Raw genomic sequence first — 72,089 nt, forward strand, 5'->3', positions numbered from 1 at the left:
GCGGAATTCTCCGGACACCGAAATCGGGTTCGGTGATCTGCCGGAGAATCAACATTCACGCCGAAATCAGGAGCAGCGCTGCTTTCGCGATGCTCTGCCCTCTCCAAAGCAGCATTTAGGAGTACGCCGCACACCATACTGACGATCTCAGGACGTTGCCTGAGGCCCTCCCCCCGATGCTCCTCCTCTGACCAGCCGAGTTCCCTTCGGCGTCGGTCGCGTGTTGTATCGTTTGTTGGGAACTCGGCGTGGTGGCTGTGGACTGAGTCCAGTGCCGCCACAGTTGGGGGTGAGCCGATCCGCGGGCAGGGGGGACTTTGGCAGTGGCTGGGGGCACTGTTGGGGGGTGGTCTGGGGCTCGCGAGCCGGCCACAGAGGGGGCACTGTTTGGCAGGCTGTGTCCGCATGGGGCCAGCGCCATGTTGCATGCCATCCTGAGGTGGGATTTCCCCTTCAGAAGGGTTGGTCTGGCAGCTGTAGCCACTGATCCTTTTATTAAACCTCTTCAGAAACCTCCTCAAGATGGAGATACCCATCCTGCAGCAGCAGTGCCCACCTCTGGTGGTGTGGGGGCCATCCTTGAACCTCCCTCTACCTATTGGACACCGGACCCAGAGGCAGCCTCTTATTTGGCCAGCTCTGGGAAGATCTGGAGGGCAGGTGGCTGATAGCCTCTGTAGGACCAGGACCCAAAAATGGTCCCCTCCTTCAATTATTTTTAAAAGTACGCAATTATGCCCAATTACACTTTTCAGAATAAATGACATCAGGGTCCTATTCAACTTTAAACATGAACTCTGTTCCTCTCTCCATGGTTGCTGTCAGTCCGGTTGAATATTTCCAGCATTTTGTGTTTTTATTTTTGAATTCTCATTTCAATGCTACTTGTTAAAATATATTACTCCTATTGTGCTGATGATTGTTTTGGAGTCAAGACCAAACATGACACTCTGCATGAATAATGATTAGAAAGTAGCTGTTAATTAGACTGGAGAGTTCTTCATTGTTGTATATTTCTTTTGAATATCAGTACATGCACAGACACAGCTGCAACTTGAATAGCACAAGTGATGAGATGAATGACAAATGTTCTAGTCCTGGTTGACCTGGATCATGTATCTTCATTTCAGAATCAGTATTATTTCTTTGATTACTCATGTGCTATAATGTGAGTTGAAATTTTTCAGTTTGGCTGCATGAGTATTATTTTTGTTTTACGGGATGTGGGCTTCGCTGGTTAGGCCAGAATTTATTGCCCATCCTGAGTTGCCCTTCAGAAGGCAGTGGTGAGTTGCCTTTTTGAACTCCTGCAGTCCTTGAGGTGAGATGCACCATGTGCTGTTAGAGAGGGAGTTCCGGGATGTTGCTCCAGCAACAATGAAATAACGCCAATATATTTCCAAGTCAGGGTGATAACTGACTTGGAGGGAATCGCCCAGGTGGTCGGGTTCCCAGGTATCTGCTGCTCTTGTCCTTCTAGATGATATTCATGGGTTTGGAAGGTGCTGTCTAAGGAACCTTGGTGAGTTACTGCAGTGCATCTTGTAGATGCTATACACGGCTGCCACTCTTTGTCGGTGGTGGAGGGTTTGAATATTTATCGAATGGGGTGCAGTCAAGCGGGCTGCTTTGTTCTGGATGGTGTCAATCGTCTTGAGTGCTGTTAGAAGTGCACTCATCCAGGTAAGTGGAGAGTATTCCATTACAACTCTGGATTGTGCCTTGTAGATGGTGGACAGACTTTGGGGAGGGAGGAGCCGGGTCAGGAGATGAGTTACTCACCATAGGATTCCTAGCCTTTGGCCTGCCCTTTTAGTCACAGTATTAATATGGCTAGTCCAGTTCAGTTTCTGATCAATGGTGACCCCCAGGTTAGATCCTCTCTTGTAGGATATGGCCATTGCCTGGCACTTGTGTGGCGCGAATGTAACTTGCCACTTGTCAGCCCAAGCCTAAATATTGTCCAGGACTTGCTGCATTTGGACATGGACTGCTTCATTATCTGAGGAGTCGCAAATGGTGCTGAACATTGTACAGTCATCTGCAAACGTCCCTACTTCTGATCTTACGATGGAGGGGAGGCCATTGATGAAGCAATTGAAGATGTTTGGGCCGAGGATATTTCACTGCAGAATTCCTGCTGTGATGTCCTGGAGCTGAGATGATTGACCTCCAACCACCACAACCATCTTCCTTTGTGCCAGATATGACTCCAACCAGAAGAGAGTTTTCACCCTGATTCCCATTGACTCCAGTTTAGCTAGGGCTCCTTGATGCCATACTCGGTCAAATACTGCCTTGATGTCAAGAGCAGTCACTCTCACCTCACCCCTGGCATTCAGCTCTTTTGTCTATGTTTGAATGAAGGCTGTAATGAGGTTAGGAGGTGGGTGACCTTGGCGGAACCCAAACTGAGCATCCATGAGCAGATTATTGCTGAGTAAGTGTCGCTTGATAGCACTCTTGATGACTCCTTGCATCACTTTGCTGATGATAGAAAGTAGATTGATAAGGTGGTAATTGGCTGGGTTGGATTTGTCCTGTTTCTTGTGTGGAGGACACACCTGGGCAATTTTCCACATTGCCAGGTAGATGCCAGTGCTGTATCTGTACTGGAACAGCTTGGCTAGGGGTGCAGCAAGTTCTGGAGCAGAAGTCTTGAGTACTATTGCCGGAATATTGTCAGGGCCCAAAGTCTTTGCAGTATCCAGTGCCGTCAGCAATTTCTTGATGTCACGTGGAGTAAATCGTATTGTCTGAAGTTTGACATCTGTGATGCTGGGACCTCCGCAGTAGGCCGAGATGGATCACCCACTCGGAACTTTGGGCTGAAGATTATTGCAAATGCCTCAGCCTTGTCTTGTGCTGGGTTTCTCCATCATTGAGGATGAGGGTATTTGTGGAGCCTCCTCCTCCAATTAGTTGTTTAATTGTCCACTACTATTCACGGCTTGATGTGGCAGGACTACAGAGCTTAGATCTAATGTGTTTATTGTGGAATCGCTTAGCTCTGTCAATTACTTGCTGTTTGGCACTCACATAATCCTGCATTAAAGCTTCACCAGGTCGACACCTGGGGCTGGATTCTCCACTGTCAGGATGCTCCATTTTGTCATCAGTCCGGGGTTTCCGACGGCGTGTGGCTGCCCCACAATGGGAAACCCCATTGACCAGCCGGCGAAACGGAGCATCCTGCCGACGTGCTGATCCAGAAATCTGGCGGGACGGAGAATCCAGCCCTCAATTTTCTGTATGCCTGATGTTGATCGTGGCATGCTCTCCTGCATTCTTCATTGAACCAGGATTGATCCCCTGGCATGGTGGTAATGGTAGAGTGGAGGGTGTACAGGGCCATGTGATTGTAGATTGTGGTTGAGTACAATTCTACTGCTGCTCATGGTCCACAGCGCCTCATGGATGCCCAGGCTTGAATTGCTAAATCTGTTCGAAGTCTATCCCATTTAGCATGGTGGCAGTGCCACACAACACGATGGAGAGTATCCTCAATGTGAAGACGGGACTTTGTCTCACAAGGACTATGTGGTGTTCACTTCTACCAATACTGTCATGAACAGATGCATCTGCAGCAAGCAGATTGGTGAGGATGAGGTCAAGTATGTTTTTACCTCTTGTTGGTTCCCACAGCACCTCACCATCAGTCCCAGTCTAGCAGCTATGTCCTTCAGGACCTGGCCAGCTCGGTCTGTGGTGGTACTACTGAGACACTCTTGGTAATGGTCCCCCACCCAGAGCATATTCTGCGCCCTTGCAACCTCAGTGCTTCCTCAAAGTGGTGTTCAACACGGAAGAGTGCTGAATCATTTGCTGATGGTGGCCTGTACATGGTAATCAGCAGAAGATTTCCATGAAGTCTCATGGCTTCCAGAGTCAATGTTGAGGACTCCAAGGGCAACTCCCTCCTGACTGTATACTACTGTGCCGCCACCTCTGCTGGGTATGTCCTGTCTCACCAGGAATGGTGATAGTGGTGTCTGGGACATTGTCTATAAGGTATGATTCTGTGAGTATGACTATGTCAGGTTGCTTAACTAGTCTGTGACTCAGCTCCCCCAACTGTGGCACAAGCCCCCAAATGCTAGTCAGGAGGCCTTTGCAGGGTTGGCAGGGCTGAGTTTGCCGTTGTCATTTCCGGATACTGGTTCAATGCCTGGGTGGTCCGTCCGGTTTCATTCCTCTTTTGTATTTTTGTAGCAGTTGTATACGACTGAGTGGCTTGATAGACCATTTCAGAGGGCATTTAAGAGTCAACCACATTTCTGTGGGTCTGGAGACACATGTTGGCCAGACGAGGTAAGGATGGCAGATTTCTTTCCCTAAATTTAGAAGGTTAAGGGTGATCTGATCGAAGTATTCAAAATATTAACCAGGGAAAGACAGGGTAGATGAATATAAACTATTTCCATTAAAGGAACATAGGATGGGATTTTCCAGCTCTTCATGCCAGCGGGATCTTCCATTCTGGCCGAAGGCAACCCCCAACGACGTGGCGGGCGAGCCATGCAAAATACCATAGACATCTGCAGGACCAGACTGTCCTGCCAGTGGCTAATGGCTAACCACCTCTGCTGTTGACATACATGCTGCAGATGGGCCAAAAAAATCCCGCCCTGTACTCTCTATAGTAACTCTGGACTGGATCCTCCAAAAAACACTCCTCTCTCCCATGAATCTCAATTTAACAAAGTTATCTTCGGTCAGAACATACATAGAGGCATGTTACAGCAGAATGAATTCTTGTGGAATTTCCCAATATCAACTCTTAGGGTGCTAATGTTGAATCCTAGAATAGTATTATTTTATGTGTGGGCATTCGCAAGAATATAGGTTTGAAACTACAACATGTGCATACTTATTTAATACATGTGTATTATTCAAACAACTTATACATTCAGGCTTATACATCAGGATTATAAATGGTACGAAAGCTAATCATAACATGCTAATAATGATACATGCAATTTTTAGATCCACCGTGATAAACAGTTCTTGGATAAATAGTGGTAGGATAAGCACGCAAATAATGATTAAAGGGAATTATACTCACAGCCGTGTATGATTACTGAGGATTTTGAAGTGCCTTTGTCTCAAATATATGGGGCGGGATTCTCCGAAATGGAGGCAGAGTGTTCGCGCCGTCGTGAACGCCGTCGAGGTTCACGGCGGCGCGAAACGGCCCCTATCCCGACCGATTCAGTGCCCGATAATGGGCTAGGAGCAGCGCCGCGTCATTTACACGCGCCAGGCCTTGGCTCCGCGTAAAGGCGGCGCCGCATACATTACGCGGCCGGCGCCGCATAACTGCCGTCACCTGCGCATGCGTGGTTGCCGTCCTCTCCGAGTCCGCCCCACAAGAAGATGTCTGACGGGTCTTGCGGAGCTGCGGAAGAAAGGAGGTCCTCCTTCAGAGAGGCCGGCCCGACAATCGGTGGGCACCGATCGCGGGCCAGACCCCATTTGAGGCCCCCCCCGGTGCAGGATCCTCCCCCCCCCAGCAATCCCGCGCTGCTCCCGCCGGCAGCGACCAGGTGTGGACGGCGCCGGGGGGAACCCGCCGTTTTGGGCAGGCCGCTCGGCCCATCCGGCACTGAGAATCGCGGGGGTACCGGTGAATCGCCATTTTGGCTGTCTCGGGTGATTCACTGGACCGTGCTGCGCAAAACGCGATTGTGCCGATCTGCCCGCTTCCGTGAATCGCGGGAGGGCGTCGGACTGACGTCGCGGGAAAATCTGGCGACCCAGGCGATTCTCCAAACCGGCGCGGGAGCGAAGAATCGCGCCCCATGGAATCTGAGTTTAGGCCAGATTCAGCCTATGGCTGCAAATCTCGCTGACTTGCTGCCTAAGTGAATAGTCAAACATTTAAAGAGAACTTCAGAACAGGTCAAAAACAACTTCCATTATGTATTGTTCTTTGTTTTTTGAGAAAAAACACATTCTTTCACAAAAACGTTATCATTTAAGCTTATCAGTCTTATCAGTTAATATCTGATGTACATGCAGGGCATGTACATCAGATATTAACTTGTCTGAAAAGGCAGCTGGATTATCTAATTGGATGCCTCCTAATGGCTCCCAAGGACTCAAGGCTGAGTTGTTTACATTTGACAGCCTGGCAATGACCCAAATACTCACAGCCATATTTATAACTTTTTATGTTAAGTTGTATGTCAAATTATTTGCTTGTTCATATCATTTTCAGTGCAGAAGGAGGCCATTCGGCCCATCGAGTCTGCACCGGCTCTTGGAAAGGGCACCCTACCCAAGCCCACACCTCCACCCTATCCCCATAATCCAGTAATCCCACCCGACACTAAGGGCAATTTTGGACACTAAGGGCAATTTATCATGGCCAGTCGACCTAACCTGCACATCTTTGGACTGTGGGAGGAAACCGGAGCACCCGGAGGAAACCCACGCACACATGAGGAGAACGTGCAGACTCCGCACAGACAGTGACCCAAGCCGGGAATCGAACCTGGGACCCTGGAGCTGTGAAGCAATTGTGCTAACCATAATGCTACCATGCTAACCCTACTGTGTTGGTGCTAATAAACATTTTATTTTTTTCATTAATTGTGGTAGTTTCTTTACACAGGTGTAAATTGATTTTTAACAGTGTGATAAGTCTTAATTACTACAAAATAACTTCTAACTTTCTTGGCCTACTAGGAACAGGTAGGTGATAGGAAACCTGGAAGTCAGGTTTCGCTTGGATGTTGTAGAGTGCGATATCACCACACGTTTTTCCACCAAAAGCCAACCTGCTTAACAGGCTTGGAATCCAGTCAGGTGGGGAGTAGCCCAGAAGAGACTGGTAGGTCCATGCCTTGACCAAGAGGGAGGTCAATCTCTGGGTGCTAGGGGAGGGGTGTGTGGAGGTCTCTGTGGATTGGAAGTGTTGTAAGGCAGAGACTGGAGAAAAAATCAGAGGCAATTGGGGTGAAGCTGGTTGAAGGCCTTGTAGAAAAAGATAAGAGGAATTGTGGGGGGGGGGGGGGGGGGGAGTGGCATTTAGAGACCAGAGGCCTGAGGGCAGTGTAGGCTGGAGCCTTATTTGGAAAATCAGGCCAAGGGATGAGGGTCAGAAATGTCATGGAGGTATCGAATCACAAATGGTTGACCAAGAAACTATGTTACATCCAGCAAGTAAGATTCAGTATAATATCTAACGTGTCAACCTACCTTCTTGGAGCGGATTGGTCACTGGGCACCCTCCCACCAACATTAAATCCAAATGGAACCAGAATAAACATTTGAACCAACCCACCCCACCCCTACTTGACCTAAACTGGTCCACTTCTTAGTGGTTAAAATTCCACCCGATCGGCCTCAGTGAGGCTTTTTCAAGCTGATTTGTTGAGGAACCACATTGTTCCTTTTCCTATTCACATATAATCAATGGAATCATAGAATGCACACAGTGCAGAAAGAGTCCATTCGGCCCACCGAATCTGCACCGGCCCTCTGAAAGGACACCCTACCTATGCCCAATCCCTCAACCTATCCTCTGTAACCCCATCTACAGGCAATTTAGCATGGCCAATCCACCTAATCTGCACATGTCTGGATTGTGGGAGGAAACTGGAGCACCCGGAGGAAACCTACGCAGACACGAGGAGAAAGTGCAGACTCCGCACAGTCATTGGGGTCGGGATCGAACCCAGGTCCCTGGTGCTGTGAGGCAGCAGTGCTAACCACTGTGCTGCCGTGCCATTCCAAATTCCTTGTAGAGGCAAATTCTCTGTTTTGCGCTGCCGGGGCGGAGTTCCCAGTGAGGTGCCGATTCGTGTCAGGAGAAAACAGGGATCGGTGCTGATGCTCCGGCCCAATGCTGACATGTGGATAGAGGAATTAAATGCTGTCAATTTCCAGTTTATCACTTCAAATTCACTCAAGCATGAAGGAGGTGATTGGAAAGCACTTAATTCTGTTTCAAGTACCAGGACCTGTCAATCAAAGATTGATATTTACAAACATAAGGGATAGAGCACTTCGGAGTTACTCAACTGCGAAGGAAGATGAATAGAGCAATGCTGACAGCTTTATGTGTGTGTGGAAGCTGTCAATCACAGCCTAGTAAGGAAAATGAATGAATGGCTTGCAGCTCAAGGATCTGAGGGGGTTTAAACACAGCTGACTGATTTTCTCTTTCCAGGAATTGACACCTGGTGGTTCCTGTGTCTGAGCCAGCAGGTGTATTGCCCAGGTGAGTGTTACAACAGTACATTTTTCACTGCCCCTGTCTGGACTGCTCCTGACCTTCCATACAGGGGTCTCTTTATTGGGGGATTCCTTATTTAAAAATCTTTATTAATAATAATATAATAATAATCACTTATTGTCACAAGTAGGCTTCAATGAAGTTACTGTGAATAGCCCCTAGGCACCACATTCCGGCACCTGTTCGGGGAGGCTGGTACAGGAATTGAACCCAGGCTGCTGCCTAGTTCTGCATTACAAGCTAGCTATTTAGCCCAGTGTGCTAAACCACTAGTGTCACAAGTAGGTTGACATTAACACTGCAATGAAGTTACTGTGAAAATCCCCTAGTCGCCACATTCCAGCTTCTGTTCGGGTACACAGAGGGAGAATTCAGAATGTCCAAATTGCCTAACAGCATGTCTTTCGGGACTTGTGGGAGGAAACCGGAGCACCCGGAGGAAACCCATGCAGACACGGGGAGAATGTGCGGACTCCACACAGAAGTGACCCTAGTCGGGAATTGAACCCGGGACCTTGGTGCAGTGAAACAAGTGCGACCCACTTTGCAACTGTGCCCCACGGGTCTTACATGGTTATCTTTTCTTGGGGGATTCATTAGAGGGCCTCTTTCCTGGGGGGCTTCCTGACAGGGGTCTCTTTCCTGGGGGGCTTTCTGACAGGGGTCTTTTTCTGGGGGCTCTTTATTTAGGGGATCTCCTTATGTAGGGAGTCTCTGGAGGGTTTATCCTTATTTAACGGGGTCTCTTAATAGATGGGGTCATTTGGGGGTTCTCCTTATTTGGAGACTCTGGGGATCTCTTTACTTTGGGGATCTCTGTGGGGTCTCTTTATTTAGGGGGTCTCTGTGAGGTCTCTTTATTTAGGGGGTCTCTGGGGGAATCGCCTTATTTAGGGGATCTTTGAGGGGCATCTCACTATTTAGGGGGGTGGATCGGATCATCCCCTTACTTGTGGAAGGCGGGGGGAGAGACCCAAAAGATCCATGGGTTGGAGACTGAATTGTTATGCGGTTTGGGGGGGGGGGGGAGTGGAGGGATGGTTGGCTCAATTGTGATAGGGGGGGCTGGTGGGGGTTGGGGTCTGAATTGTGATGTGGGGGGGGGGTGGCCAGCCGCGGAACCTCGCTATCAGGCTGCCCCCAAAATGGCGGCCCGATAGCGGGATTCCCTCACAATCCTCACCATGCATAAATTTGCATGGCAAAAGATTGGGAATTGCTTCCTGATTTCAGATACCCAAGGACAATAGTTTCCCATTCAATAGCGCACCCAAAGCCTGTGGGCAGCTGGAAACACCATGAATCATAGAATACCATTCTTCCTCTGCCAACCACAAAATAAAGGTCATGGCAGTGGAATCCATGCCATGCTAATCATGGGTCTGCTGCTTTTGTTCTTCAAGGTGGTAGAGGCCATGGGTTTGGAAGGTCACCACATGATATGACACCAACGCTGGAGCCAGGCTGTGATGTCTTTCAATTTGCACACTTGTAAATGAACTGCCTTCCATTGCTGCCTGGTTATTGCACCTTGTTCAGAAGCATTTTTAAGCCTTTTATAAAGTTTTCTCATTCTTCCTCGATCCTCACTCAGTCCTTTGGCTATTTTCTTGATCAGGATTTTCAATGGACCTCCATGTACTAATGATGGAGTCCTTCTTGAACTACACAGTTTAGTTCTTCTCTGCCTCCCAGTTTCCACATCTGTTATGGGGCTTTTCTGGCACTCTCCAACTGTTTAATCGAAGTCTGGCGCTTTGGCATGTTTATTTTTCAGTTCAGATTGCAAATTTCTCTGTTTTCATATTTGGAAATTTTGGGGTCCTTTGCCTGCTGCCACCATGCTGTGGTTGCCTCAGGAAGAGGTTTGGAGCCGTAGAATTTGAACAGTAATTATTTATTGTAGAGCATAAACAGTGCAGTAGTGCAGGAACATAAGCTGGTAGATCCCTTCTGCCCCAGTCATGAGCTATCTCCATTCAGGCTACTCCCAGACTACTACTTGTCATGTGACTCCTTTTACATCATCATGTGAGCGGTGCTGTTTCTGCAGTCCCGCATTCACCCTTTCAGTCCTGAACATCCGAATACTACACAGTCAGCCAGAGAGTTTTGTTTTTCCTGCTTGTAAACTGTAGCAGAAAAGCACAAATTATATTGTTGAGATAACTTCATGGCGGTATAAATATTGTGTATTCCAATGATAAAGTTGAATTTTTGACAGTGGGAAGTGTGTCCTGTCTCAATGGGGGAAGACAAGGTTGATTATAACATTGAGTTGTTAGTTGAGAGCAAAGATGACTCCTTTGTGAAGTAAAACACAATGGGGGTAATTTTGCGCCCGTGTCCTCTGTGAGCACATTTGGCAATGTGGGCGCAAAATATCACAAGAAACTGAAAACAAGTTTCTCAGCAGAAAGGGCGGGGTCCACATTTAAATAAATTTAAATACCATTAAAGGGCTTCCCTGCCATATGTTCCCCCCACATAAAGAGCGTCGGGCGAGATGTACAACTACTTTTGCAAATTGTGAAGCCGTCATGGGGATCCCAACGGGTGTGCAATGCTAAATATAGTCCCAGGAGGAGAGGGGCATGCCCAGGCCTCTTGCACTGCCCATTATCACTCTGGCACTACCTCTGGTAGACCCAAACTGGCAGTGCCAACCTGGCAGTGCCATCCTGTAGGCGGTGCCAGGGGTGGTTCCTCTGGGAAGCTCAATTGGGGGGATCCCCTTTCTATGGATGGGAATTGCCACGTGTCTGTGGAGGTTTTCCTTATCTGTTGGGGTGGCCCATAACCTTTGTGGGGAATGGGTGGGGGGGGTGGGGGGGTAGCAGCTCTATCGGGCCCTGCCATACCAGCATGACTGCAAAAATCATGCCCCCAGATTTTCTGTGCATAGAGTGCCAGACAATCTGAAGATATGACCTGGCTGTGCAGGTGGAGAGCAACTCACTGGTTTAAACGCAAATTACTGCCCATGCTGGAATCTGAAACCAAAGAAAAAATGCTGGAAAATGTCTGCAGGTCTGGCAGCATCTGTAGGGAGAGAAAAGAGCTAATGTTTCGAGTCCAGGTGGCCCTTTGTCAAAGCTTAGGGGCTGGTTTAGCACAGTGGGCTAAATCGCTGGCTTGTAGTGCAGAACAATGCCAGCAGCGCAGGTTCAATCCTCGTACCGGCCTCCCCGAACAGGTGCCGGAATGTGGCGACTAGGGGCTTTTCGCAGTAACTTAATTGAAGCCTACTTGTGACAAAAAGCTATTATTATAGAATAATAATAATTATTGTTATTATCATATCATCATGAAGCAATTGTAGGGTTGAGATGAAGTTTCTTGGACATCCAAATCTGTGGAGCACAATCCACAGAATCGCATAATTTACTTTGTCACATGCTTTGGTCAGGTCAATGTGTGCAATTAAGAAGGGCAGCACGGTAGCATTGTGGATAGCACAAATGCTTCACAGCTCCAGGGTCCCAGGTTCGATTCCGGCTTGGGTCACAGTCTGTGCGGAGTCTGCACATCCTCCCCGTGTGTGCGTGGGTTTCCTCCGGGTGCTCCGGTTTCCTCCCACAGTCCAAAGATGTGCAGGTTAGGTGGATTGGCCATGCTAAATTGCCCTTAGTGTCCAAAAATTGCCCTTAGTGTTGGGTGGGGTTACTGGGTTATGGGGTTAGGGTGGAGGGTGCTCTTTCCAAGAGCCGGTGCAGACTCGATGGGCCGAATGGCCTCCTTCTGCACTGTAAATTCTATGATTCTATGATTCTATGACAAAGGATCAGCGGGACTCGAAACGTTTAGCTCTTTTCCCTCCCTACAGATGTTGCCAGACCTGCTGACATTTTCCAGCATTTTCTCTTTGGCTACACATTGGTATTCCTACCTCAGCCAGCATTCTGTGCAGAGTGTGAGCCAAACAAAAGTTACTGGTATGTTCTGTCAAGCAAGGAAACTACATTAAGTACCACATTTGTACCACCCATATGGTGGTATGCTTTTTATGATGATCACACCTCAGTCTCATTACATACAGTAAGTCCTCGCTTTACGTCATCCCATTTAAAGTTGTTTTGATTACATAATAGTCAGTCAATGGGATGGGTATTGTGTTTAGTGTTGGGAATGTCATTATTGACATTGTTCCATACCTGGTATGATGGTGGGTCACGATGCCTGATAAGCACCATTTCAGAGCGGTTCCTCCTCAACTCTGACATTCCCAGTCATTGGCCAATCCTCCCGGCATCTGACCATCCCAGACCCCAATCCTCCCATTTGCTGCTGAGTCTGCTGGTCCCAAATCTTCCCGGATTGAGCCTCCCAGTCTCTGACATTTCCGGTCCCAAACCTCTGACCATCCCAGTTCCCTACCCTCCCAGCTGCTGGCCAGCCCTTGTGGTCCATGACCCGCCTAGTCCCGGACCATTCTGGCCCTTGACTCAACATTTTGTTGACTTTCCCTCTCGTGGTTTACATCCAGGACCCTACAACTATAGGATGCTCTCACTTCTATCTCGCTATGCTCACCTCCTGAGCCCTCGGTCATGGTGAGGGTTTAGGAGAAGGGAGCGGCGAGTGGGAGAGGTGGGGATTTGGACGGTCGGCCAGCGACCAGGAGAGTTGGGGAGCACGATCGGCGGTGACTGGGATGTCCGGGGAATGTGAGAAGTGACGAACAGGGGGATTAGCAAAAGGGAGAGTTGGTGCATGAGTGTTAAGTAGAAAGGGCCAGAATACATGTTTCATATTTCAAAAATGTATTTGAATTTAAAGTTACTTCATTTGCAAACATTGGATTTAACAATTACACTTTTCAATTTACAAGGTATAGCGTTTTAGTGTTTTTTTCCTGAGGCGATAGGTCATACAGAACCAAACCACAGTTTTTATATTGGTTGTAAAGGGAAACTTTGATTCACTTAAGTGGTTTCACTTAAAGTTGTATTGCCCAGGAACGTAACTACAATGTTCAGTGAGGAGTTAATGTATTGCCTGCACCACCTCCTTTCCAATGGCCCAATCACATTCCTTTGGGTAATTTTGTGATGGGCCAGGGCTTAGAGAACCGCAAAGTGTATCATGGAGTTCACCTGACCCACAACTTTTAATAGATTGTGGTTATGGGGAGCACACGGGCCTAACTTACAGGTGTAGTGCAACAGAGTGTTAAAGAACTTTTAAATTAAAACAATGTTTATTTATGAAACCAGTTAACACTTTATAAACCCACAGTAAACATCTTAACAACTATCAACACCAATGCATCCCCCAAAGAATACAGTACTTTCTAAGTAACTCTTAATCTTTCCTTGCAACATCCATAAGACAAAAAAAAACCTTTGTACAGAAAGACACCAGGTTTAACTTCTTTACAGAAACAGGTATTGTTTTAAAATCACCAAAGGATCTGGAACAGTCTTTAGATTGCGGAGAGAGAGATTAATACACTTTCTTGCTGTGACTGCAGCTACCCAGCTCTCAAAACGAAACTAAAACACACCGTGTAGCAGACAGCCCAAAGCGAAAATAAAAGCAGACAGACAGCCCAGCTCCACCCACACTCTGACATCACTGATAAACACCCATTTCTTAAGGTACATCCACTACAGCTATTTTATGAATACCCATTTCTTAAAGGTACTCTCACATGACAATTTTCTCTCACCCTGTCACTGCCTCACAAACAGAGCCTCTCTCTCCTCTACCTCAGTTGGACAGCTGCCATTGAGAAACTGAGGCTCCATGTCCTGCAACAGACCCGCCTGAGACTGTCCACAGTATAAATATCTTGGAGCAGAGTTTCCACTTTGGCCACAAGCAGCAATCCGGCTGCAAATGGTGTTCAAACTTACATTGGTTTTCCACAGCGAACACATTCAAACCGATTTGAGAATTAGCATGTGTAAAATCTTGCATGAGCCAGAACATCGAGCACTGTTTTGGAATGGAATCTCTGGAAAATTCAATGCAGCCAAGCAGAAACTCTTAGTTAGCAGCTTAGTAGTACCTTTTGTTGATGGTTGATGCTTTAAGCTGCTCCTGCTATTTGAAGCTTGCAACAACACTCAACGCAACAACTCCTACTGCAAAGAGGTGAACTCCTAAGGGAATGCATCAAAAACTCTGGGAGTTCACTCAAAATCAATTGTAATGTGACGGTGGAAGTGTTGTTATGTATCCACAGCCAAATTATTCAAATGTTGATGTTGCTCTGGAAACATGAATGTGGTTGTTTTATACCCAGCCTTGCTTTTTTTGGATGTCTTGAATGCAATTAGTTTACTGCCAATGTTGCTTTTTTTAAGTGCAGTCAACTTGACACAACTTTGTTTCAGTTAGCAACTGTGATCGCATTCATACCCATATTGGTCCATTAGCATGTATCGGTGCTATAATTTCCGAAGGGATGTTGGTCTGTTCAGCATGTTAAATGCTGTAATTATGGAACTGATGCTACTATTTGCATGTACAAAATCTATTCCTTCCAAAGTAAGGCTGCTGATTTTGATTGTTCAAAATGTAAGCGTCTGGCAGGGTGTATGATGTGGTGATATGCATCACTGTAAATACATAAGGGATTAATGTAAATACACGACAACTAAGTAAACACTAGAGGGAGCACCGGAGATGTCATGACATGCAGACATACAGCTAATGAACACATAGAATAGGACACGACCAATGGGCAGTCAAGACAACCCGGAAGGGTGACACTACCATAAGGGGGCAACTCATATATAAGGTCTCTTTCCACAGGCGACACGCAGAGAGAAGGACAGGGCAGATCAGAAGCATTACACCCACCGCACGGCTTAGAGCATACTGGTTAGTTAGACTGAGTTTCTATAACAAGATTACCAGGAGAGTTGACCTCATAGAGAACTGTGCTAATGATTCAATAAATCACATTGAACTTACTTCAACGTCTGGAATATCTTTTGCTCAATACTGTATCGAGTTGCAGCCTGTGTTATCCCAGAGTACATAACACATCATATGAGAGCTAGTATTTTGTTGCTGGCACTTTTCCGATTGGATATATGAACACCATTCTTTATAGCCAATGTTGCTTGGTTAAGTGTGTTGTGTTTAGGTTCTTTTCTACCCTTTTTTACTATAGATGTTCTCACCTCTCACGGACAAGTCCCAACATTGCCATTGTCTATCTTACCATGAGGTCAGACAAAGTTTTTGGTAAAATACCAGGAAAGCTAGTCTGGTAATGACTTTTAATGACACAATTTATCTTGTCTTTCCTTAACATCTCACCCCAGACTTCCAAAATGGTTTGTTGGTTATGTTACTGGACTAGTGAGAATTACACGAATAATTCAGAGATTGTGAGTTCTGAATCCCACCTGAGCAATTTGAGAGTCTGAATCCAGTTGACAAAAAACACCTGGAAAGAAAGAGTTGCTGCTAAAGAAAATTACAACTGTTTTAAGTTGGATTAAAACAGTATGTGTTCGAAAATCTTTGCGAATACATTGGTCAACTGAATTCCCTGAAAAGAGAAAATAATAGCTGGGACAATATAGAAAGAACTGTTTTGGTTAATTAAGATCCCTTCCAGTTTTGGTTCTTGAAGAACTTTGGCTCAGACTTGATGAGCTGGAGCCTGAGCTTTGAACACTACCACACATCAAGGTGGGGGAGAGTTACCTGAAAGTTGTATTTCAAGAGGGAGTCTAACCCCTTAGATTAAATGTCATGTATCCGGCCAGTAGTCAGGCACAGGAGGGTGTGACTATGAGTGAGATAGGTAGAGGGAGTCAGGAGGTAGGGTTGCAGGAGCCTTAGCCCTTGTCCTTGTCCAACAGGTTTGAGATTCTTGTTCCCTGTGTGGATGAGAGCGTGGACTGTGGGGAGGATGAGTAAACTGACCACTGCACCATGGTTCAGGGAGATATTCAAGTTGGGGGAGAGACAAGAAATGTTGTCATAATCAGGGGTAGTATATAGTCAGGGGCATAGACACTGTTCTCTGTGACCATGATCGAGAGTCCCGAAGGTTGTGTTGCCTGCCTGGAACTCGGGTTTGGGATATCTCATCTGGGCTGCAGAAAAACCTGGAGTGGGAAGGTAAAAATCCAGTTGTCATGGACCATGTAGGTACCAACAACATGGGTAAAACAAGGACAGAGGTGCTGTTGAAGGAATATGAGCAACTAGAGGCTAAATTAAAAAGCAAAACCAAAAAGGTAATAATCTCCGGATTACTAGCTGAGCCACGAGCTAATTGGCACAGGGTCAATAAAATTAAAGAGGTAAATGGATGGCTCACAGGTTGGTGTGGGAGAAATAGGTTTGAATTCGTGGCACATTGGTACCAGTACTGGGGAAGGACGCAGCTGTTCCGATGGGACGGTCTTCACCTGAATCATGCTGGGACCAGAGTCCTGGCAAATCGCATTACTAGGGCTGTCGATAGAGCTTTAAACTGAATAGTGGGGGGGCAGAGGGGGGAGGTTCAGTTTCTGGAAAATTGGAAAATCAAAATTAAAGGAGAAAGTAGGAGTGCAGGTCAATAATGAGGACCTTAAACAAGTTAAAGTGGACGGGGTTCAGGGTTAGTAAAGTTTTGAGAACAAGTAATAGAACAGAGTGTAGAAAGTGGCAGGAATCTAACTTCAGGCACATAAAGGGACAACAATGAGAAGGGGGGGTCCATCAACGCAGGACTGAGGGTGTTGTACCTAAATGCATGCAGTATACCAAGCAAGGTAAATGAGCTTGGAGCGCACATTGAAATTGGCTGCAAGGGGATCAGGGCTGCGATTTAAATATCCAAGGATATGTGTCCTATCAAAAGAACAGGGGTCATGGTTGCCTTGTACATAAGAAATAAAACTAAGTCAATAGCAAGAAGCGATTATAGGGTTGGAAGATGTAGAATCTGTGCGGGTTGAGTTCAGGAATCAGAAAGGGAAAAAGACCCTGGTGGAAGTTATCTACTGGAAGAGTTGATTAAAAGGGGAATTTAGCAGGGAAGACGCTGGAATAGCAATGGCAGGCGTTGTATAGAATTCCTACAGTGCAGGAGGTCATTCAGCCTCATTCGGGTCTGCACCGACCCTCTGAAAGAGCACCCTAACTAGACCCACTCCCCCGCCCCAAATCTGGCACCCATGACCCCACCCAACCTACACATGTTTGGATACTAAGGGGCAATTTAGCATGGACAAACCATCTAACCCATGGGAGGAAACTGGAGCACCCGGAGGAAACCCATGCAGATACGGAGAGAAAATGCAAACTCCACACAGTCACCCAAGGCTGGAATTGAACCCAAGTTTCTGGCATTGTGAGGTAGTGGTGTTAACCATTGTGCCACCATGCCACCCTGAGTTTTTTGGGGTTATTCGGGAGGCATAACAGAAATTCATCCCAAGGTGGAGAAAACATGCCAAGTGGAGGACGTGGCGACCATGGCTGGCAAGGGATGTCAGGGACAGCATAAAAGCATTAAAAAAGCATACAATGTGGTGAGGATTATTGGGAAGCCAGAGGATTGGGAAGCCTTTAAAAGCAAGCAGAGGACAACTAAAGAAGCAATAAGGAGGGAGAAGATGAAATATGAGTGTAAGCTAGCTAGGAATATAAAAGAAGATTGCAAGAGTTTTTTAATATATAAAAGGTAAGAGAGAAATGCGAATGGACATTCGACCACTGGAAAGTGAGGCTGGAGAAGTAGTAATGGGGAACAAAGAAATATCACAGGAAATGAATAGGTTCTTTGCACCAGCCTTCACGATGGAAGACACCAGTGGCATACCAAACTTCAACAGTCAGGGAGCAGAGGTGAGTGTTGTGGCCATCACTATGGAGAAGGTCCTGGGGAAGCTGAAAGGTCAGATGGTGGATAAATCACCCGGACTGGATGGGCTACACACCAGTGAACTGAAGGAGATAACTGAGGAGATTGTGGAGGCATTGATGGTGATCTTTCAGGAATTACTGGAGTCAGGGAGGGTCTCAAAGGACTGGAAAATGGCTAATGTAACATCCCTGTTTAAGAAGGGAGGGAGCAGAGGTGTGAAATTATAGACCGGTCAGCGTGACTTTGGTTGTTGGTAAGATTTTGGAGTCCATTAAGGATGAGACTGCAGGGTATTGGAAGTGCATGGTAAAATAGGGCTGAGTCAGCACAGATTCGTCAAGGGGAGGCCATCTGTTAGAATTCATTGAGGAGGTAACAAGGAATTTAGACAAAGGAGAGCCAGTGGATGTGATCTTCTTAATTTCCAGAAGGCCTTTGACAAGATGCCATACAGGAGGCTGCTAAATAATATAAGAGCCCATGGTGTTAGCGGGGAGGTACTGGCCTGGATAGTGGATTGGCTGACTGGCAGAAGGCAGAGAGTCGGGATAAAAGGGTCTTTTACTGGATGACAGCCAGTGACTCGTGGTGTTACGCAGGGTCAGTGTTGGAAGCACAACTATTCATGATATATTTTTAATGATCTGGAAGAAGGAAGTGAGGGCATTGTTGTAAAGTTTGCAGACGATACAAAGATGTGTGTCACAATGTGAAACCTTGGTAAGAAAAATAAAGGCATAGACTTTTTTCTAAATGGGGAAATTTGAAGCACAAAGGGTCTTAGGAGTCCTAATTCAGGATTATCTTCAGGTTAACATGCAGATACAGTTGGCAGTTAGGAAAGTAACTGCAATGTTAGCATTCTTTTTCAAAATATAAATTTAGAGTACCTAATTCTTTTTTTCCCAATTTAAGGGGCAATTGAGTGTGACCAATTCACCTACCCTGCATATCTGTTTGGGGTTGGGGGTGAGACCCACGCAGACATGGTGAGCATGTGCAAACTCCACACGGACAGTGACCCGGGGCCGGGATTGAACCTGGGTCCTCGGCGCCGTGAGGCAGCAGCAATGTTCTCATTCATTCGAGAAAGCTAGAATACAACAGCAGGGATGTACTGTTGAGGCTGCATAAGGCTCTGGTCAGACCCCATTTGGAATATTGTGAAAAGTTTTGGGCCCCATATCTGAGGAAGGATGTGCTGGCCTTGGAGTGGGTCCAGAGGAGGTTCACAAGAATGATCTCCGGAATGAACGGCTTGTCAAATGAGGAGTGGTTGAGGACTGTGGGTCTGTACTGGATGGAGTTTAGAAGGATAGGGGGGGCTGATCTTATTGAAATTTACAGGATACTGCGAGGACTGGATAGAGTGGACGTGGAGAGGATGTTTCCACTTGTAGGAAAAACTAAAACCCAAGGGCACAGCCTCAGACTGAAGGGACGATCCTTTAAAACTGAGATGAGGAGGCATTTCTTCAGCCAGAGGGTGGTGAATCTGTGGAACTCATTGCAGCAGAAATCTGTGAAGACCAAGTCACTGAGTCTCTTTAAAATGGAGATAGATAGGTTATTGATTAATAAGTAGATCAGGGATTATGAGAAGGCAGGAGAATGGGGATGAGAAACATATCAGCCATGATCGAATGGTGAAACACACATGATGGGCCAAATGGCCTAATTTTGCTCCTATAATTATGCTCTTATGATCCCACTATGGTAAGAGATTTTCAGAAAAATGTATTACTTAATAGCAAAAACCAAATTGGTTCACGAATGTCCTTTATTTGACGTGAAAATCTTTGTCCTTAAGCAACTGGAGTCCCACACTAATGTGGTTGACCCTTAATTGCTGGCTGAAGTGCATCAAATGTGCATTAAGTGACACCTACCTCCCGGGAATTAATAAACAAAATAAAAGGCACCTTATCTGACCTTGTTCAAAGTTTAAAATTTGAAGAAATTAATTTGTTACAAGCTCAACAAACATTTACTTTGGCGTCATACAACAGTAAAATAAAAGCAAAATACAGTAGATGCAGGAAACCTGAAATAAAGCTGAAAATGCTGGAAAAACGCAGGGCTGGCAGCATCCAAAGAAGAGACATCAGACTGAAGAAGCCATGCAGCCTAACTCGGTTACTCTCTCCACAAATGCTGCCAGTTTTGCTGAGTTTTTCCAGCATTTCCTGTTTTATGTCATAAAACAGCTTTTATTTACTTACTGTGGCAGACATATCTTCCCACCTACATCCTCTCATGAAAAAAATCATCCGAACAATGATTGCATCTAGCGGAAATAATTGGATCCTTTGCAAACAGCATTTAAATCACAGTTTTAATTTGGAACATTTTGTACGTTTGTGGGATCTTAATGAATCAAAACTGTTTCTTGTATTTTCTCCAACGAATCACTTATTTTTCAGGGGCTTTGAACTGATTAATTTCCTGACAATTTTCAAACAGACTCTGTTTTAACTTTGAGAAAACTTTAACCCGGAAACTTTGTATGTCCGTCTTTGCAGCCACCTTTTCTAATTGCAACATCCTGTTTTTCTTTATTCTTTTGTGGGGTGTGGGCATCACCTTAGGGCATCAGTCAATTACTTACTATGCTATTTCAGAGGGCAATCAAGATTAAAGCACATTGCTGTGGATCTGGAGTCATATGTGGACCACACTAGACCATGTAGGGGTGGCAGATTCCCTTAAGGGCATGTGTGAACCAGATGGAGTGTTAACAACAATCACAGAAGCTAGGTTGGTAACTCCAGATTTATTATTTCAATTTAAATCTTACCAGCTGCCATGGTGGGATGTAAGCACATGTTCCCAGTGCATTAACCCATGCTTCTGGATTATTAACCCAGTACCATTACCACTATTCCATCATTTGGGCAGCATGGTAGCACAGTGGGTAGCACTATTGCTTCACAGCTCTAGGATCCCAGGTTCAATTCCCGATTGGGTCACTGACTGTGTGGAGTCTGCACGGTGTCTGCGTGGGTTTCTTCCGGGTGCTCCAGTTTCCCCCCATAGTCCAAAAACGTGCAGGGTAGGTGGATTGGTCACGCTAAATTGCCCTTAGTGTCCAAAAAGGTTAGGAGGGCTTATTGGTGATAGGGTGGAAGTGAGGGCTTAAGTGGGTCGATGCAGACCCGATGGGCCGAATGGACTCCTTCTGCACTGTATGTTCTATATTCTATGTTTGCCCTTCATGAGTATGGTGAGTGCTGCGATGTACATGTTGAGGTTGATGTGCAATATTTGCTTTAGAGCTGGAGATGCTTCCTCTGGGTCTATGGGGGCTATTGGGACTGGCGTTTCATTTGAGGTAAACGGTTGTCATCAGCGGGCAGAATGCGCCTGCTGCTTACCATTATTATTGCTGTAAGAACTGAACAATTTAAAATCTCTGAGGTCAGCTGTGTGCAGTGAACAAGTCATGAATGCTAAACCTGTGTTCAAATGCAGCTTGCCAGATTGTAAAGGCAGAAAATCGCCTGACTGGTATTCAGGTCTGCAGACAAAGCTGATCTGAGGCATTACCAATTGGGCCGATTGCGTAGGTGGACAGTGGGAGTTGTCAGGCTTGGCTTGGTGCTAGCATATTCTTGTCTCTGAGTCAGAGGTCATGTTTTCAATTGTGCTCCAAAAAAAGCACAGGAGTGGATTTTTCACTTCCGTTTTTGGGGGATGCCTTAGGCTGAAGGGGCACAAAGTCTATAGGGAGGAAACGAGATTAGGCTTTGCATTGGATGATCAGCCATGATCCTAATGAATGGCGGAGCAGACCCGAAGGGCCGATTGGCCTCCTCCTGCTCATACCTTCTGTGTTTCTATGTTTCTATTCAGATGGAAGAAATAAAGACAGAACTCCAACACAATAGTGGATCCTCTGGGACACAGTCCAACGCTCACAGTTTCAGTTATTAGACCGGTCATAGTTTCACAGTTTCAGTTATTGACACTGACCCCTGACTATCGAATTTTGTTGCCCGCTTTCAATTAGACAAATTGGCAGCTCCCGAGTCGATTCAGGAAAAGGTGTTTTTTGATGCAAGATGTTATTAAACAGAGGAGCCTCTATATCAACAATATCAAGGGCAGCAAAAACAGAGTTGAGTACTGACAATGCTTACAAGTGGAGCGGATTTTCCAGTCACGCCGGCCCAGGACTGGAATTTCCCAGGCGAGGTCAAAGGACATTCTGCCTGTCCATCGAATTCTCCGTCCCACCCGTGACGATTCCCATGGTGGGCGGGACCGGAAGATTTCCATCCAGAATCTTACCAAAGAAAAGTGTCTCGACTACAAATGGGTGGAAACTATGATTCCGTTGTTTAAAGCTCTGGTTAGACAACATCTGTAGTACTACGTTCAGTTTTGGGCAAGTCCCCTCAACAGGGCTATATTGGTCTTGGAGTGGCTGTAGCACAGATTCACCAAAATGCTACAAGGGACAGAAAAGGTTGCATCAGATATGCTAGTATTCCTTCGAACATGGAAGATTAAGGGATGAAGTAATTGGTGTATTTAAAATTATCAAATGAATTGAGAGTGTAGATAGATGGAAATTATTTCCCCTGGTGGAGGAATGTGGAAGTGGAGAATGACCTGAATGTAAAGCTAAACTGTTCAAGCATACCTTCACATAAAGAGTAGGGAAATCTGGAATACTGCCCCCAAAAAGCTGTTGGGATCGGTTAAAAATGTTAAATGTGGCTAGATTTGTGGCATATTAACGAATATGAAACCAAGGATAATGAACACTGATCAATTGTGATCCAATGGAGAGGTTCAAGTGGCTGAATTGGGCCTACTTCTATTCCTATATCCCTTCCTTGAAAGCAGTCAGATTCATTGTGCTCCGTCACTGGATGGAAAAGTATTCTTATGCAGTGAACTGTGAAGGGAAGGAAATTTTAAAGTAGCAATTGGATGGGGGAAGATAGCATTAGCACTGGTTATTCGAATTGCATTATCTTACAGCGCCCCAAGCCGTGACAGATCAACGGTCATAGGAATAGACAGAGCATATAGAATCATAGAATCTCTGTAGTGCAGAAGGCCATTCGGTCCATCGAGTCTGCACCGAACACTTGAAAGAGCTCCCCACCTGGGCCCAATCCCCCGCCCTATTCCTGCAACCTCACCCTAAGGTGCAATTTAGCATGGCCAATCCATCTAACCTGCACATCTTTGGGAGGAAACTGGAGCACCCGGAGGAAACCCATGCAAACACGGGGAGAAAGTGCGAACACAGACAGTCACCCAAAGTCGGAATCGAACCCGGGTCCCTGGCGCTATGAGGCAGCAGTGTTAACCACTGTGCCACGGTGCCAACGTGAGTGGAAAGTGTGGCATTGATATAAATGGGAGGGTGGGTAGTGTTCAGAGGAGCTTGGTAGTAGATGACTTAACAGCAACATTTCCTTTAAATAATTATTTGAATTCAGCCTTTATTGTGTACTGGTTGACTGACCAGCAGGTGAGAGTAGAAATTTAGTGGCTGGAGGCTGGAGCTGTTAATCCATGGGGACAATCTTCAGAGTCTGTGTAACAGGGTGTGCAGGAAAGTGGGAATCGGTTGTTGCAGCGAGATGTGGGTTGGGGGGGTGGGTGGGGGGGAGTGCTAGGTGTGGGGAGGGGGATGCAGGAGAGGTGGCCAGAGTTGGGGGAGAGGAAGGAAAGGTCACAATGGGAGAAACAGGAGAGGGCCAAGGCTATGATCCTAGCACTCCTTGAGTGAAAAGGATCAGTGATCTTTAATTATTATCTTGACCAGACAATCCCTCCCTCCTTGAATCCATTGCTAGGCAGCTGACGGTACACATGTCACCCCGACAGTCCGTTAATTCTGCAACATGGCCCCAGTTTTTTAAATGTTAACTGCCTTTTGCAACAACCTGGTTAATGGCCTTTTTTGGAATATTGGCCTTATTTGGGGTAGTAGAATTTTAAAGTTTGCATCTGTCCCATGCACTGTTCTTGCTGGTGGTGTCAAAATTGGGTTAGTGATCAGAGAGTCAATGGCGTCTAATTTAATCTCTTCCCCACCCACCCTTGCCCCACCGTCTCATAAAAACAGGAACAGGTTGAGCAAGGAGGTAAAATTTGAAAAGTTTGCCACCTGCTGTGTCTTCAACCCTGCAGAGGGAAGAAGAGCTGAATGATTAATATCCAATTCTGGGCCCTCTAATACAACCCAAGCCCCAGTATGATATTGTCATGTGAGAGTACCTTTAAGAAATGGGTGCTTAAGAAATGTACCTTTAAAAAATGGGTGTTTATCAGTGATGTCAGAGAGTGGGTGGAGCTGGGCTGTCTGTCAGCTTTTTACTTTCGTTTTAGGCTGTTTGCTGCAGGGTGTGTTTTAGTTTTGGTTTCAGTGTGGGAGCTGAAGCCAGGCAGAGCAGCTGTACTGTTGATCTCTTTGCCATGAAAAGACTATCTCTTGATCATTTGGTGAATTCAAAATTATAAATATTTTCAGTAGTGAATGTAAACCTAATGTGCTTCTGTTGAAAGGTGTTTTAAGTCTTATGGGTGTTAAAAGGAAAGCTTAAAGGATTACCTGGTGTTGTATTCTTTGAGGGTTGTATTTGAATTAATGGTTGCTAAGATGTTCACTGTATGTTTTAAAAAGGTTAACTTGAGTTCAGAGAATAAAAATTGTTTTGCTTTTAAAAAAATACTTTTCTATTGCTGCTGTACCACAGCTGTAGAGTGGGCCGTGTGCTCCACATACCACAATCTATTAAAAGTTGTGGGTCAGGTGAACTCTATGATACACTTTGGTGTTCTTCAAACCATGGCCCATAACAAATTGGGGGCTCGAGGGGGATAAAAGTCTATCTATTGGATTGGCTTAGTGAACTTAAAAACAGTGAGGGGTGAGCATATTGTGGTTGCTTTTCAGGTGTGGTATTCTAGTTTAAATAGGGAGTGTGTTATGGACAATGGTTCTTTCAGATGCTCTGAAGTTTTTGGGGGTGGAGACGATCACACGCAATACCTTGCGGACAGAGACTAAAAGCAGACTGTTCGATTTGGCAAAAACATTGCAGTTAACATTACCTGACAAAATGCGATAAGATGAGTTAGTTATGGCAGTGGCTACGCATTTAAAGTTGCTTGAGATACAGTTTGACTCATTGGAAATAGCAACATTTCAGTTGCAAATTAAACAAATGGAACATGAGAAAGAATTAAAGCAGCTTGAATACGAAAGAGATAGAGAGGAAAAAGAATGAGAAAGGGAGATACAGATCAGGGAAAAAGATAAAGAGAGAGAGTTTGAACTTCAGAAAATGGCCATGAAACATGACAATCAGTTAAAATTGGCAGGCATAAAGGCAAACGTACAGTTGGATGATAGTGATGAGGATAGTGAGAAAGAGCGTCAAAGTCGAAGGCTTGGTGGGAATCTAATTAAATATGTCCAAGCATTGCCAAGGTTTGACAAGAAGGAGTTGGAAACCTTTTTCATTTCATTTGAGAAGGTAGCTATACAAATGAAATGGCCACAGGACATGTGGGTAATACTGATTCAAGCAAAGCTGGTGGGTAGGGCGAGTGAAGTGTTTGCATCACTACCGCAGGATGTATCTGCGTCGTAAGAGGAGATGAAAAAAATCCATCTTAGGTGCATATGAATTAGTGCCTGAAGCCCGCAGACAAAGGTTTAGAAATTTAAGGAAAGAACCTGGTCAAACATACATGGAGTTTGAAAGGCTCAAACAGAGTAATTTTGATAGGTGGATAAGGGCTTTGAAAATAGACAAAACGTATGAAGCTCTCAGAGAAATTATACTTTTGGAGGAGTTTAAAAGTTCAATTCCTGATGTAGTGAGAACTCATGTGGAAGAGCAGAGGGTTAAAACTGTGAGATTAGCAGCAGAAATGACAGATGATTATGAATTAGTTCATAAATCAAAGTTTGGTTGCCGACATCAGTTTCAGCCTGTGAGGGATAGAAACTGGGGACATGAGAAATACTCAAGTGGTAAAGGTAAAGGTGATCTGATGGGAGATAATAAGGGGAGTATACCGCAGACTAAAAAATTAATCCAGGAGGGTGGAAGAGATGTGAAAAGTTTCAAATGTTTTCACTGTAACACACTAGGCCAGTGAAGTGTGGTGAAGTGGTAGTAGGAGTAATAGAGAAACTATCTTGCCCAGGAATACAGTTTATCTTGGGTAATGATACAGCTGGATCGCAGGTGAGAATGATGCCTACTGTGGTTGATAATCCAGTGGAAAATCAGACAACTAAAAGTGTTGAAGGACGAATATCCTGGGATTTTTCCGGATTGTGTAGTAACAAGGTCGCAAAGTCACATGTTAAGACAAGAGGAGAAATCAAAGAGTGAAGATGACGTTAAAATGCAATTATCAGAAACGATTTTTGATCAGATGGTTGAAAAAGAACAAGAACAGGTGGAGGATGAGGCGGATATTTTTAGTTCAGGAAAATTGGCAGAGTTCCAACAGAAAGATGTAGAAATAAACCGGATGTATCAGAAAGCATACATGGAAGAGGAATCTGAGTGTATACCAGAGTGTTATTACTGTAAAAGTGATGTCTTGATGAGAAAATGTAGACCTTTACATATGCAGGCAGATGAAAAGTGGGCAGAAGTTCATCAAGTAGTTTTTCCGGTAGGGTATAGAAAGGAGGTGTTGCGAGTTGCACATGAGGTACCAGTGGGAGGTCATTTGGGAATAAGGAAAACTCAAGCTAAAATTCATCAACATTTTTATTGGCCTGCACTACGTAAAGATGTAGTTAAATTTTGTCAATCATGTCGCACATGTCAAGTGATAGGGAAACCTCAAGCAGTGAAAAAACCAGCGCCCTTAATACCCATTGCAGCATTTGAGGAACCTTTTACAAGCGCCCTAATTGACTGCGTAGGACCACTTCCTAAAACAAAAAGTGGGATTCAATATCTTTTGACTATAATGGATGTGTCAACTAGGTTTCCAGAGGCCATTCCAGTATGTAATATTACAGCTAAAAAGATTGTGGAGGAGTTACTTAAATACTTTACTAGATATGGACTACCCACAGAAATACAATCGGATCAAGGATCAAATTTTACCTCAAGGTTATTCAAAGAAGTTACGATAGCTTAGGAATAAAACAATTTTAGTCAACTGCGTACCATCCAGGGAGCGTTAGAAAGGTGGCATCAGACATTAAAGACAATGTTGAGGGTTTATTGTCAAGATTATCCAGAGGATTGGGATAAAGGAATTCCATTTGTACTGTTTGCAATTAGGGATGCACCTAATGAATCAACCAAATTTAGTCCTTTTGAACTAATTTTTTGTCATGAGGTAAGAGGACCACTTAAATTGATTAAGGAAAAATTTGTGAGTGAGAAATCAGGGGCGAGATTCTCCGACCCCCCGCCGGGTCGGAGAATAGCCGGGGTCTGGCGTGAATCCCGCCCCCGCCGGTTGCCAAATTCTCCACCACCGGATATTCGGCGGGGGCGGGAGTCGCGCCGCGCCGGTTGGCGGGCCAACCCCCGCGATTCTCCGGCCCGGATGGGCCAAAGTCCCGCTGCTAGAATGCCTGTCCCGCCGGGGTAAATTAAACCACCTATCTTACCGACGGGACAAGGCGGCGCGGGCGGGCTCCGGGGTCCTGGGGGGGCGCGGGGCGATCTGGCCCCGGGGGGTGCTCCCACGGTGGCCTGGCCCGCGATCGGGGCCCACCGATCCGCGGGCGGGCCTGTGCCGTGGGGGGCACTCTTTCCCTTCCGCCTTCGCCACGGTCTCCACCATGGCAGAGGCGGAAGAGACTCCCTCCACTGCGCATGCACGGGAATGCCGTCAGCGGCCGCTGACGCTCCCGCGCATGCGCCGCCCAGAGATGTCATTTCCGCGCCAGCTGGCGGGGCACCAAAGGCCTTTTCCGCCAGCTGGCGGGACGGAAATTCATCCGGCGCCGACCTAGCCCCTTAAGGTTGGGGCGCGGCCCCCAAAGATGCGGAGCATTCCGCACCTTTGGGGCGGCGCGATGCCCGTCTGATTTGCGCCGTTTTGGGCGCCAGTCGGCGGACATCGCGCCGTTTCCGGAGAATTTCACCCCAGAACTTACATTATTGGATTACATGTCAAATTTTAGGGAACGATTAAATAGAGCAGGTGAATTGGCTAGAAACATTTAAAAGTTGCACAAAATATGATGAAACGGGTCGCGGACAAGAAATCCAAAGTTCGTAGTTTTGCCAGTGGAGATAAAGTTTTAGTATTGTTACCAGTGGTAGGTGAACCTTTAAAAGCTAGGTTTTGTGGACCTTATCAGATTGAAAGGAAATTAAGTGAGGTGAATTATGTGGTAAAAACACCAGATAGAAGGAAGACACATCGAGTGTGTCATGTGAATATGCTTAAAAGGTACTTTGAAAGGGAAGGAGAGAAAAAGGAGGAGGTTTTAATGATTCTAACTCAAAGTGACGAACCAAATCCTGATGACTGTGAATTTGACATACCTCAAATTAAATTGGAAAATGAGGATGTTCTTAAAAATTGGGATAAATTGTTGAGTTACCTTCCAGAGGAAAAACGGACTGACCTGAAAGAGTAATTGATATCACATGGGCAAGTTTGTGGAGATAAATTGGGAAGTACTAAAATGGCTATACATGATGTAGATGTGGGAAAGGCTGTTCCAATCAAACAACATCCATATAGACTTAACCCTTTAAACTTGGCACAGGTTAACAAAGAGATTGAGAGTATGCTTAAAAATGGCATAACTGAAGTGGGTTGCGGCCAATGGAGCTCACCCATAGTGATGGTACCTAAACCAGACAGTACCTAACGGTTGTGTGTGGACTGTAGAAAGGTTAATGCAGTTACAAGAACGGACTCTTATCTTATCCCAAGTTTGGAGGATTGCATTGAGAAAGTGGGACAATCAGCTTTTATTTCCAAACTGGATTTACTTAAAGGTTACTGGCAGGTACCTTTATCCGAAAGGGCGAAGGAGATTTCAGCTTTTGTGACTCCAGATGGTATATACAATACAAAGTTATGCCATTTGGCTTGAAAAATGCCCCAGCCACATTTCAATGGTTAACTAACAAAGTTGTTTCAGGATTACCCAATTGTGCGGTATACATCGATGATCTGATAATTTTCAGCCAGACATGGAAAGAACATTTAAAACATCCGATGGAGTTATTCAATCGACTTCAGGAGACGGGTTTGGTGATAAACCTAGCCAAAAGTCAATTTGGAAAAGCCCAAGTCACTTTCCTTGGCCATACAATCGGACAGGGTCGAATGGTTACACGGGATGTGAAACCAACAGTTATTGAGGAGTTTCCGATACCCTCAAGATGAAGGGAAATAATGCGATTTCTTGGCATGAGTGGATTTGATCGAACATTTGTGCCGAGGTTTTGTAGCGTGATTGCTCCACTGATGGACTTGCGGAAGAAACATCGAAAATTTCAATGGACAGCGGAGTTTCAACAGGCATTTGACGGCCTGAAAGCTGTGATAACTAATGCTCCTGTGTTGGAGAATTGCAAGGGACTCTGTGATCAGATTGAACTAAAGTATCTGACTTTAAAGAGAAATGCCGAGCTGTAGAGAAATGGACGGATCGTGCAGAGGCCTTCTTGTTCAAAGAAACCGTCACTCAGGAAGGATTTCAGTTGGAGGAAGAAGAACAAAAATGGACTATATTATTATACCTGTTTGCGTGTGTTGTTTTTTGAAATGAAAGAGTATATTTACTGTGTGCGTTTGTTAAAGGATAGTGAAAAGGTGAAAAATTAAACCATCTTGAAGTTGATGGGTTTTTTTTCTTTGGGGGAGGTGTCATGTGAGAGTACCTTTAAGAAATGGGTGTTTAAGAAATGTACCTTTAAGAAATGGGTGTTTATCAGTGATGTCAGAGTGTGGGTGGAGCTGGGCTGTCTGTCGGCTTTTTACTTTCGTTTAGGATGTTTGCTGCAGGGTGTGTTTTAGTTACGTTTTCAGTGTGGGAGCTGAAGCCAGACAGAGCAGCTGTACTGTTGATCTCTTTGCCATGAAAAGACTATCTCTTGATCATTTGGTGAATTCAGAATTATAAATGTTTTCAGTAGTGAATTTGAACCTAATGTGCTTCTGTTGAAAGGTGTTTTATGTCTTATGGATATTAAAAGGAAAGCTTAAAGGATTACCTAGTGTTGTATTCTTTGGGGGTTGTATTTGAATTAATGGTTGCTAAGATGTTCACTGTATGTTTTAAAAAGGTTAACTTGTGTTCATAGAATAAACATTATTTTGCTTTAAAAAAAAAAAACTTTTCCATTTCTGCTGTACCACACCTGTAGAGTGGGTCGTATGTTCCCCATACCACAATCTATTAAACGTTGTGGGTCAGGTGAACTCCATGGTACACTTTGGTGTTCTCTAAACCCTGGCCCATAACAATATTAATTACTGTCTCCAAGGATTCAGAGAAGTTGACTTCATTGCCAGGGAAACCCAGGTGGGGCTGGATCATGGCTGTTCAATGTGCTGAATGTAAACTAGACATGGTGTCAATAAAGCTGCATTGCACACATTTGCTCTTTTACTTCATTGTGGCCTCTGATTATGTGGACACTGTTGCTGCAATTGAGACTCAGTAGTGGATGAAGTCTAGTATAGGTGGTGTTGGAATGGGGAAGACAAGGAAGAGCAGCACCAACAGCAAAAGAATGAAGAAGGACCTGCAAGAGGACCACAGAGAAGACAGTAACACAGAAGGACTTGCCAACCACGCAAAGTGTACAGATGGGGTAGCAGCTTTCTCTACCTGTCCTGTCCGAGGAGCAATATCTCAGGACGTTCTAAATGTCAAGTCAAGTAGTCATGAAGTACTTCGTTGTCTCCTGCAGCCTCCCTGAAAAATGACTTGCTGCTTGTTGGACTGGTCAGCCATGCCATGACTAGCAATGAAAGTAACCACCACTCTGACTGGTTTTCTGAAAGAGCACGAAACAATAGGCTGCACACGCACAGCCGCCAGGGCATTTTGTGACCAGCAGTGAGCTTTTGCTAATAGAAAAGAATTTCACTCAATAAATGTGCAATTTTTGGTCCGTGGACCGATAATTGAGACATACTTTAAGTCAAGCAGAGGAAGTAACTGGAACACTGTGTTCTCAAGTTTTGTATTTGGGAAAGGAAAAGTCAGACTATTCGGCACCCAGCAGATTGGAGAGAATTGGTTCAATTGGTTAACAGGCAACCAATGGGTTAGCCAGGGACAGTGATCTGCTGGACAACAATCAGTGATTTATTCCTGCCAGGTGGAGAGAGAACCTGCCAAAAGACTCGAGACCTTCAAAGGAAAAGGATCTGTGTTTCTCCCCTATAGCTGCCGGTTGGCTGCTGTCTCTGTGAGTCTGCAATGAAGATCATTACAAACTGAAGGAAAAGAAAGTCCCCAACTGAAGGCCTCAACTTGAGAAAGAAACTAACTGGAAGTCATCCATCTGAATCAAAGTCCTTATCCTTTTATTATTATTATTTCTCCCCTTTCCACCACCCTTTCCCCGATGTGTTATTTGTATGTAGAGGGTGGGATGAGTTAGAAATGGAGGAGGGTGGGAATTAGATAGTAGATAGCCAGTTGCATTATTTGTCTATTTAATTATAATTACTGTTAATAAAAGTTTACCTGTATTTAAATTTACAAACCTGGTGTCTACTTAACTCAATCAAAATCTCGGTTATTTTAAAATTTAATTTAATTTCACCTGTTTTACGACTCCGGGTCAAGTGGGTCTGGAATTGACCATACGCTAGCCCAGAGTATTGTAACACTGAAGAGTTCACTCCATTATTTAAAAATCCTTAATTTCCTTACTTTAAAATCATTGAATCAACTTTTACAATAAATAACATAATGTAAAGACAGGCAAAGAACATGCCTTGTAAACACCATGCCCAACAAAGTGATAAAAGTGAAGCACATAAGAGAGAGGAGCAGAAGTAGGCCATTCGGCCCATTGAGTCTGTTCTGCCAATTGATGAGATCATGACTGATCTGAAAGGATAATCCCCAACTCCACTTTCCCACCATGTCTATATTAAAGGCTTTAATGAGCACAGGAAACAAATAGTTGCATATCAAGTAATGAAGGAGCATCAGTACCCTTTTTAATCAATGATTTCTTAGGTCTACCGTATCTACCTTAATACTGTGAATAGGGCTGGCTATCGGCTGCTAAGTCTCTGCTTGGTCTGACTGAAATACAAGCAGCCAACAATCTCGGGGCTGGAGCCTGCTACAGATGACTGATTCTTGACATTTGCAGGGACACCCTGTTGGACATTGGTTTAAGGGATGGTGAGAGAAGAGATGTGCTGAAATTCTGAGAGACCTTTCTTCCATGGGGCTTGTGACTCATGAGTACTACTGGTCTGGGGATATTCAGTGGCTAATGCAATGTATTGCTGTGTGAACCTAGAGAACTTATTAGTAGTTGGAATTACAGTGTTGTGGCTATAACAGAAACATGGTTAAAGAAAGGGCAGGATTGGCAGCTGAACGTTGGAGGATAAAGATGCTTCAGGAGAGACAGAGGGGGATGTAAAAGGGGTAGGGGAGTAGCATTACTGGTGAAGGAGAATATTATAGCCGTACTGCGGGAGGAAACCTTGGAGGGCTCGTACAATAAGACAATATGGGTAAAGCTTAGGAACAGAAAGGGGGCAATCACAATGTTGGGTGTTTATTACAGGCCCCCCGACTGCCAGCAAGAGGCAGGGGAGCAGATAGGTAGAGAGATTTTGGATAGGTGCAAAAGTAACGGGGTTGTTGTGGTAGGGGATTTTAATTTCCCCTATATTGCCTGGGACTCACTTAGTGCTAGGGGTTTGGATGGGGCAGAGTTTGTAAGGTGTATCCAGGAAGCCTTCTTGATGCAATATGTAGATAGTCTAACTAGGGAAGGGGCAGAACTGGATCTGGTTTTGAGGAATGAGCCTGGAAAGGTGGTTCAGGTTTCAGTAGGGGAACATTTTGGTAGTGACCATAATTCCGTAAGTTTTAGGGTACTTTTGGACAGGGATGAGGGTAACCCTCACGTTAAGGTGCTAAACTGGGGAAAGGCAAATTACGATAACACTTGACAGGAATTGAAGAATATGGATTGGTGCTGCTGTTGGATAATAAATCAACATCGGACATGTGGGAGTCTTTCAAGCGACAGTTGATTAGGATTCAGGGAAGTCACGTTCCTGAGAGAATGAGGGATAAGTTTGGGAAGTTTAGGGAGCCTTGGATAACGATGTATATTGTGAACCTCGTCAAATAAAAAGGAGACTTTTGTACGGTCTAAAAGGGTGAGAACAGTCCTTGAGGAGTATAAAGAAAGTAGGAAGCTACTGAAGCGGGAAATTAGGAGGGGTCATGAAAGGTCCTTGGCAAATAGGATTAAGGTGAATCCTAAAGCTTTTTATTCATATGTACAAAGCAAGAGGGTGGCTAGGCAAAGGATTGGACCACTTAAGATTAATGGGGGGAGTGAGGGGAATCTGTGTGTTGAGCCAGAGGAAATGGGCAAGGTACTAAAGAGGTGTTCACTAAAGAAAGGGACTTCGTGGAAGTTGATTCTTGGGTAGGGTGTGTGGACAGTCTGGATCATGTTAACATCTAAAAGGGGGAGGTATTGGGTCTTTTAAAAGATATTAAGGTAGATAAGTCTCCTGGGCCAGATGGGATTTATCCCAGAATACAGAGGGAAGTAAGGGAGGAAATTGCTGGGGCCTTGACTGACATCTTTGTGTCCTCATTGGCTACAGGCGAGATCACAGAGGACTGGAGAATAGCTATTGTGGTACCGCGAGGAAAATAGCCTACGTTAGGGATGATAGTAGTAGGCTGGTCGCCACGCCAGAAAAGGTCAACAAGGCGTTTCTAACCTTCTACTGGGGGCAGTACATCTCTGAGCCCACCAAGGGGGACTCTAGGACAAAGCAGTTCCTCGATGGACTGGACATGCCAATTGTGGGGGAAGAAAAGAGACGGGGCTTGGAAGCACCATTAGAACAGGGAGATGTCTTGGAAAGTATCAACTTCAAGTGCCGGGGCCAAATGGTTTTCAGATGGACTTCTACAAGCATTTCACGCCAACACTATGCCTGCACCTGCAGAAGATGTTTGCACACTCACTAGGAAGGGGCACCCTGCCACCAACACAAGCCTCAATATCGCTGATACCGAAAAAAGGAAAAAGACCTAACTCAGTGCGGATTCTACAGGCCCATCTGGGCAGCACAGTAGCACAGTGGGTAGCACTGTTGGTTCACAGCTCCAGGGTCCCAGGTTCAATTCCCGGCTTGGGGCACTGTCTGTTTGGAATCTGCACGTTTTCCCTGTGACTGCGTGGTTTTCCTCCGGGTGCTCCAGTTTCCTCCCACAAGTCCCGAAAGATGTGCTGTTAGGTGAATTGGACATTCTGAATTCTCCCTCTGTGTACCCGAACAGGCGCCGGAATGTGGTGACTAGGGATTTTTTACAGTAATTTCATTGCAATGTTTATGCATGCCTACTTGTGACAATAAAGATTAATTTAATTTATCTCGCTACTCAACGTAGACACATAGATCCTGGCAAAGGTGCTGGCGAGACGGCTGCGTGCCAGATAGTCGAGGTGGACCAGATGGGCTTTGTCATGGGCAGGCAGCTGACATCGAACAGCAGGCGCCTGCTGAACGTGGTAATGACCCCATCTGCGGAGAGAATACCAGAAGTGATCATCTCCCTGGACGCAGAAAAGGCCTTTGACAGAGTCGACTGGAGAGGTTTGGGTTTGGACTAGGGTTCACCTCCTGGATGAAACTGCTATACAGGGCTCCCATGGCGAGCATACCGACAAACACCACCAGCTCTGAATACTTCCAGCTGCACAGAGGCACGAGGCAGGTTTACCCACTGTCCCTGCTGCTGTTCGCTCTGGGAATTGAGACTTCAGAATAGCGAGGGGGAAGTGGTATCCAAAGAGGGGGTGGGGGGGGGAGGGTTACAGAGAGCATAGAGTCTCACTCTATGCGGATGATTTGCGTCTCTCCATCTCAAATCCCCAGACAAGCATGGAAGGGATAATGAAACTCCTCAAGGAGTTTGGAGCCTTCTCGGGTTGCAACCTTAACCTGAGAACGAGCACGATCTTCCCTGTGAACCCACAGGAGGGAGGGAGAGCTGGAGCGACTGCCATTCATACAAGCCCAAACCAAATTCCCCTACCTGGGGATTCAAATAGCCCACGACAGGACACATATCCATAAATGGAAACCGAGGAGTCTGGTGGAGGAAGTAAAAAGGGACCCGCAGTGTTGGGGCCCACTCCCAGTCTCGCTCGCAGGAAGAATATAGATGATCAAAATGAATGTGCTCCTCCTGCTTAGATCCCTCCTGATTTCCCAAGGCCTTTTTCAAAACTAATCATGGCATTTGTGTGGGTTGAAGAATCCAAATATCCAAAAGAAGGTCTACAAAGAAAAAGAAACGTGGGAGGCCTGGCCCTCCCGAACCTACATTTCTACCACTGGGCAGTACCACAGAAAGAATGAAGGGATGGGTGAAGAAACCGGGTAAAGTTGGAGGAAAGTTCCTGCACAGGGGTCCCCCTCTGAACCCTACCCACAGCTCTCCCATCCACGCCCCCCCCCCCAGCCAAACACCCGAAGAGCCCAGTGGTAGTAGCCATGCTCCGGACATGATACCAAATGAAGCAGCACTTTGGCATAACCAATATGTCCACTATGGCCCCCATCTGCAACAGCCACAGGTTTAATCCTGGAATAATGGATGCCACTTACAAAAGGTGAAGATAGGTTGAGTTGAGACTGATGGTTAGGGACATCTTCAAGGACAATAGAGTAGCGACCCTGGGAGAACTAACAGAGAGGTTCCAATTACCAAGCAAAATCAACCCAAGATACATTCAGGTCAAAACCTTCCTCTGTAAGGAAACAACAACATACCCCCAGATACCAGGACACTTGTTAGTGGAAGAACTGCTGGACGTGAGCGAGCAAGGGAAGAGAAACTGTGCAGATCTGTACGGGCGAGGTATGCTCCTCCCTGGATGAGACAAGACAAAGATGGGAGGAGGAATTAGGCATAAGGATAGGGGGAGGACTCTGGATCAAAGCACTACACAGGGTGAACTACACCTCCACTTGTGCAGGGCTGAGCCTAACACAGCTCAAGGTGGTGCACAGAGCGCATCTAACCAGAACCTGAATGAGTGGGGTCTTTCCAGAGGTGGAGGACAAATGTAAACAGTGCCAGGGATGCCAACCACACCCACATGTTCCTGACAACCTTTTTTGAGGCAATGTCCAGGGTTGTGGGAGTGAGGGTGCAGCCATGCCCAAAAGTGGCGGTCTTTGGGGTTTCAAATCAGCCAGAGCTCTTAATGGGGGCCGATGCCTTAGCCTCCCTGATCGCCCACTGGAGAATCCTGCTCAGCTGGCAAACAGCAGCACCTCCCATAGCTGCAGACTGGCTGTCTGACCTGGTGGAATTTTTCAGACTGGAGAAAATAAAATTTGCCATTTGGGGTCAGAAGAGGGCATCACAGGACATGGAAGCCATTCACCAACTTGTTCCAAGACCTGTTCGTAGCCAGCAACCAGTAAAGTAAGAGTTAGGTGGGGAGGTTGTGTGGGGAGACACAAATGAGCCACGGACAAAGTGGAAAAGAGAAGAGGGGGGAATGGGAGGGACGGGACGAAGGCACACAAAGAAAACTAGAGGGACAAGGGACAAAGTCACAGGGGACTGGTCCGAGAGCAAGCTGAACTCCAAATTAAACTGTAAATAGACACTTGTTAATACGTGCTCTGGCCACACTGGGGATTATAACAGATGCATGTGGACTAAAATGGGGGCGGGGGCATGGCCACACGGAAGGGAAGAAAATTAATTGCCTGTGAATATATATACTGATTTTGGTTTGTCTTTTTTATTTTTATTTTTTGCATTATAATGTGTAACTTATGAGTTGTGAAATATAAGATGTGAAGACCCAATAGGAACATTTAAAAATGTGTGTGTGTGTGTGTGTGTGTGTGTGTGTGTGTATATATGTATATATGTGTGCGGCCGATAGACATTAGTTAGCACTGTTGCTTCATAACGCATTCTCCCCGTGTCTGCATGGGTTTCCTCTGGGTGCTCCAGTTTCCTCCCACAAGTCCCGAAAGACGTGCTGTTAGGTAATTTGGACATTCTGAATTCTCCCTCCGTGTACCCGAACAGGCGCCGGAATGTGGCGACTAGGGTCTTTTCACAGTAACTTCATAGCAGTGCTAATGTAAGCCTATTTGTGACAATAAAGATTATTATATATATATGTTATTGTACAGATATATTTGTATTGGCCCTTTAAATAGTTAAGTTGAGATTGCATCTTCAGGTTAAGCATCACATCTGCTGGCATGCATCGGAGACACAAATCCCAAAAGTAATATTATCAGGAATCCCCATGGAATTGGACCGTCCCATGTACTGAATTCCACTTCCACTCAGAATTTGACTTTGCATTATTATTTGGCCCATTGCATCCATTTTTGAAACGGTGTCTTTGGGTACAGAGCAGAATGGTACCAGGAACGTGGGACTTCAGATACATAGAAAGACGAGAGAATCTGTAGTTGCTCTCCATAGAGAATCATGAAATCATTAAATAATGAGAAATTGTTTCCAGGGGAAGGTCACCCTTAACCACAGTAAAGTAACTGGTAAAAGAACAAGAGGAAAGCTAAAATTATTTAAATACTTGAAGGGGAAATGCACGGCTTTGGGGAAGGAGCAAGAGAGGTTTAACTTGCCATTCTCTTCAGGAGACAGCACAGACATGATGGACCGAATGGCCTATTTCTGTACTGTTGCATTCTATATTTCCATGCTGGTTGCTGTATTGTCAAGACCGCTAGTTTACTTTTGGGTTTACTTCAATGTGTTTTTGGACTCTTTCCTTGAAGAATAAGGTTTTGTCTGCAGCCGCAGAAATAGTTTCTTGGGTGGTCTGGTCCAGCTGCCTTAGGAGAGGCAACAGCAAGGAGGGTAGGAGGGAGCACGCGCAATTGTCACAAGGGAGAAGAAGAGGGCAGCGTGCAAGAGGCCACACTCCCAGTGGGTATTCAAGGAGCATTGTTGAGAAAAATATATATAAGGCACTGTTGTTTCACAGAGGATGTGATTGAGTTATGTCACTTGCTGCCACAACTTGAGCCTGGCAACAGGGCATGGACAGCAGTCTGCCACAGGCTCCTTTCAAACTTCAGCAGGTGGCATCAGCAACATATCTTAACTCACAGTCCCCTGCTGTATCAGGGAGATCACCAATGATCCCCACTCCAGCAAAGTACCTACATATTCTTCTATTTTAGAGTACCCAATTCATTGTTTTCCCAATTAAGGGGCAATTTAGCTTGGCCAATCCGCCTAGCTTACACATTTTTGGGTTGTGGAGGCGAAACCCATGCAAGCACGGGGAGAATGAGCAAACTCCACATGGACAGTGACCCAGAGCCGGGATCGAATTCTTAATGTATAACAATGGGGTCCCTAGTTGTGCCTGACCTAACAAAGCACAAGCAACCAGTATTTATGAATCAAATATAGGCGGCATGGTAGCACAGTGGTTAGCACTGTTGCTTCACAGCGCCAGGGACCCAGGTTTGATCCCCGTCTTGGGTCACTCTCTGTGCGGAGTCTGCGTGGGTTTCCTGCAGGCGGTGGAAGTCTGTCTCCCCAGGTCTGCATGGGTTTCCTTCAGGCGCTCCGGTTTCCTCCCACAAGTCCCGAAAGACATTCAAAATTCTCCCTCAGTGTACCCGAACAGATGCTGGAGTGTGGAAGTTTCTTATCTCTCAAAGGCACAAGATTCCTTGAATACTGATAGCACAGGCGATGTTTTTCTTCTTCTCTCTTGAAGTAATGTTGAACCCTGTCATAGAAGAATTGCACCACAGAAGCAATGGTGGAATGGCAAGGAAAGCTGAATTTTCCATTTCTAATCTTATCCCTTATTTTGAAATTGTATTGTCTGAATTTTACCCCTTTGTTGGCTGAGGGCAAGGGTCATCTGGCATCACGCCACCGCTGTAACCATAATCATATAGGTCGAGACAAATTTCCATCTCTTATTTTCTTTATGCATCAGAGGTTAAATTCTATTGTAAACACATGGCGCATCATTTTAGCTACAGATTGTAGTTGCACAAACAAGCTGCATCTTCTTTTCAGTAATGCAAGCTGTTTGCATTATAATTCACATAAAAATGCGAATGTATTCGTGGATACTCAGGAAATTAAGAGCAAATGTTCTGTCGTAAATCCTAGCAAGGTATATGAAATATAGGCGTCCTTTGCTATAGATACGATAGACCAATTCAAAGACATGGGGCTGAATTCTCTGTTTTTGGGACTGTGTCCCACACCGTCGTAAACACGGTGGAGTTTCACGGCAAAAAAAAACCCACATGTGAAAAGGCCCCATATGAAAGGCCCTGCGGGGGGCTAGCAGGGTTTCTAGCAGCTTTTGCTGCAGATGCGGGCCCCCGTACCTCCGGGTCTGAGGCTGTACATGCGCATGGCGGCGGCCTCCAGAGCTGGACTGTAAAAATAAACCCCCCAATCGGCCGCGCGCCCGACCCTGTCCGCCCACACAAACATTTCCCGGCCGCCTATAAGGTCCCCACCTGCCCTCCGATCCGCCCGCCCACGACCAGGGCGACCGCGGACTGAGTCCTCAACCGCCTCGTGAGTATCACGATCGGCCGGACCACATTAGATCCACGCCTTGGGGGCGCAGAATGGCGGTGTGGGCCTCTGGCAATGGCCCCAGGTAGGTCCTAAGTGGCGCGGCGTGCGTTTCGGGGCGCGCAGAATCGGGGAGCCGGCGCCAGTCCCGATTTTGTGTGCCAAAATGGATTCTCTGTCCTGGTGCCGGCCGCGATATTGGGGTGTGGAGAATCCAGCCCATTGTTTTGCCCAACAAATATCAAGATAAAGAATCCATGTTGAGATTAAACTGCTGAGTTCAAAACTTACTTGCCTCTTTAAGGCCTTAAGTTTCTAGATATTACAGCACCTCTTATGTTTCTAGATATTACAGCTAAGTTTCTAATTATACAGATGTTGATCAGAAACTAATAAGGGATAAGCCTTTGGGTGCATGTCTGTTACCAACACTGGTAATTCTCCTTCTACAATGTCATGCCGTGGAATGTCATAACGTTGAAACTGGCATTGCAAAGCCTAAAAAGGGAGCCATTTAATAAACGTTGTAAGTGTTACTCATCGTAACCCCAACACAGTAAAGTTGAGGACTGTCTGTAAATATGATAATCCAAGCCACCTGACACGAATAATATATTGCCCATACCACTAAATATTTGGTGTGGGCATTCTGATGGGAGCAGAGTGCCCAATTTTTAAAATAACCCCTTCAGAGAACAGGAAGAGGGGATTTGCCTACTTGAGATTTGGGGGGGGGGGGGGGGGCATTGGCAGTGGCAAGATAAAACCTCCCCTTTCTTCCTACCTATATGCAGCCTTAAATCCCTCAAACTCACCCCTCCCAATCATACCCGACCCCTCCCTTCCCAGCATCTCAGACGTGTCCTGTTTCTGGGGATCCATGGATTTTCTTCCTCCTCTTGTGATCCCGGCAGAATCCACTGGCACGCTCTTGGCACTGCTGGGACTGATGGAGCTGCCAGCCAATCAGATTGGTCAACAGTTCCTGAGAGCTGGAATTCCCCTCCAGCGAGGAGTTGAGGTCCCACCTGGCCCTTACTTAGCCTCCCCACGGCATGACATTGTAGAAGGAGCCACCCTCCCTCCCGAATACTCAGCAGTGTTTACAATGTCCATCCTTTCTTTTCAGTAATCAAACATTCCACTTAATTCCAAGCCTCCAAATCCTTGACCTGTTTTGTTTGTTTATGTATTTGAATCCTTTCAAAGTAATGATTCTGTCTCCCTTATCTTGTTGTTTTGACACTCTTTCTTTCTTGAGGCCATGAGTGGCGATGTCTGCACACATTTTCCATTTTTGTTCTTCTAACAGCTTGGTTCCTATTCTGTAACCCCAATGATTAGCGATGGTGAAAGATTCTATTATCAGTTGCAACATCATTGACACTCCCAAACTTAACATTAGCTCCCCAAATGCAGATCACTTCACTCGATAGCATTCCTTATTCTTTAACAGAAATGGTGTTAATTCCTTAACCTATTAGCAGGCAAATATATACAATTAAAACAGAAACCACCTAGACAGTCTTTCCATTAGCTTTTTTAAAATTCAGAATTGTTTATCCCGTTAAACATCAGGGCCAGGATTCTCTTAAATCCCGGTCAAGTGTTGACGCCGGTGTCAAAACCAGCGCGAGCAACGCCAGCGTCAACGGGCCTCCAGGCCCAGGCATTCACCCCTTCCTAGGGGGCTAGAATGGCGCCGGAGTGCTGTCCGCTGCTCCTACCGCCACGGCGGGCGCGGGTCTGTGCATGAGCGTGGGCTGCCGTCTCCGCAACGGCCCACGGGCAATATGGCAGTGCCCTACAAGGGCCCGGCGTGGAGGAACATAGGCCCCCCCCCGGAATTTGCCCGCCCGCCGATCTGGTAGGCCCCAATCGCGGACTGGCCACTGTGGAGCCCCCCACAAAGAGTCGGATCCCCCCACCCTCCCACCAGGACGGCCCCCGCAGCCAGAATTCAGAGGTCCCGCCGGGTGGGACCATACGTAACCCACGCCGGCGGGACTCGGCGGAACCTCGGCCCGTCGAGCGTGAGAAGCGGTGGGGGGGGGGGGGGGGGCTTTCAACGGCCCCCAACTGGCGTGGCGACGACCACACGGGCAGGATTGGCGGCGATTCTCTGGTCACCGGAGAATCGGCGGCCCGGCCTCAGAGCGGTGATTCCCCAGCGCAGGATCGGAGAATCCCAGCTCAGGTAAATTGTCCTTTCAGTGCTCGGGAGTAGCAACACATATCAATTTATTTTATGAATTTCAACATCAAAACCAATTATATCCAGGCTTGGTGGTTTTAAAATCGATTTATCAGAGACAGTAGTGTCTACAGTGATTATGGAAGTGGACTGCAAACTACTTACAAACACTTTTGTATCAAAAGATAACAAATGATAATAAATGGTCTGAACGAGACAAGGTCAACTCCATTTTAAAGAGAACAAAGCCTTCAGTCCAAATTTCCACTATCAAACATTAAAAACTACCCCATTTAGATGTGTGAATTTGTACCTGGATTAAAACTCCCGCATGATTGTCAAAATATATTTGACTTGCGACTTTAGCCAGTAATTGCAACTCAAATCTTCTAACTTAAAACAATTATTTTAGTAATTACACTTCCCTTTTAATCCATGCTCGTAATTGTTTTATTTAACTGAAAGTGCAGCACCTGCTGTTGCAAATAAACATTTTAGAAAGAAACCAACACAGAACTTGAAACTTAAACAATTTTTGGTTGTTGTTATACAATGACTTTAAGGGTGACCGCAGGAGATTCAATAGTAATTTTCAAAAGGAAATTGGGGTAAGAGTAAGGGAATTGGATTAACGGAATAACTATTTCAAAAAGCTGAATAACCTCCTTTTGGGTTAGAAGATTTAGAGTGTTGGAAAGGCTGGTAGATCACCAACAGATCAGTATATGAAACAATTTAACTTCTTCAATCCCAATAAAGCTAGCAATGAAGTAAAAACCCTTTTAGACATTTGGAATTGTTAGAGCAATTGACAACATGTTCCAAGTCACAGAGTAGTCCAAGAGAAGAAATTGGCAATTTCAAGCTACAAGTCCTCTTGCCCAAAAGAGAAACAAGTTACATCCAATGAGGATGGATAGTTGCTTTCTGCTCTCTTCACCATTCTGGTATTGGGCTACATATCTTCTGCATCATTCCTACTTGCTATTGCCATTACTGCCCAGCCATCACCACCATTGCCAACCACCAGAAGGCAAATAAGCAATCTGAAGTATAACTTTCTATCTGCATTCACGGATCTCTGAATGCAGATTATGGTTTACCATAGTAGAGAATTATAACTAGGCCTCAACTCTTCCAGACAGAAGCCAATGCACAGCTCTAACTGTTTGATGAAACTATTACAAAACAAATCCCACAGTCCCATCTTGATATCTCAAAAACACATTGGACATATTCATCAAAACTTGAACAAAAAATGGGTTCGGACTTCAGCTTGAAGTTAATAAACAAATCAGAAGATCTGAGGAACCAAGTTCAGGTTGGACAAGGTTTAGATTTTAGTGTCTGCAGCTTCTGCAAAGAGGAAATATAGTCAGTCTGTCACAAATGGGGAGGCAAATGGCTGCTGATTATGATTCTAACTCCCCCAACTCTTCATCAGGACAACAGTAATATTCTACAAAGCAGATCTGTCCATCATCATTCCGGATCATGTATTGCAAAGAGAGAAATCCACGGTTATCTATGCGGAGCGAAACTTTAGAGGAAAGAGCTAAGGCCTTAGTAGATGGCTTCAATAAGGAAATTTTATATCTATTGGATTGGGTCTGGTTGCAATGGAATGCCTCAATCATATCAGAGTCTTTTGGATAATCACAGTGTGTGCTTCCAGCATTCCCAAAGGTAGATAACCTGAAATAGGGTTTTTCAGGAGACATTGTGATCTGCAACACCTCACTGCTCATATCCAGCTCAGCAAAAGCCTCCCGCAGGCTCTCCGACTGGAGAATGATTTTGTTCAGAACATTCGTGCTGCAAAAGTCAAAGTCAAGCGTCTCCTCTGGTTCTTGAGTCTGTATTTTACAGACAGTTACCACACCACTCTCCTCCAGGAACAGTGTCAGTGGATGGCCGTATCCACGGTAACACATTCTCAGGGCTGTTGTCACCCCTGGCAAGGAACTGGCGCCGAATATTGTGAGGCAGTCCAAGAGGACCGTCAGGTTTATGACAAACATCACGGAGTCCTCCTCGACCTGGAATTCCTGAAAAATACATGCCTGGATGAACGCGTTGCCCTGGACGCTTTTGGCCGCCTCCGTCGTCACCCTGATGCCATTTGCCGAAGCAAAGACCGTGGCCTGGTCTCGGAAGTGAACGGCCTTGAGTAAATTTGACAGGTTCCGTGCGTTGTCTAAAGTGGCGACGAAAACAAACCGATCGGCGGCCACCTCATCCCGCGGCGGAGACCGGGGCATCGTCCCAACCAGAGGCCGCGGTATCGTGCTGACCGGAGGCCGCGGTACCGAACGCCGCGCCCAGCGCCTCAATCCCTCCCCGGAACCTGCGGCCGAGGCCAACGCAAATTTTTTTCATCGCACGCAAACGCCGGAAGCTTTCCATACTCGACTTGGCATTTTGTACCCTGGCAAAGCCTTGTTTGGCTTCGTTCAGCCTTCATAACTTGAAATTCGGGTCAAATTAATAGAATACCATCTGCTTTTAAAGGAAAGGAAATATGTTGTCAGTTGTTTTGATTCTTTCTTCAAATACCTTTCAAACCTCGGTATTTAAAATTAAAGGAAAAATAAGTTCTCACAATTAAAAACGCAAGGTTTAAACTGCAGCCTTTCACAGCTCTGACTGAATGCTAAATTGTCGTCAAACAGAACTCTCACCTCAAAGTCTGAACAGGTGTTTTTTTTTTAAATTAATTTAAGAAATCTTGGGCGTCATTGGTTGGACCAGCCTTTATTGACCATCCCTCGTTGCCCTTCAGATTGTGGTGGTGAGTTGCCGTCATGAAGCGCTGCAGTCCCTGAGGTGTTGTTACACCCACAGTGCTTTTAGGGAGGGAGTTTGAGGATTTTGACCCAGCAACAGTAACCGAACTGCGATATATTTCCAAGTCAGGGTGGTGAGTGACTTGCAGGGAAACCTCCAGATCGTCTGCTGCTTGAGCCCTCGATGGTAGTGGTCGTGAGTTTGGAAGGTGCTGCCAAAGGAACCTCCGCGAGTTCCTGCAATGCATCTTGTTGATGGTACACTGGGCTGCCACTGTTCGTCGGTGGTGAAGGGATTGAATATTTGTGGAAAGGGTAGCAATCAAGCGGGTTGCTTTGTCCTGGATGGTTTCAAGCTTCTTGAGTGCTGCTGGAGCTGCAATTATCCAGGCAAGTGGAGAGTATTCCATTACACTCCTGATATGTGTCATACAGATGGTGCACAGGCTTTGGGGAGTGGGGGTGGGGGGAGGTGTCAGGAGATGAGTTACTCCCCAGAGGATTCCTAGCCTTTGGCCTGCTCTATGGCCACAGTATTTATATGGCTGGTCCAGTTCAGTTTATAATCAATGGCAACCCCCAACATGTTGATTGTGGGAGATTCAGTGCTGATAATGCCATTGAATGTCAAAGGGCGCTGGTTAGATCCTCTCTTGTAGGAGATATTCAATGCCTGGCATTTGTGTGGTGCGAATGTAACTTGCCAGCCCAACCCTGGATATTGTCCAGGTCTTGCTGCATTTGGACCTGGACTAATTCATTATCTGGGAAATCGCAAATGGTGCTGAACATGGTGCAGTCATCTGCAAAAACCCTCACTTCTGACCTTATGATGGAACAGAAGTCATTGATGAAGAGGCTGAAGATGGTTGGGCCCAGGACACCACCCTGAGAAACGCTTGCAGTGATGTCCTGAAGATGAGATGATTGACCTCCAACTACCACAACCATCTTCCTTTGTGCAGATATAACTTCAACCGGCAGAGATTTTCTCCCCTGATTTCCATTAACCCCAGTTTTGTACGGTTCCTCGCTGGGGCGAGTGCTGGGTAACTCGCTGTAATTGCCGCTCACTACCGCACTTAGAAATATTTCTGGAGAATTGCGCCCTTTGCGTTTTTGAGGAAAAGTCTGCCCCACGCCTTTCTTCCTCTATTTCGGAAGTAATGCTGAATTGTGGCGCAATGGAAATACGCCACAGAATTAATAGTGGAACTGTGCCAAGCAAGGAGCAAGGCTTCCAGCTGTCAACATCTATCCTTAATTCTGACTGTTCTTTGCCCCTTATTAAGGAAAGCCTATTAATTAGCTGTGGATAAGGGTCAACAGGTGTCACCCCACTTGTGTAACTGGACTCATATAGGCTAAGAACATTTAAGAAGTATTTAGATATGCACTTGCTCTGCCAAAGGCCAAAAGCTTTGGGCCAAGCGCAGGAAAATGGGATTAGTTTAGTCAGATCTTTGTTGAGCACTATGGACACATTGGGCCAAATGACCTCCTCCTATGCTGTAAACATCTATGAATCTATGAGTTGAAATTCATTGTAAGGAATTGAAGATTGGCTGAATTCCCCGCTAACCCCGCACCAAAATCACATTCAGTGCAGGGGCGGAGAATCCAATTTCACTTCGAAATCGGGCCCGGCGCCAGTTCGGCGATTCTCCGCGACCCGAGAATCAGCGTGATCGCGGAGTACGCCGGACGGCTGGGGGCCCATTGACAGAGGCCAGCTCAGCGATCCTCTGCTCTCGACTGGCCGAGTTTCTGACGGCGTGAAACTAACCACCTATTGCCAGTCAGGATGCTGGCGTGACGGCTGCAGACTCAGACCGCGGCCGCCCTGGTGAGGGGGCGGGGGGGGGAATCGGACACCGGAGGAGGCCTTATAGTTAGAGCCGCACGGTTAGATGCTCGGGAGTGTGGCCGATCGGGGGGTTGGTCTAATTTTTATGTCTGCCTCCGCGGTCCGAGTCCGCCATGGAGCTCGGCACGGCCGCTGGAGGCCGCTGCCCTGCACATGCGCAAACTCAAAACCGAAAGAGCAGGGGCCCCTATCCGCAGCTAAAGCTGCGTGAATTACTCCGGGTCCCTGCTAGCCCATGCAGGGCATTGAATTAAGTGTACTTTTTTCCAGGAATCTTTAGAGTAAAACTCCAGCGTTTTCTGCTGGCATGGGGACACAGTGGCCTTTGCTGAACACTGATCGTGGAGTGTCTGGGAGAAGAATGTTATCAGGTATAATGAAAATAATGAAAGGAGGCATTGGGTCAGAAGGAAGTAAAAAGGAAGTTGGTATCTGAAAGTCAGTGAAGTTTGCAATCCTTGACACCTGAAAGGAAGTTCTTAGTTAAAGTGCTGCATGTGGCAAAGAATGAAATGGAGCTGAACATTACGATGGCTCTGAAATTAAACGAAAAGGTGCTGCTGGAGAGAGAGGTTGAATGCATGCATGCAGCAACACATGGAGCTCAGGAGGAGGTGGTGAGTGCAGTGGTTAAGGAGCATTGAATATCACAGAGATAAATGTGACCAAGGACAGATCAAAGACTGTGGCTTAAGGAATGAGATGATTGCGGGAGCAATCTTTAACAGTTAAGAGCTAGGAGCTATTCAGTGCCTCGAGCCCGCTCCGCCATTCAATACGATTATGGCCAAACCCCTCTCAGCTTCAACTCCACTTTCCTGCCCATTTTCATAACCCTTCAATCCAAGAATAATTAAAAATTTGTCTATCTGCCAAGCATCCACCACACTCTGGGGTAATGAATTCCACAGTTTCACCACCCCTTGAGAGAAGTAATTTCTCCTCACCTCTTTGAAATCCGCTACCCCTTATCCAAAAACTATGACCTCTCATTCTAGATTGCCACAAGAGGCAATTTCCAATCTACGCCTACTTTGCCAATACTTTTTATCATCTATATCTCAATTGGACCTCCTCTCATTCTTCTAAACTCGTGAAAGTATAGGCTTACACTGCTCAATCTCTGGAACCAATCTAGTGAATCTCCTCTGAACTGCCTCTAATGCAACAAAATCTCTTCTCAAATAAGGAGACCAAAACTGTGCAAAATACTTACGGTGCGATCTTATCAATGCCTTGTCTATTCATAATCAAACAAGAGAAGGATAAAAGATAGCAATGATTTTTTAAAAATATAAAATTAGAGTGTCCAATTGATTTTTTTCCAATTAAGGGGCAATTTAGCATGGCCAATCCACCTACCCTGCACATCTTTGGGTTGTGGGGGCGAAACCCACGCAAACACGGGGAGAATGTGCAAGCTCCACACGGACAGTGACCCAGAACCGGGATCGAACCTGGTGCCGTGAGGCAGCAATGCAAAATATAGCAATGATGGTGGACAAGATAAAATGAATAAACAATAATCCCATCAAATATGGAGCAGAGCTTCTTAATGGTGGAAATTCCTGGAGGAAGAAATGCAGTGTATTATGTAATAAACCAAAGCAAAATAATACTGATGCTAGAAATCTGAAATAAAAACGATACAAATGGTTATTTTGTTGTTGTGTTGCAGTGGTCAGCTGTGTGACCGATGTTATTTTGTTGACAGTTTTACTCTGTTGAGAGGTGTGAGTGATACTATTTAAAAGATGTACCATTCTGCCCAGTGCCTTTTTTATAGCGTCAGATATCAAAATGCCAAGTGTTCTGTGGGAGAGGGGGTGAGACATTCAATAACATATTTAATTTGGGTGGCACAGTGGTTAGCACTGCTGCCTCACGGCGCTGCGGACCCAGATTCGATCCTGCCCCCGGGTCACTGTCCGTGTGAAGTCTGCACATTCTTCCCGTGTCTGCGTGGGTCTCACCTCCACAACCCAAAGATGTGCAGGTTAAACCACGCTAAATTACCCATTAATTGGAAAAAATAATTGGGTACTTTAAAATTTAAAAAATATTTCTAATACCCGATTTGGAACTAATGATTGCTGTTCATGTTTCTTGGAAGTTAGGAATCTCCGTAGTGAGATGACGGAGAAATAAAACAACACTTATTGCTATAATTGATCATGTAACACAATTTGAATAACGGTTCAGTGTTCACAGCTGCTTTTTCAGCTCGTCTGAAACAAGGTTTGCTGAGAGTACCTGCTGTGACAAAGTTATTTTGGAGAGTACCTGCTGTGAAAGAGTTATTTGAAGAGTTTTTGAGCTGCTTGGATAGAACAGTTAATGATGGAAGACGAAGAGAATGTGCAATAGTCTGCTCTGGGGGAAGCTGCAGATAGTCCACAGCAACAGAGGGAAGGAGGTTTTACCCATCTAACAGAGTTTGTGCAAAGAGGTTCAACTTCCTGCACTTGCCTGTTGAGCAGTGCTTCCAAAAGCTGACATTGTCGCATCAAATGGTCAGACACTTGCAACCCCCTAAAGGAAGACCTTCTGCCAGCCACAACTATGAAATTATCAATCCTCTCCAAGTTTTTTATGTCTGGTTTCTTCCAGGAGTGAAGACATCCCTGGGAAACCTCACAGACAAATACAATATGTGGTACGATCATAACTGTAAGAACTGCAAGGGTTAATTAAATGTCTAGAGTAGCCACTAGAGGGAGCTACAGATATAGTATATAAGGCATTGATGCAAAGCCTTGTGGGGAGAGAGTAGTACAGGAGTTAGCTAGAGACAGAAGTATAGATAGTGTGAGTAAGAGCAGATCATAGTTTATAACAGTATTAAAATTGGTTGTAGATGAGTTTCTATGTTAACAATCCAAATTAGTGGTGTCGAATCCAAATTAGTAGTGTTAAGAAATATATAACTTTGTTTAAGTTCAAGCTATTTTGTAGTCTTTGTGAACACTACGCCAACCATCCTGAATTAAGGAACACATGGAACACCACACTATACACAATCCAACATGAGCCATATGATGACCATATATGTCATCAAACAAACATTCAACATGCTTACGTTGCACTTCAGATGCTTGGATAATCCTGGACAATACTATTCAATACTCATCAGTGAGTGTCCCCAGGATATGTGTGGTCTTCTGCTTTCTGACAACACAAAATGTGGAGACCTAAAGACTCTCAAGTTTCCAGACTGCTTGCCTCCATATTTCACACTGGACAAAAGGAAACATTGAAACTCAATGGCTACTACCAACTTCCCATTGTACCACAATGGCCTCCCCTATCCAAACTAGACCGGGTGGGCCTCAGGAGTATTAACCTAGCAGTCGTATGATTGAGCTGGTTTAAGGCACTGCACCATTATTACCCCAGAACTAGCTGCAGTCATCAAGCAGCCAAAGTATTTGGTCTGTTCCAGTTTCAAAGTTGATCTCAGAATCAACCTCCTAGATATTCAACTACAGAAACCTCAAAACATGTAGCGAATACTTCATTTTACAAGACCCTCACTTCAACTTTAAGTCATTAAATCCATTCAAGAAACCACAGGCCTACCACTTGACAGACCAGAAATCATAAATCAGAAAGTGAATAATCTGTAAAAGTACATTATCTTTATCTGAATCGTGTGAGCCTGTGTGACGTTTTGTCAATTTGGGGTAAGTACGTGAGAATAAGTAACCTTCTTTATTTTAAACTCATGAAGCTTGCTGCTTAAATATTTAATTGGAATGCCCACTCCAAAGGTAAGACACATCTTTCCATAAAAAACATAATGATTACAATCAGCAAGAGAGCAGATAGGTTCTGCCTATGACACGGGTGAGGTAATTTAACTACGAGGTTAAATTGGAGAGGATAGGTTGGGCAGAGATATGTTAAAGATGTATAGGGTTATGACAGGTTTAGATGAGGTAAAACTATTCTCATTAGTAATGGTACAGAACTAGGAGACATAGATTTAAGGTTCTGGGCAAGAGATCCAGGGGGGATGTGAGGAATAACTTTTAGGCAACAAGTTGTAATGACCTGGAACCCACTGCCTAAAAGGGTGGTAGAAGCGAAGGCAAACAATTATTTCAAAAGGAAATTGAATAGGGGGGTTGGAGCAGGGAAATGGGACTGACTGGATTGTTCTAGCAAGAGTTGGCATGGACTTGATGGGTCTTCTATGATTTATGGCTGGGATATTCTGGCTGGGATCTTCCAGTCCTGCCTTGGGTTGCCCAGCTGCAGGACCAGCGAGCAATGCAAATGGCCATTTTCTTTGGCAACACCAGAAGATCCTGCTGGCAGCCAATGGCGAGCCACCTCTGTCACCGGAAACCCACCCCAGGGGGCTGTGAAATCCCAGCCTATGACTTTATGATGAAGAGCAGGAAGATCAGGTCCCCAGTGCCAGACCAGCCAACCATATTGCTGCTCAGAATGATTGAGGTTCAGTCAGTCAATCACACCTCACTCCTTTCCCCAATACAGGCAGTCCTGTCATCCAATCATTCCACATCTATCAATTGAGTTCCAGCATTGCATGTCTTCGCATTTCAGCATCAAACAAATGAAAAACAGAAATAAAAACCGAAATGCTGGAAACACTCAGCTGGTCTAACTAGACTCTTGGAGAGAGAAATGGTGTTAATGGCCAGAACCTTACTTGCTTTATTACTTTATCAGGTGACGGGACTAATTGTGGGATTTCTATTGGTGTCGGCTGGCCTCACGGTGCCCGCAAAGTCTAGAGGCCATGGGAGTGAGGAGGTTAAACAGGTAAACCTTTTTCACCATCCAAATGAGGACAGTGGGAGGCCTAATTAGAGGGCCTGCAGCATTATATGTCTAGCAGCTCCACCGGGAGAAATGAGCATTGCTGAGGTAGATATGGACCATGAGGATCCCTGTAAATGGAGGCACTCTCACATGCTATAAATTTAAAATAAAGAATACCCACAACTGTCAGAGGCACCATTATAGAGAGAAAAGCCTTCCACAGGACTGTTTATGGCCATGGCTGAGGCCTTCTCTTCCCAGACATTCTGTGATTGGAGGACTGAGAGGAGGGATCAATGGCCTCCGGCCATTCAGATAGATGCTGGGCTCCAACCTCGGTGGGGCCCATCGACCTTAACAAGGAGCCAGCAAGCTTTGGCAATGGCTGCAATGGCTGCTAAGTAGGTCTTTACTATATCTCCCTCTGTGGAGCGGGTTGTCAGTTTGGTTCCAGCAAAGTAAAGCAAATACAGAATACAAATTGAAAAGAATACAACAGAGTTGGCATTCAGAAAATGAGGAGGGTGGGAAATGAAGCAAAATTACAAATATGTTTTGAGCCAGTCTTACTCCATTCGACTATTTGAATGGTTTTATTCTGGAGTTGGTGTGCTTTTTTGGATGTTCAAATGCTGTTATTTTACAGCTTGTTATTCCAGGTTTGGGTGTGTGAGTGTTGTGCTTTGAGGTTCAGTTTTGCTCTGTTCACATTTGTGAGTCTATGGATGATTTTATAAATGATGTTATTATTACTGGTGTAAAATTTCATTTCTCAATATTTTAGAAGGAATAACTAGTGCTGTTACATGTGCCCTCTTCAGAAGTCTGACTGTTGTTATTTTAAAGTTAGTGTTGCAATGTTTGTTTGTGTAAGTTGAGATATGTTCGAGTAAGTGTTGTTCTATTGGCACTGTGAATGGTGGGTAGTTTATCGTCAGTGGTCCTAATATTCACATCACGAGTAGGGGAGTCCAATGCATGTGTGAAATCCAGAAGAATGTTGAGTGCATCTCTCTGTTGGATTTTACTTCAAGGTTTGGCATTGATGAAGCAGTATAGTCAAGGTCTGGACACATAAACTGGAATATCAACTCTGGTACTTCAAAAATCATAGAATCCCTACAGTACAGAAGGAGGCAATTCAACCCATCGAGCCTGCACCGGTCTTTGCTCCGAAAGAGCACCCTACCTAGGCCCGCTTCCCCACCCCTATACCCATAACCCCACCTAGCTTTTGGGACAATTGATCATGGTGCAAAGATGAAATTTGGAGCTTTCAAGTTTGGAAGCAAGAAAGTAAGACCATTAACAACGGAATCAGGATGCGCAAAGGATGCCATCCTCTAATTACACTTTCCTTGATGCACGTCTGGGGTACAGAAAGCTGCAGAGAAACACTCAACCCAGTCAGAAACCATTTGCCGATTAGACATGGTTAAAGCTGGCCCAGAAGCTCCATAGTGGGAGCATTGTGCTGCACTCATAGAATCATAGAATCCCTACAGTGCAGAAGGAGACCATACGGCCCATCGGGTCTGCACCGGCCATTTGAAAGAACGCTCCATTTAAGCCCACGACTCCACCTATACCTGTAACCCAACATAACTTTTTGGACACTAAGGGGGAATTTATCATTGCCAATCCACCTAACCTGCACATCTTTGGACTGTGGGAGGAAATCGGAACAACTGGAGGAAACCCACACAGACACGGGGAGAAAGTGCAAACCCCACATGGACAGTCACCCGTGGCCAGAATTGAACCCGGGTCCTTGGAGCTGTGAGGCAACAGTGCCACCGTGCTGGATTTTATGTGGAAAGTGCTTTCATGACCTAATCAGATCAGAAAAGGTGAGAACAGTTGCACATTCACCTCCTTCTCTGTACGTCAATCCCATCCCTGATCTTTTCATACTGTCTTATCATGTTCATTACATCACATCACTCCTAACATTTCCATATCTTGCACTCACACCCAACCTTCACCTATATATATCTTTGGATCCCAGTCTATCTCGCCAGCACTGTTATTCATCCTCAACCATACACAATTCTTGTCTTTTCCTGAATGGCCGCCTCACCGCATGCACTCCCTCCAGTGAATATGAGCCAATGCACTTAGTCATTGGTCTGTGGTTCCCCTTGTTGTATGAGAAGAGACAGGTAAATAAAAGAGAAAAGGAGAGAATCAGAGGTGGTCCTCCACAGGTCTCACTGCTGATAACTGCAGAAGGGGAAACAATGGGCATTAGTGCAATCGCAGTATTCTGGGCCATTGTGAATGGGGACATCCCAACCATGTAGTACCAGAATGAAATATAATGCACATACATGACATAAAAATAAAAAAATTATAGGTATATCTCTTGGGGTAAAGGAATCAAGGTATTTGAGGGGAGAGGGGGATTAAACTTGATGATCAGCCATGATCATAATCAATGGCGGAGCAGGCTCAAAGGTTGGAATGGTCTCCTCCTGCTTCTATTTGCTATGTGTATGTGTCTATGTACTCAGTCAAGTCTCAGCCTTGAATTCAACAGGGAGTAAAATTTAATCACCTGCATAATGGTAGGTTGCAATATTCTTACCCTACGAGTACTAATTATCTTTTCACTCTGGAAGGATCTTCAAGCAATGAAACAGGAGTCCATTGACCTCGAAAATGATGCATCCTCAGAGGGACTGATTCCTTCTGAGGACACACTGTCCTTGGAGTCACACTCACTGTGCACCAACTCAAATACCATTATTTGGTGGGATCAGTTAGACAGTTAGTTAGCTTTTCACCAGATGACATGCACTTCACAAGTGAACATAAACAGACAGTGATCGCAGCTTCAGTTGTGGAGAGTCTTTGCTGGAAAGCACAGCAATCTCCAACCTCCAATCAACTGGGCACAGAGGTGGATCCTGAATGGGGGAGGTGGCTTCAATGCTAAAGAGTACCATTGAACAACAACAGAGAATGTGTGATGCACTGACAGGCCTTGCAAGTGCACTAACCATGACTAGAAAGGACGCAGCAGTCTGCCTCCAAAGTAAGTGGGTTGGAATCACAGGGTTAAATATTATTACCTGGATAGAATAGTCAACTTCATGGAAAATTAATCATAACAACCAACTGAACACATGTGAATTGATCATGGCGATGAGACACTGGATGACAACATGTCTGTCACTTCCAATAGAATGGCAGATACCTTAACCTTGAACATTCTGATTAGTACCAGTTTGGCAGCAGACTGTAGCGATGAAATGCAGTTGGAACTTGAGAGGATGATGACAAAAGGAATATGGAAGTGAGGATCCCACCCAAGTGTTTTAACTTTCCAGTGGTGTGCCCCATCTCCATCTACACCAGATGTGCTGTCTCATTTCCCTATGGTTGATTCTGTCACTGTATATTGGCAGACATTGCAGGTCTCAAAACACAAAGGTCATTGGTCAAGATTATCTCAATAGAGCTTCGGTCACAGGCTTTCACCACGTGGGAATGAGCAGTTTAGGAAGTGGAAAGCTTTGTCATTTTAGAATAGTGCGCATATGGGGGCATAAGAAAATGTCGTGTTGTGAAATTTCTGTTCTTCAGTAGAATTGCACAAAATCCCTTACTTTGAATTATTTTCCCATCTTGCCCATTCTCGGTTGCTGGGTGGCATCTCAGCTTTTCGCTTGCTCAATGAGAAGACATGAATTGACCAATGGGGGGATGTGAAATGTCGGCTTGGATGTTTAAAGGTTAATTGCTTTTTACAAAAATAATGGGGATACCTGTCATTTTGACATCAGCCCAGTGGTAGTTACTAAGTGAATCTTGCATTAATAAGGGTACCCCTGGCACCCAGGCAACAATGTGAGCAGCTGGAGTTGCATTGGTGTCATCACCTTCCTCCTCATCATTTTCCTCCACATCCTCCTCCTCAGAAGTGCACTCAGCTCCTTGTTCCTCCTGCAGTTCCAAACCACGTTGCTATGCAATGTTGTTCAGAGTGCAACACACCACAAACATTCTGAATGCCATAGCTGGTGCAAGCAGGAAGGTGCATTCAAGTATCTGAAGCACATCTTTACCATGCCGATGGCATGTTCAGTCACACATCTAATGGTCGTGTTGCTTTCATTGTAGTACTATTGGGCTTCATAGGAGTTAGTATTCATTTAAGTATTACCATGACTTTCAAACAAATCTGTCAATTGCCATTGTGTTCGCACTTCAGAAAGCTTGGAAAATCCTTCAACTTGTGATAAATGTAAGAATCTGTTGAAATATTGCTCAAATTGTTAAGGCACTTCATGTTAATATCAAGACGTGGAATTAGTCTGGGTAGAAATAAGAAATAGCTAAGGAAAGAAGTCCGTGGCAGGAGTAATCTATAGGTCCCCAAACAGTTGTTCTGCAGTGGGGCACAGTGTAATCCAGGAAGTACTGGGGGCTTGTAAGAAAGCTACAACAATAATCATGGGTGATTTGAAATCTGCATATAGAGTGGATAAATCAAATTGGCAAGGGTAGCCGTGAGGAAGAGTCATTGAATGTATTAGAGGTTGTTTCTTGGAACAATATGTTCTAGAACCAACCAGGGAGCAGGCTATTCTGGATTTGCTATTGTGTAATGAGGAGGAATTAATTAATGACCTTATCATTAAGGATCCTCGAGGGAAGAGTGATCATAGCATGATAGAATTTCAAATTCAGTTTCAGGGTGAGAAATTGGAGTCCCACACTAGCGTTCTCGAGTTAAACAAAAGTAATTACATTGGCACAAGAACAGATTTGGCCCTAGTGGAGTGGAGAGAAAAACTAAAAAGTAGGACAGTTGGAAAGAAGTGGCAGTTATTTAAGGAGATATTCAATTCTTCCCAACTAAAATATATTCCAAAGAGGAAGAAAGATTGTAAGAGGGGGAAAAACATCCATGGCTGAGCAAAGAAGTTAAACGTAGTCTGAAGACAAAAACTAAGGCATACCATATTGCAAAGGTCAATATCAGGCTGGAAGATTGAGAAACTTTTAAAGATCAACAAAGGGTTACGAAAGAAAGTTATAAAAAAGGTAAAGGTAAATTATGAAAGAAAACTAGCGCAAAATATAAAAAAGGACAACAAAAGCTTCTATAAGTATATAAAAGGGAAGACAGTAGTTAAAGTGAATGTTGGTCCCTTGCAGGATCAGACCAGGGAGTTGATAGCGGGGAATGCAGAAATAACGGAGATGCTAAATCAATATTTTGCCTCCATTTTCATGGTGGAGGACACTAGTACTATATCAATTGTAATAGGAAATGCGGAGGTAAGAGAAAAGGGGAAACGGGAAACCTAGAAGAATCATCATCAAAGTACTGAACAAGTTATTGGGATTGAAGGCAGACAAGTCCGCAGGGCCTGATTGCCTACATCCTAGGTTCTTAAACGAAATAGAAGCAGAGATAGTCGATCCATTGGTTATGATATTCCAAAATTCCCTGGATGCAGGAAAGATTCGAGTGGATTGGAAAAATGATAATGTAATGCCCTGAAGTCAAAAAGGGAGGGAGGCAGAACATAGGATACGTAGACCATCTAGTTTAATGGCTGTCATTGAGAAATTGTTTGAATCTTTATTAAGGAAATAATAACAGGACATTTGGAAAGTCAAAACGCAACCCATCAAAGTCAGCATGGTTCTATGAAGGGTAAATCGTGTTTGGCTAATGTTCTACAGTTCTTCGAAGATATAACAAGCTGAGTGGATAATGGGGATCCTGTAGATATAATATATCGAGACTTTCAGAAGACATTTGATAAGGTGCCGCAAAAAAGGTGAACGCACAAGGTAAGATAACATGAGATTAGGGGTAATTTATTAGCTTGGATAGAAGACTGGCGAACCATCAGAAGGCAGAGAATCAGGATAAATGGGTCTCTTTCTGATTGGCAAGTGGCTACTGGGGTTCCATAAGGTTTGGTCCTCGGCGCCCCAACAATTTGCAATATACATTAATGACTTAGTGCTGGGATAGAAGATACTCTAGCCACATTTGCAGATGACACTAAAATAAGTGGGGTAGTAAGTTTTAATGAGGAAATAAGACATTTACAAATGGATATAGGTAGGTTAGGTAAGTAGGCCAAAATGTGGCAGTTGGAGTTTAAAATGGGTAAGTGTGAGGCTACCAATTTTGGTCAGGGAAAATGGACAGGCAATTTATTATCTAATTGGAGATAAATTTTAGAGTGCTTGGTGCAGAGGGATCTAGGTGTCTTGTGCATGAATCACCGAGAACTGATATACAGCTACAGCAGGTAATAAGGAAGGAAAAATTGAATTTTGGCCTTTAAAGCTAAAGGAATAGAGTATAAAAGTAGGGATGTGTTGCTGCAATTCTTCAAGGCATTAGTGAGACTGCATCTGAAATACTGGGCGAAATTCTCCCGAAACGGCGCGATGTCCGCCGACTGGCGCCCAAAACGGCGCCAATCAGATGGGCATCGCGCTGCCCCAAAGGTGCGGAATGCTCCGCATCTTTGGGGGCTGAGCCCCAACATTGAGGGGTTAGGCCGACGCCGGAGGAATTTCCGCCCCGCCAGCTGGCGGAAACGGCCTTTGGTGCCCCGCCAGCTCGCGCGGAATTTACATCCCCAGGCGGCGCATGCACGGGAGCGTCAGCGGCCGCTAACAGTTTCCCACGCATGCGCAGTGGAGGGAGTCTCTTCCGCCTCCGCCATGATGGAGACCGTAGCGGAGGCGGAAGGTAAAGAGTGCCCCCACGTCACAGGCCCGCCCGCGGATCGGTGGGCCCCGATCGCGGGCCAGACCACCGTGGGGGTACCCCCCGGGGCCAGATTGCCCCGCGCCTCCCCCAGGACCCCGGAGCCCGCCCGCGCCGCCTTGTCCCGCCGTTCAAAAGGTGGTTTAATCCACGCCGGCGGGACAGGCAATTTATCGGCGGGACTTCGGCCCATCCGGCCCGGAGAATCCAGCGGGGGGGGGGCCCGCCAACTGGCGCGGCCCGATTCCCGTCCCGCCGAATATCCGGTGCCGGAGACTTCGGCAACCGGCAGGGGCGGGATTCACGGCAGCCCCCGGCGATTCTCCAACCCGGCGGGGGGTCGGAGAATGACGCCCCATGTGTACAGTTTGGGCCCTTATTTGAGAAGGGATGTAGTTGCATTGGAGGCAGTTCAGATGAGATTCATTAGATTGATTCCAGAAATGAGAGCTTTGTCTTATGAAGAGAGATTGTGCAGTTTGGCCTATACTCTCTCGAGTTTAGAAGAATGAGAGCAGATCTAATTGAGGTATATAAGATGATAAAAGATATTGACAAATTAGGTATAGAGTGGACGTTGCCTCCTGTGGGCCAATTTAGGACGAGCGGCCATAGTTTTAAGATAAGGGGTAGCAGATTTAAAACAGAGAGGAGGAGAAATTACTTTTTCAAGAGGTCATGAAATTGTGGAATTCATTAACCCAGAGTATGGTGGATGCGGGACATTTTGTAAATTTAAGGAGGCGATAGGCAGATTTTTAATTAGTAATTGGTTGGAGGTCCAAGGGGAATGGGCAGGGAAGTGGAGTTGAGGCCAAGATTAGATTGATTGTATTGAATGGCAATAGTTCTAATAGTTCTAATACATATATTTCCTGAGGTTGTTGTACGCAAGCAATCCAACATGCCACAGTTAAATGGGGAGGTTGGAGGGTTGGAATTGGCATGTACACATTTTTACCAGCCTTAACCCTACAGCCGCATACAAAGGCATACATTCTGCATGTTAGAATCCTCCTCACTCTTGCTCCTGTTGGTCATATGTGCGATGTTCTATTAGAATCTATGTTGCTCTGTTTTAGAATGAGAGGCCATATATTAGACCATAAGACTATAAGACATAGGAGCAGAATTCGGCCACTCAGCTCATCGAGTCTGCTTCGTCATTCAATCATGGCTGATATTTTTCTCATCCCCATTCTCCTGCCTTCTCCCCACAACCCTGATCCCCTTATTAATCAAGAACGTATTTATTTCAGTCTTAAAGACACTCAGTGACGTGGCCTCCACAGCTTTCTGCGGCAAAGAGTTCCACAGATACACCACCCTCTGGCTAAAGAAATTCCTCCTCATCTCTGATTTAAAGGATTGTCCCTTTACTCTGAGATTCTGTCCTCTGGTTCTATTTTTTCCTACAAGTGGAAACATCCTCCCACATCCACTCTATCCAGGCCTCGCAGTATCCTGTAAGTTTCAATAAGATCCCCCTTCATCCTTCTCCAACTTACTCCAACGAGTACAGATCCAGAGTCCTCAACTGTTCTTCATACGACAAGCTCTTCATTCCAGGGATCATTCTTGTGAACCTCCTCTGGACTCTTTCCAAGGCCAGCACATCCTTCCTTAGATGCGGCGCCCAAAAAGCTCACAATACTTCAAATGGTGTCTGACCAGAGCCTTACACAACCTCAGAAGTACATCCCTGGTCTTGTATTCTAGCCATCTCGACATGAATGCTAACATTGCATTTGCTTTCCTAACTGCCGACTGAACCTGCATGTTAACCTGAAGAGAATCATGAACAAGGACTCCCAAGTCCCTTTGTGCTTCTGATTTCCTAAGCATTTCCTTAGACTAGGTGTTGCTTTGTTCGGATGTGAGTACTTTTATCTTAAAACTATTCAGGGCTCTGTTCAAGTGTCTGAGTGGTGATATGTTAGAGTAGGTATTGGTGTATGAGTATGGTTATTTTAGAGTTGGTGTTGCCATGGTTGGATTGTGAAATGTTATTTTTGAGTCAGTCTTTATTGAATGTGAGGGCCAGTGTAGCTCTGTTCGGGTTTACGAATGTTGTGATTTTAGAGTTGGTACTCTGTCCAGGTGTACTTTGTGATATTTTTGTGTTAGCGTTGCCCTGACTGAGAGTGTATTTGCTATTATTTACATCATATTTATTACACAGAAACAGTCTATTCAGCCCATCAGTGCTGGTGTTTATTCTCCACTGTCTTTCACCCCTGCTCATCTAACCCAATCAACATATCCAGCTATTCATTTTTTACTCATCAGTTCATTTAGTTTCACCTTAAAAGCATCTGTGGTAGCAAGTTACACATTCTAACCAATCCGTGGGTCAAGAAGTATCATCCTAAACTCCCTATTGGATTTATCTGTGACTATAGCCTCTAGTTCTCCACAGTGTGAACCCTACCTTCTCCTGTCACCTGCATTGGCCTATTCCCTGGCTGACAGGAAGCCAAGTCTGTCAAGCAGACTGGCTTCCAGGTGCAGAACATATTGATGATGTCCGGCACCTGATGTGGAGATGATATTCCACAGAAAATGGGAGAATCTTACTTCCAGGTTCCCCCCGCCCTTCCAACCCATTCACTCCCAGCTGGTCAGGTAAGCAACAATCCAGGCCACATTTTCCAAGGAGTATGTGACCACCTCAGCTTTCACTCCAAACTGTACCGTCTCTCACTTACCTATATTGAAGTCTGTGTTGCTCTGTTTGGATGTGTGAATGACATTATTTAACACTTGGCATTGCTCTTTTCGACTGTGTGTGTTACTATTTCCCATTCATTTGGATTTGTTTGGCGAGTGAATGCTGCTCCTTTATCATTTGTTTTTCACTGTTCTGATGTGTATGTGTGTGCTATTATTTCAGAAAGGACAGAGAGATTGCATTTATCTGGCACAGTTCACAACAACAACTCATCTCAAAGCGTTTTATAGCCAATGAAGTATTATTTTGAAAGTCACGGCTGTAAGGTAGGAAATGCGGCAGCCAAGTTGTGCACAGCAAACTCCCACACACAGCAATGTGATAATGACCAGAAAATCTGTTTTGTGATGTTGATTGAAGGAGTAATATTGCCCAGGATATCGGGAGTAAATCCCCTGCTGTTTTAGAGTCGGCTTTGGTCTGTGTGTGCCGCTATTTAATAGTTTACTTTGCTTTATTTGGATGTGTGTGTATACTGTTATTTTGCAGCCTGTTGGCTTAATTCTGTTGTGCGAATGGTGTTATTTTAGGATTGGTGTTACTCTGTTCATTTGTGTGAGAGCTGTTATTTTAGATTCAATCCTGCTCAATCTGTCTGGGAGTGTGATTCCTGTTATCTTAGCTTCAGTCTTGCTGTGTGGGAATGCGAGAGCTATTATTTCAATATTGTCCTATTCTGTTGGGAGTGTGCATGCTGCTATTTTAGGGCTTGTGTTGATGTGTTTGGGTGTGGGAGTTAGGCTATCCATCTTAAAATGTTCATGCTGGATTTATTCTCCACACGAGCCTCTTCCTATCTTTCCTATCTAATGCAATCAACATAACCCTCTATCCCTTTGTGTCGCTTCCCTTTAATGTGCCTATGTTAGTTAACTCATCTGCTCCTTGTAGTCGTGAGTTCAACACTGTAGCCACTTTCTTGTTGAAGAAGTTTCTCCTGAATTCCCTACTCAATTTATTAACAACTATCTTATATTTATGGTTGCCCGTTTTGGGCGCTCCCACAATTGGGAACCTGTTCCTTAAGTCTGCCCGTAAAACCCATTTATAATCCTAAATATCTCTGTTAAATCAGTCCTTGGTCTTTTGTTTTCTATTAAAAAAAAGTGCCTCAGCCGATTTGATCTTTCCTCGAGTGTGTAACCTCTCCGTTCTAAATAATTTTAATAAACATTTCTGCACCTCCTCCAATGCCTCCTTGTCCTTTTATATTAAAGAGACCAGAAATGCGTACCGTGCCCCTAGTGTGATTTGGCCAACGTTCAACTCAGGTTCAACACATTTATTTGCTTTTCAGTTCTATTCCTCTAAAAAATCAATCCCAGTGCTGGTTTTTTGTGTGTGTAGTTTTAGAAAGCCTTATTTACCTTATTTAGGCCTTATTTAGTGCTTTATGTATATGTATCCCCAGATCCCTCTGTTCCTCGGCTCCATGTAGACACATGTTGCTCCAGGAGTATGTGACCTGTTCATTCTTCCCACCAGAATGTATCACCTCACAATGATGTTATTGAAGCTGGTGTTTTTCTATTCGGGAAGTGGTATTATTTTAGAATTGTTGTTCTGTTTTGGTGTGTGTGTATGCAGTAAAGACAGTCTCACTCAGTTTGGCTGTGTGTATGCCGTTATTGTTGAGTCACTGTTGCTTTACAGGGTATGTGAGTACTAACATTTTGCAGTTTGTCTTGATATGTTTGGGTGTGTGTGTGTGTGCGTACAATTCAATAGTTGTTATTGCTTTCCTCAGATGTGCTGATATTTAATAATTGGTGTTGCTGACTTTGGGCCTGTGACTGATGTTATGTTAGGATTCATGTTGTACTTTCAGGTGTGTGAGTGTTACTGTTATAGAGTAAGTCTTGCTCTGTTCGAGAGGTTGATTACTGTTATTGTGGAGTTCGTGTCGCTCAGTCCCGGGTGTGTGAGTTCTGTTATTTAACAGTTGCTGATGTTGTGTTTGGGTGTGTGAGTTCTGTTATTGGGTTGATGTTGTTCTGTTCAGGAGTGTGATTACTATTATTGTACAGTTAGAGTAGCCTTGTTGTGGTGTGTGAGTATCTTTTATACACTTTGTGTTTAATTCAAGTGGGTAAGCAATGTTATTTTAGAGTTAGCATTGCTGTCTTATGCGTGCGAGTGCTGTTAGTTTAGAGTTTGTTTTGTCCTCAGCTGCTGTTGTTTTGGAGTCAGTCGTGTGAGTACTGCCAATTTAGAGTCAGTGTTGCTCTGTTTGGGATTGTGGGACTCATTTGAGATTCATTCTTGATCTGCCCAGTGGGTGTATGCTGTTATTGTACAGTCAATATTGTTGTGTTCAGGTATGCATGTGGTTTTGCAGTGAGTGTTTCTGTATTTGAGTGTTATGAGTGATAATACATTAAAATTGGTCTTGCTCTAATTGGTGTGTAAGTGTTGTTAATTTAGAGTCAGTCTTACTCTGTTAAGTATGTGAGTAATGGTATTTTAGAGTCAGTGTAGCTCTGTTAGGTGATTTGAGTAATCATATTTTAGAGTCAGTGTTACTCTGCTTAGGTACACAAGTTATTTTAGAATCAGTATTGCACAGCTTGCTTTTATGAGTTCTGTTATTTTAGGTTTGGGTTGCTCTGTTCAGATGTACGAGTTCTGTCGTTTTAGAGTTGGTTATATCTGTTTGGGTGGAGGAGTTCTGTTATTTTAGGGTTACTGCGAGAAACACAAGGATCAATGGGTGAAAAAAACCCAAGTATACCTAATCTGCCTTCTAGCATCCTGGTAGTCGCATGATACAATGTTAATGGACTTATTGACTAATCATGACAATCAATCTCCATAAATTAATCTACAACAGATCCAAACAGGAGTTGAGGAATACCCAAGCAGTTCAAAGCTTCAGAAACTATGGATCCAAAGTCATTTGCTCCTCCCAAGCATGTTCCACTTACCCATTTGTCAAGTCTCAAATTGCTCATATACTGCAGCCCAAATTATTATTTTATGAAATAAATCTATCTGGTTTTCTTTTGAATTAATGAATACCAACTGCTTTCACCATCTCCCTAAAGGACCTATTCAATCTATTGACCATTCACTCAATTTCCGTAGATAACATTTGAGTTTGCATCCCACCCACCCCCACCCCCCTCCCCATCCCCCATCGGGTGCCATTTTCTCCAGTTCATCTGTTTTGGACAAGGTAAGACATCTTGTCATGATATACATTATCTAGTCCCTTTAGAATCCTAAAAACAGCAATCATATCACCTCTCATAATTCTCTTTACCTATAAGAAAAACACTTAATTTACATAATGATACACTCCCTTAATCAGCTCAATCATTTTTGGTTGCTTTTAATAGCTGCAATGTCATTTATATACCATGCCGATCAGAACTGTGCCTATATTCGAAGTAATGTCACGTCAACGATTAACAAAGTGGCAGAATTACCTCACTTTTTTGGCTCAAAATTGACTTTTTAATATATTCCAACATCTAAATTGCTTCACTCACTGCCACAGGGCATTGTGATCGCTTCAATTTATTATCAGGAACCCCTGATCTCTTTTTCATTTTCCATATTTCTTTCAATTTAACATCCAAGATATTTTGACCCCCTTCTGAAGCACTTTGCATTTCTCTTCAGTAAATTTCAACTGCCACTTCTCTGCCCAATTCCAAAGTATTTTTAATCCTCCTGTAGCTCACCCTGTCTAGCTTTGCAGTCTATCACCTTCATTAGCTTTGTATCATTTGCAAATTTAACCAGTGTGCTTGTAGGTCCTAGCTCCAGATTTTTATGAAGATAGTTTTTTAAAAAAAGAGGTTCCAAAGCAGACCTTTATGGAAATGCACTGGTATCATTCTCCTAGGCTGCTTATAATCCATGTACCAGTACATTCTGGGTTCTATCGGTCAGCCAATTACGTATCCATTGTAAAATATTTCCACTGATTCCCGCTTTCTTTATTTTCAGTACCAGCTTGGCCAGAAGAACAGTATCCAAGGCCTTACTGAATTCCAAGTATACTTCAACCACAGCCTTACCCCGATCAAGCTCCTTTGTCACATCCTCAAAGAAAACCAGTAAGTTAGATTGGAAAGACTTTCCCTTCATGAATCCATATTGACTATCTTTTATGATTTTATTTCCACGTTGCTCTGCTCGGGTGTATGAGTGCTGTGATTCTGGAGTTGGTGTTGCTGTATTCGAGTTTGTGAGATGTTGTTTTGCTCTGCCTGGCTGTGTGAGCGATGTGATTTAGCATCAAGCGTTGCTCTACTCGAGTTTATGACTTGGTCTTATGATTATTTTATCCGGGTGTGTGTGCCATTTTATTAGAGTCTGTTTGCAGTGTTTGGTTGTGTGAATGCTGTTGTTTTGAAGCAAACATTGATTTTCTTTTCAGGTGTTTGAAAGGTCTTTGTTTTACGGTCAGTTTTCCCCTATTTGCAAACCTAATTCCTGTTATCTTAGAGTTAGTTTTGCTCCATATGGTTGTGTGAGAGCTATATTTTGACCGCAATTTTTGTTCAGTTTGGTTGTGAGTATTGTTCCTGGTGATCCTGCTACTTTGTTCAGGTGTGTGAATGCTCTTATTCTGGAAGTGTTTGTCGCTTGTAAGTGCCGATATTCGAATTCATGTTGTTTTCTCGGTGTGCAAGCTGTTATTCTGGAGTTGTTGCTGTGTTCTTATTCTGGTGTTGATTTTGTTCTATTTGTATTTTTGGATACTGTTATTCTGGAGTGTGTATTGCTTTGTTCATGTCTGAGTGTTGTTGTTTTGGAGTTGATGTCATTCTGTTCCTGTGTGAATGCTATTATTTTGGAGTTGTTGTTCTGTTGACTGTGTATGAACAATGTTAATTGAGAGCAACAGTTTTGTTCAAGTGCGAATGCTATTATTTTGGAGTAGGTATTGCACTGTTGGTGAGTGCTCATTATTCTGGCGTTGGTGTTTGAGTGTATGATTTTATTATCCGGAAGTTGTTGCTCTGTTCCAATGTGTGAGTGGTCATTCTGAATTTGATGGTTTTTTTGGTGTGAATGGAATTTTATCCTCTGTACTTGTGTGAATGCTGCTACTTTGGAGAATGCTCTGCTTGAGTGTAATGTTATCAATAGGCATTTCCTGATCTGCTGTTTTGAGTGTGAATTATTTTATTCTAATGTCGGTAGTGTGCATGTGTGTTTTATGGTGTAGGTGTAAATGCTGTTATTCTGATTGTGGTGTTGCTTTGCTCTGTGTGTGGGCTGCTATGAAGTAGGAGTTGCACTGTTGGGGTGTGCGTGCCATTATTGAAGAGTAATTGGTGTTACTCTGTTTGTGAATGCTGTTGTTCTGGAATTAGCACTGTTCTTTGATTGGTGTGTGTTACTCCAGTGTTGGTGTTCTGTTCAAGTGTGTTTGTTGTTATTCTGATGCTGGTGGTACTGCTCTGTCCTGTATGTATTACTCTAGATCAGGAATTGCTGCGTCGGGTATGCACGCCATTATTCTGGACTTGATGTTGCTCTGTTGGGTGTGTGTGTATCAATTTAGAGTTGGTGCTGCTCTATTTGTTTCTGATTCCTGTTATTCTGGAGGTAGTGTTGCTCTGTTCCATTTTGTGTTTGATTCTGCAGTAGGCATTCCACTTTTGAGTTGTATGTGTTACTCTGGAGTTAGTGTTGCTGTGTTAGTGTGTTTGCTGTTTTTCGACAATTGGTATTATTCTGCTTTGGTGCGTGACTTGTCTTTCTGGAATTGGAGCTTTTTTTGGTATGTAGGCTGTCAATCCGCAGTTAGTGATCAGGCAAGAGTATTTTGTTCTTGAGTTGGCATTGCTCTGTTCAAGTGTGCATGTTCTGGAGATTGTGTCACTCTGTTTGGGTACTGGAGTAGGTGTTCCACTGTTCCATTGGATATGTTATTCTGAAGTGTGTGTCACAGTGCTCAGGTTTTAATGCTGTCATTCCAGAAATGGTTTCGTAGTGATTGGGTGTGAATGCTCTTATTGTGCAGTTATTGTGCTGTTCAGTTGTGTGTGTTATTCTGGAGTAGGTGTTGCATTGTTCTGGTATGGATGCTACTATTTTGGGGCTGCTTTTACGATGTTCGGGTGTGAATGCTCTTATTGTGTAATTATTTCTCTGATTGAAGTGTGTGTTATTTTGAAGTTGCCCGGCTCGTGTGTGAATGCCCTTATTTTGGAAATTGTTCAGGGGTGTGCTGTTTATCAGGCTTTTTTCTTTCTTTGTTTGCTGTTGACCTGTTCGTTGCTGGATGTTGTTACTCTGGATTTGGTGTCATTCCGTTCAGGTGTGTGCACTGTTATTCTGGAAGAAGTGTCACTCATTCTATGTTTGGGTGTAGTTATTATGGGGTTGATGGGCTGGACTTTCATGTGGGTAGCGGGAGTTGGTAAATTTCCTGGATCAGTGTGCCAGCCTCATGGTGAAAAAAGCCTGGACAGGTGCAATTTTCATTCCAGGGGCAGGTGAGTGCTGGAGTCTGACTTGCTGCCGCTGGATACAGATCGGAAGCAGCCATAGGAGTTGCCAAGTGCTGAGGTTAAAAGGCCTGCCTCAGTTCTCTGAGATTTTGTCTCTGCTTTATTCAATATTAGACTCCCCTATCTATATCAATCTGTGTCCCCAACCACCCTCCCTCATACCTAACCTTCCAACTGATAGCACTTCCATATCCTTTCATCAACATACACTCTTTACAGAACCAATGAATTGTATGGTAGCAATAGCATTTATGGATAAAAACAGCTATTATACTTTTCTTTAAAAATTTGCTGTTACTACACCCTTATAAAAGTGCTTATCAACCAGACCTTTGAAATATCACAAGCAGAAACTACAAGCACCTGACACCTCTTTGTCTTGTATAAATCATTGAGCAGTTGGAAAAAATAGATCTAAGAAAACAAACTGCCAATCAAACAATGTTTTCCCTTGTAAGCACTGTGACCGGGCTCTCAGCCAATTTGATCTATTTTAAAGTATTTTCACACATTCTATCGTTACTATACATTTCATTGGTTATGTACAGAGTGCATTCTGGATGAATGGGCATGGAGTTGCTATGAATTAGTATGGAGGGTATGAGGACTATTGAGGGTTGGTGAAGGGGAGTGTATGAGCGGACATGGGATGGGTGAGGGCATCATGTGGCTTGGGTAATGCCCTTTGAAGTTATCTTTCAAATGGCTGCTGCATCCAGACTATCATTCACGACTCCTCTGAGGGACCATGGGCCATGAATCATCCAGAAGCTGGCCCTACTCCATGAAAAGTAGGGAGCTAGGAGATGCCTATACCCACAATGGAAACAGCCTGTTTGGGATATGGGTTATGGGCTCACTCACCTTCACTCACCTTTCCCCTGTGCTAGGGAAAATTGGGGCGCTAGAAACTGGGGCAGGAATTCAGGGATTGGGGCCCATCACCATTTTTAAAGATCTGTTGAGTCTTCCCAACTCCATGAAAATCCAGTCATTCAGTTTGGGTATGAGCGTTGTCATTCTGGGTGCTGTTATTCTGGAATTAGTGTCATTCCGTATGAAAGATGATATTTCAGAGTCAGTCTTGCTCTATTTGAAGTGTAATTCATCTTAGATTCAATACCTTTGTTCTGATGTGGATAGTGAAAAACTGGAATTGGTGTTGTTCTGTGGGGGCAGGAATCTCATATCACCGGGGACGGGATGTTGTCTAAGAAAACAATCATTGCTAAGGAGCACTAGTTAATCCCTTGGATGAAATGCAGCTATCATTTAATCATGTCACCCATTAGAGTAACTGAAATTAACAAGAATGATATAGACAGGGGCAGCACGGTGGCATAGTGGGTTAGCCCTATTGCCTCACGGCGCCGAGGTCCCAGGTTCGATCCCAGCTCTGGGTCACTATCCGTGTGGAGTTTGCACATTCTCCCCATGTTTGCGTGGGTTTCGCCCACATAACCCAAAGATGTGCAGGCTAGGTGGATTGGCCATGCTAAATTGCCCCTTAATTGGAAAAAATGAATTGGGCATTCTAAATTTTTTTAAAAAGAATGATATCGACATTGATCTATCCTGCGGCTCCGATCAATTTTAGGAGCCAACATTGTTTACCTTGTGTAGACTAGGCAGCAGAAACTGTCAGTGAAGAAATTGGGTCACAATCTCAGGCCACTTCATGTTCATAACTTAGCCTATGGTTTGAACAAAGTCTTTGATCTACTATTTTAACAGTTGAAGAAATTACACCTCACTATTGTTTTATCTACATTACCGCTGAGGGTCACCCACATGCAGAAGTGCAGTACTTGGTTCCAGCAACAGCTGTGCTAATATGGACACCGAAAATCATAAATACATTGGAAATGCATACCTCATTGTTCTGTATGCCAAAATGTCTGTTGTCTCACTCTCCTGTCTCGGCACCTAGTCATCAAATCATCATTGATTTCACTCCATCAACTTTATAAACCTCTGACTTTAAAAAGAGTTTTACCCACACGTTGCCTTCTCGCTATTCCAGGTGCGTTTCAAAGCATAGCGGTTTTGATCTAACAGGGATCCTTGTCATATACGTGGCTTAATTGGCTATTGTTACAAACTCAATTCCATCACTTCTGTTGCCTTTAACTGTCCCTTTCCCCTTTCCTCCTGCCAACATACTTTGTTTCTTTTCCTTAGGTCATCTGTGCTCACAAACCCCAATTCTTCAGCATTTATCATCTCCCCGAAGTCTCATACTGCTGACCCAAGATTAACTCCCACTTAAATTATCTCAAAACTTCCATCTATACCTCTCAGGCAACAACCCCATTTGGCCCATCTTATTCTCTCTCCACCCTTCCAGCCCTGAACACCTTCTTGGACTAATGTTGCCAATTTCCTTCCCATATCTCTCATTAATCCAAGCTCTGACCTAAGAAGGTAGTGCGTGCTTTCCCCAACTGGAAACCATGGTTTAACTGGGAGATTCACTCCCTACTGAAGGCATGTCTGAGGCATTCAAGATAGGCGACTATGACCTATACAAGAAATCTAGGTACGGCCTCCGTAAAGCCATCATGGACACCAAGAGACAATGCCAGACTAAGTAAGAGTCACAGACTAACAACATGGACTCTCATCGATTGTGGCAAGGCTTCAACAATATAACGGACTACAAAGCAAAGCCGAGTAGAATCACTGGCAACAGAGCACCCCTCCCTGATGAACCCAATGCCTTCTATGCTTGTTTCGAGCAGGAAATGAACAAATGGTTGTCAATTGCCCCAAAGACCTCTGACATACCCATACCTACCATCACAGGTTCCGGAGTCAGATTGGCCTTCTTGAAAGTGAAAACTTGGAAAGCAATGGGTCCTGACGAGGTCCCTGGTTGTGCACTCAGATCCTGTGTGGACCAATTGGCAGGTGTGTTCACGGACATCTTTAACCTCTCCCTACTCCTTACTCCCTACTGAGCATTGTGGATAGCACAATTGCTTCACAGCTCCAGGGTCCCAGGTTCGATTCTGGCTTGGGTCACTGTCTGTGCGGAGTCTGCACATCCTCCCCGTGTGTGCGAGGGTTTCCTCCGGGTGCTCCGGTTTCCTCCCACAGTCCAAAGATGTGCAGGTTAGGTGGATTGGCCATGATAAATTGCCCTTAGTGTCCAAAATTGCCCTTAGTGTTGGGTGGGGTTACTGGGTTATGGGGATAGGGTAGAGGTGTTGACCTTGGGTAGGGTGCTCTTTCCAAGAGCCGGTGCAGACTCGATGGGCCGAATGGCCTCCTTCTGCACTGTAAATTCTATGATAAATTCAATGATACTCCGTTCCGAGGTTACCACCTGCTTCAAGAAGACCACCATTCTACCAGTGAAAAAGAAGAACCACGCAGCGTGCCAGAATGACTACCATCCAGTGGCCTTGACATCTATCATTATGAAGTGCTTCGAAAGGTTGGTCATGAGACACATCAACTCCACACTCGCAGAATGCCTTTATACACTGCAATTCGTATTATACCACAACCGGTCCACAGAAGACGCTATCTCCCTGGCTCTACACTCATCCCTGGAGCATCTCGACAACAAGGACTCCTATGTCAGATGTCATGTGAGAGTGCCTTTAAAAAAATGTACCTTTAAGAAAGGAAGCTGATCATATTACTGAAGTGATGTCACGGGGCGGAGCTGAGCTCACTTCTGCTTTTTGGGTTTTAGTTTCAGTTTGAGACAGCAGCTTGGGTGTGACTGTGTTGTTGGCTGTGAGCTGCATTTTAAGAAAAAGCAAGGTGCTGGAGCTGAAGTCAACCAAGCTGATATATCTCTGCCATCCAACAGAAAATATATATTAACTGTGACCTGGTGTGTTACTGTTTTTGTGAAGGTGAAGTCTTTTGGATGTGTAAAGGAACAGTTTTCAGGATTGGGTAGTGTTGTATTATTTTCAGGGTTATCTTTGAAGTAAGGGGTGTTAAGAAATCCAATGTTTATTTAAAAGGTTAATTTGAGTTTATGGAATAAACATTGTTTTGTTTTAAAAACCACGTGTCCATAATTGTAATACTACACCTGGGGTACAAGCCGTGTGCTTCAAAAGCAACAATCCATTAAAGGTGGGGGTTGGTTGAACTCCATGATACATTTTGGGGTTCTGAAAACACCTCTCCCATAACACAGACTCCTATTCATTAACTACAGCTCTGCCTTCAATACCATAATCCCGACCAAGCTCATTTCAAAACTCCACAACCTATGACTAGACTCCACCCTCTGCAACTGGATCCTTGACTTCCTGACACATAGACCACAATCAGTAAGGATAAACCAACTGCAGCACCTCCTCCACGATAGTACTCAAGACCGGGGCCCCGCAAGGCTGCATACTTAGCCCCCTACAATATTCCCCATACACACATGACTGTATGGCAAAATTTGGCTCCAACTCCATCTACAAGTGTGTTGATGACGCGACAGTAGTGGGTCGGACCTCAAACAACGAAGAGTCGGAGTACAGGACGGAGATAGAAAACCTAGTGGTATGGTGTAACGACAACAACCTCTCCCTCAATGTCAACAAAATTATGGAGTTGGTCATTGACTTCAGGACATGAAGAATCGTATACACCCCTGTCTGCATTAATGATGCCGATATGGAGATGGTTGAC

The 72,089-nt window shown here is 44.7% G+C and overlaps 1 protein-coding gene across 1 annotated transcript; it reads right to left on the reverse strand.

The window, feature by feature from the left end:
- Positions 1–42,469: 42,469 nt before the first annotated feature.
- Positions 42,470–44,699, reverse strand: rad1 (RAD1 homolog (S. pombe)). The gene has a single exon (XM_072476284.1). The coding sequence runs from the start codon at positions 44,302–44,304 to the stop codon at positions 43,456–43,458; it is 849 nt and encodes a 282-aa protein (XP_072332385.1). The 5' UTR covers positions 44,305–44,699; the 3' UTR covers positions 42,470–43,455.
- Positions 44,700–72,089: the final 27,390 nt, after the last annotated feature.

This window comes from Scyliorhinus torazame, chromosome 15 (assembly GCF_047496885.1).
Source record: "Scyliorhinus torazame isolate Kashiwa2021f chromosome 15, sScyTor2.1, whole genome shotgun sequence".
NCBI classification, from domain to species: Eukaryota; Metazoa; Chordata; class Chondrichthyes; order Carcharhiniformes; family Scyliorhinidae; genus Scyliorhinus; species Scyliorhinus torazame.

What these genes read in the sequence shown, in the direction of transcription:
- rad1 (XM_072476284.1), bottom strand. Translation starts at nt 44,304, where the DNA reads ATGCCCCGGTCTCCGCCGCGGGATGAGGTGGCCGCCGATCGGTTTGTT.